The 72089-nt window shown below is 33.5% G+C and overlaps 1 long non-coding RNA gene across 1 annotated transcript; it reads left to right on the top strand.

Moving 5' to 3' along the window:
- Nucleotides 1-20403: 20403 nt before the first annotated feature.
- On the top strand, nucleotides 20404-39794 carry LOC128554732 (uncharacterized). The gene is made up of 3 exons (XR_008369680.1): nucleotides 20404-20472; nucleotides 34884-34994; nucleotides 39665-39794. It is a non-coding gene; the product is annotated as an uncharacterized LOC128554732 (long non-coding RNA).
- The last annotated feature ends 32295 nt before the right edge of the window (nucleotides 39795-72089 follow it).

The following is a 72089-nucleotide window of genomic DNA, read 5'->3' as shown; positions in this document are numbered from 1 at the left end:
TAACATCGTTCAAGAAAAGAAACACCATCAAATTTTTTAGCAGAATTTAACATTTTTATGTGACTGTTTAAAGTTGCTAATTGAAAAGCAAATGAATATTTTAGAGGTTCTTGAGCAGCAAGTTCAAAAAGATTATATGAATTTCCGCTTGGGTCCATAACATTTTGCCATTCATGAATTGGTTCTGGAATTATATAAAAATTAGGATTATATTCTTTAATAATATCTAAAAACGTACTTTTTCCTGATGCAATATTACCTTCAACTGATATAATTTTTCTCATTTATATAAAATACTTATAGAAAAAATCTTTAATTAAAGTTTTTAAAACTTTAGTTTTAATATAACTCTTCTTCTTTTTTACTTTTATATCCGTTAAGTTTAAATTCCTTCATATATGTTTCAAAGAGCATTAAATATTTTTTTTCTTTCTGCATTTCTAACAGTATTGTAAAAATATCTTGAATAACTTTTTTCTCTTCTTCTTTTCCAGGATCATTGGGGTTACGAACAGCTAAAGCTGCAATCCGTGCTTTTGTTATTAGTTGTTTTATTTTGTGATGATGTCTTTTTAAAATAAATTTCTTGTCGTCAAGTTTTAGTCTATTAGTAAATATGGTAATTACTGGTGGAACAACACCAACAACTGCTATAAATAAAGGAATAGCTGGAACAAGTGCTAATGCAGCTGAACAACCAAAGATACTTGTTGTAATATATAACCCAGTACTTACTCTCCCACAAAATTTATAACTTTTTCTGTAAGCAGCAGCTAGTTTAGTTAGGTGAATAATTAATTGATCTACTGTTTCTATTCCATTATTAGAAATTAGATTTTTATTACTCATTTTTATAATATATTTTTTAAATTAAATTTCTTCCAATTCACTTAATGGTACCCAACTATTAAATTTTTCACTATAACCTTTCCATTTTACTAAAGCTTGTTTTTTCTTATAGTCTCGTCTAATAACTTTTTCTATTCTAAAAACTTCTTGTATAGTAGGTAAAAGTTCTTGCTCATAAAATGAACCCTGAATTATTTCATCATTTAAATCTTTTATAGTGTATGTTCTAGGATTTGTATTATTAATTTTATAAATTATAAATATTTCCTCTGTCCAGTTTGGTGTATATCCTTTTTCAAAATGTCTTTTAAGTTTGCTTAAGCGAACACGATCACCAATTTTAAACTTTGGTTTACTCTTTGGTATCTTTAAATTACCATATAAATTAAAGTAAACAGTACCTTTATTTAAGTTTTTACTGGCTTTCGTTGTGTCATTTTTATACTAGAGTGTTTTGTTTTGTTATATTTATCAACCATATCCTGCAAATTATCTAAATGAGTATAAGTATTATTTGCTGTAAAATATTTCCACATTATTCTTTTTAAACTTCTATTACATCTTTCAATAACTACAGCTTTTCCTTCATTAAATGTATGATACATATTAATCTTATTTTTATTTAAAAATGATTCAAACTTTTTATTATAAAATTCTTTTCCTTCATCTGCCCATAAATTTTGTGGAATCTTTGCAGTCTTCGGGGACTTTCGACCCTGAATTCTATCTTCAGGCCGAGCGTGAAGTTCATCAGGAGCTGAAGCTCCAGAAATTATTTTTTCAAATGCTTCAGTAACAGATTCTCCAGTTTTATTCTTTAATGGAATAACCCAAGCATATTTACTGAATATATCAATAACAGTTAACAAGTACTTTACACCTTTATTATATTTTGAAAAAGCTTGCATATCAACTAAATCAGCAGACCAGTATCATCAATGTCATGAACAATCACTCTTCGCTTAGGAAATTTTCTTTTAATTGGTTTGTGTAATTCTTCTGCTAATTCATCACTCCAGCGGTAGCTTAGAGTTACCGGCTCTGCAGTTATTTCGGAGGTCTTTTTGAGTAAGCTCTTAGCTTGCAAGGACTTACGTCCAAGTAAATACTCTACCCCCTTTTCCCGTTTTTTGACTTTTGTCCCAGCCCAAGTTTATATTTCGTTTTAATTGCAGGTTTTACAACTAAATGTTTTGCAATCTTTTCTCCAAATGTTTTTGATTTAGTGTTGGAAAGCATTTGTTTGTCGCATATACCTTTTTTTACACCGCTGTCATAACAAAAGTCGTGGGTCTTACATACTGCGTCCAGTTCGTTGACAGTAGGTCCATTATCTAAAGGATTTCCCGGCCCACAATAATTATATACTGGAAGTGTCAAACCTTTCTTAGGTAGTAAAGGTAACATTGCTTCGTGAATATCTCAATTGCCCCCTGTACTTTTAACAAACTTTGATTTCATTCTTCCACAAGATGAACAGGTAGCCATTATCATTCTTTTCCCGTTTTTTGCTGTAACATAATGAGGATTTATATTATCAGTAAATCTTCTTTCTTTCAAACAATATATTTTATTTTGTAAACTCATCTATATTATATGTATTTAAATTTAAATCATACAATATCAAGACAAAACAAGTACGCTCTGTGGATATTATTGTTTATTTTTCATTAAAATGTTACAAGATGGTATAAACATTTATGATTTATTATATAAAACACTGAGAGTAAACAATGTAAAACGTAATGAACAAACAATCACTTCCTATTTCATGTTTCATTAACTAACATTAATATCCTGCAGAAATTGTAAAACAATCCTACGCATGAAACATTTTATTTGATCAAAGGGACAAAACTCAACACGGCTTAACTTATATAGTAACTAAAATCAGGAACATTAATTCTCACCAGTGAGAATCATTCTTGCGGTGAGAATTGCCACGCTGGCAAAAATGACAGTTAAGTTCTACGTTGGCAAAAATGACGCGGGCGGTTATTGATTTCTCACTAGAGAGAATAATTCTCGCCGGGGAGAATTGCCACGCTGGCAAAAATGACGCGGACGGTTATTGATTTCTCGCTAGAGAGAATTAATGATAGTGTGTAAAGTTAATATCGGTTTAAAGATATTTTTAAAAGTTAAATATATATTTTTCAGTACTTTATTTTAATCTAAAAACTTCTGGGGACGCTTTAGTCCACTTACGTTCAATAAAAGACAAAAGTGGTTTTTTGAATTGTCCGGCATTGGATTTTTTAAAAGAGGGGCAAGGGGTCAAGTGGGGTCAGATTGGCCTAGAAGCCTTACTTTATACACTACTGGTCACAACTTAGGGTCAAAGGTTTGAGCCTTCCATTTTGTGTCCACTCTGTATCTCCTAAACCCCTGGAAGGATTTTCAACAAACTAGGGTCAAATGATCACCTCATCAAGAACTCATGAGTCAGCCATATCGACTCAAGGTCAAGGTCACAACAGAAGTTTAAAGGTTTGAGCTCTGTATCTCCTAAACCCCTTGAAGGATTTTCATGAAACTTTGATCACCTCATCAAGACGTTGTGCAGAATTTATGAGTCAGCCATGTCAGTTCCAGGTCAAGCTAAAGTTCAGACTGCATTGTAACTTTATGTTTTGTCCTGTCGGCCGACAGCTTCTTATTTAAAGAATAATGTAAGGTTCGAGAGCTTTCAAAATCAAGTATCTACAAGAATAAAGAGAAAATTCTTAAAAGCAAGAAGAATCCAGACTTTACAAATACACACCCTGTTTATCAGTATTGTGGCAGGACATTCTGGAATACCATAGGATATAAACAACTTAATAATGATACACCAAAAGTAGGTTAGTAAACAATAAGTTATCAATAGGGCCTAAGGGAAAATGACATTTAAATAACTTCTTCCCAGGAAACTTTAGTTTTTCTTACAGGGATAGAGTCAAGCTTACATAATTGTCAACAGTTTCTGGTTCCCTGAGTTAGTTTTATGCAAGAGACCAACACAGTCCACTGTAATTCTACTGAACGGTTCGTCAAATGGGGATATTGGCTAAAGATGTGCCTTGGGTACTTTCTAATTACGTAAGCCTACCATTTGAGACGTATGACAGGACCTAAAAATGGGACACAACATATTTTAAATTAGGCCAATAAATACGATTGAAGATTTTTGGTATGTTTTATTAACACCACAGTGACCTGACTTGGGACAATAATTTTAATCTAATGTCTATTCATCAGCAGGGACATGTGGTAGCCGCCATTTTCTCATTAAATTCCCGCGTTTAATGAAATAGCAGACTGGGACCTAAGAAGCTTCTTCTTCCCAAATACCTTCTTGAAACAATAATGAAATATCAGGGTCATTGTTTTGTCGCTGAATAAGCAGTGACACTGAGAGTGAATTATAACTTTCAGAGAAGTTGTCTGAGTCTGTCAGTTGCGCCGACAGATTTGAAGAAACAGAATTGCCTGTCTCAGAATTAAATGTTTCATTGATAATGGTATTAGACAAATTAATGTCTGCACAATATCACTCTCAATGGCTTTCTGAATGTTTATCTGCACAAGAAGGTTAAAGGTCAGGAACTTCCTCCTCAACTCGATCAGTTTTTTTTTAAACAATGGATACTTTTAAATGGTAATTCAGGTTTAACACGAACGGTCAAAGGGCCAGTAACCAAATCTCAGGTTGAATAAAGATTATGGGTGTACAGAAACAAAGCACACTTTCCAAGTCTTCCCAGAAAAAGGCACGAATTAGAGAATGAGAAATTCCGTTATCTCTTAAGATTTTAATAGGTGAGGACTGGGCAGAATCACCAATAAGTAAAGCTGAACCATTAGATATAAATTGCTCATAAACCCCTATGGTAGAACCAGAACTAGACGGCTGTATATCTTAATTTCACGGGTTTTGCCAGCAAGAACACATTATGAGAGAAGACACTAATTTACAGTAAACTTTGTATCAGTCTAAATGTTCAACATGCTGTTCATCAGAGAAAGTTTTAACCTCGATGCAAATACATCTTTTAGATTCTTCAGTTGACATTAGCTGCCCGTCTCAGCTTATCATAACTGGTACCTGTCTTCTTTGATGTACACTATTCTGTCAAATTAAATAAGGGCTGGATCAGTATCCTTTCAACAAATTGGAAGCCTTTGCATGTAATCCTAATGAACACGCTCATAACCTTTCGATTTTGTGACAGGCTCATTATTTGAGCTTTGTTCTACAGACGGCTATATATCGATTTCACGGGTTTTGCCAGCAAGAACACATTATAAGAGAAGACACCAATTTACAGTAAACTTTGTATCTCAGCTTTACTTTAAATTAAATTCGTTAAAATTGATATATGTACAAATCGCACATGTCAGGTATGCTGGCTATGATTTCTTCAAATGTTGATAAGGTAAGGGAAATATTTAAATAACAACGTAGTTGTACGAATTCTATTCAACTTAAACTAGTAGAAATTAACCCATTGGGTAACCTCAAACTGGGCACAGGGCCCTTGTGAGGCATTCTGAACCATACACTCTGGTCAGATACACTCACTTCTACGCAAATATAAGGAAAATGACGGACTGATTATAAAGTACATGTATTATAAGACAGACGGATTGATTGATTGACTTATTACATTTATATTTTGGAAAATAAATTAAATGGCTATAAATAGATGATTGACTGATTGACTCACTGACTGAGCTGTTCAACTGAAAAATAAACGAAATGATGAAAAGTTACACGATTTACCTAAATATTCTAAGTATAGATCACAAGATTATCTGATTGAATGTATTACGAATAGATAGATTTGGGGACTAACTAATTGACTAATTAACCGACTGAAAACTATGTCGTTCTTTAAACAAATAACTGTACATCAATTTTTATTTAGGAAACAGACACTTGAAAAGAATGTCTAAATAAATAATAATAAAATAAACGGTTGACAGACAGACAGACAGACAGACGGGCAGACAAACCTTCACATTTACTTGTGTGAAGACTCTAAATTCATTTAAATCATCAGGTTCATTTCCTGTCAGTTCATAAATTTCGGGATTATATGAAATTTTGGTTATTTAAAATTTCGTTTTATAGAAACAGTTTGTTAAAGTTGATCAAATACATTCAAAGTTTACTTGCATGATGTTCCACTGAATTCATATAAATTGCCGAAAATATTGTCCTGAAATTTCATTAAATTTTAGATTGTGCGAAAATTTGGTAAATTAAATTTCTGATTATATACGCATATTGTTAAATTTGATCAGTGCTATTCAAAATTTTCTTGCATGAAGATCCACTAAATTGACATATCGTCAGATTTATTGTAAAAGTAAAATAAATTCAGAATTTCATTATATTTATGAGCAATTTAAATGCAAAAGTAATTTAGGAATTTTATGAAAATATAAACACAAAAAAACTTCAAGGTAAATTTTGAAATCTAATTAGCTTTAACGTCACTTTAATGCAATTGCATTCAAAATATAGATGTACTTTAAATTACATTTACATTGTGTTAAATTCCAAAATTCATGCAGTGATAAATAACTTATTGACATGATGTCTCAAAGCTAGGCCAAGTTTACATTGAAAAATGAGGTATCAGTAAAAAATGATAATAAAATAAAGCATAAGAGGGAATGACATGTTCATAACACATAAAGAGGCGTTTTGTATAAAACCGAAGTTTTTGTGACAGCGGCCAAAATTGAAAAAATAAACATTCGCGGACCATCGCAAATATAAAATCAAAGACCTCAAGTAATTCATCCTTTCTTCTTGTATCTTGCATGTTTGTTTTTTCTTCTTCTTTTTCAATACAAGCAATTAAGATTGATTAAGCTATCTATTTCTTTCCTTCTCGATACTAATGAAAAATCATTATGAATGATAATCCATGCAATCAATATATGTATGTAGTGAAAATTATATTCTCTGGCCATTTCAAAGGCAAAACGTTTTGCATGTTTTTGAACGTGTATATGTATGCAAAATGAATGCTAATATTGAAAGAAATAGATGTATAACACTAACATTTCATGAACTGATAAAAACATTCGCGGACTAAAACAGGTATAAAATCATGAATAAATCCGTCATTTCTTCTTGCGCGTTTCCGAATTATTTTTACATTCAATCTAAATATCCGATTGAGAAAAAAATTTAATTCATCCTTATTTATTTGTAGTGACAAACACATTCATGTATAATCGCCATTGTAAAAATCAAATGCATGCATTAATTACTCCTTCTGCTGCATATTTCCAACGCTCGTGTATACAATGCAAATAATTATAGAAAAAGAAATCAACTAATCCATCCCTGTTTTATACAAATATATAAGACCTTCCGTAGAATATAACACCAAAGACGTGTCTTGATACTTTACTTATGAAATCGATTCTAAAACTTTTACAGACGCAAAAAAAATGATATAATAAATCATCTACCTCATAGCAGTTTGTTTTTTTTTTTTAAGAGAAAAGGACATTTTGAGCGAATTCCTCGATTTTTGAGCGTGATCGCGAAAATATTCTAGTGCAATAACTTCCTACTTGTACTCGCATTTTTTATTCTTACTCGAATTTCTCGAGATCCTGGTCCCACCGACCTTCCATAAGCCAGCTTGATGGCTTCCTCACATGAAGAATTCAACACCCCGAGTGAGGCTTGGACCCACATCGGTGAGGGGCAAGTTGTTTGAAGTCAGCGATCTAAACCACTCGGCCACTGAGGCCCCATCCTGGTAGGTCGGACCTTTAAACCAACGTGTAGATAACATGGCATTTTGATTATTAAGAAAGCATATAATTAACCGTAGTCGTTCAGTTTAGTTCAATTCAGAGAGCTATAAAATGATTTTTATACTTCTTTGTTTAATTCTAGCTGTAACTTATGAATTATTAAGTGAAATATGTGTTCGCATTTTCAAAATAATTCCGCAGATGCTTCTATGTATACTACGGTTGCATAGCGGGGACATAGGAAACATTTTATTTATCACGTGCGCACGTGTTAGCTACCACGTGCGAACGTGTTAGCTAACACAAGCGAACGTGATAGCTAACAAGTGCGAACATGCCCCCTCTACGCTACCGTGGTGTACACAGTTCCAAGTTATTTCTCGTGGTTGTAGTTTCCGTTGGTAGTGACCTGGCACTTATGAATATTTCGTGTATTTCCGTATATTGATTTTCAGTGTCCGATCACAAATAGCGATATAAATATTACATAAATAATTATATAACTCTTAATTGATATTCTGTTGCATGTGCAGGTAGCTGAGTGGACAAGCGGTATTGCTTCCAATATCAGGGTAGTGGATTCGAACCCTACCTGTGACCATACCTATTCCCCCAAATTTTATATGCAAACTTTACCAATACCACTTATTTGATCAAACGTAGCGTGATATCTATGGTCTATTTATTAAAAATTATCATATTTACTCGTTGTAACAAAGTGGAATAATTTGTTTAAAGTATTTTAGATAAAAAGGCATGTTACCCGTCATAAGCGTACCAGAATATGAATACTACAAGAGAAAACAATTAAAATTAAAAAAATATATATATATGAAACATAAATTAATATAAAAATAAAACAGGTATCGTTAACATTACATTACATTACGTTTAAAAAAATGATATCCGTGGTAACTTGTGTGGAAGTCAGACCCACAGTGACACTGGTTAGCTGTATAATATAGATATTTTCAGGATACAAATATTAGGCAAATTAACGAAAACGCCCGAAAATATTTGCAAAGATTAATGAGTGCCAGGTCAAAACTTACGGACAATATACGGTTATTATTATTATTATTATTATTATTATACCAGATTTATATAGCACCCTTTTCATGATAATCACGTTCAAAGGCGCTTTACAGCAACTGCAGCCACACAGGGCGCGAAATCATCCTCTACTAGTACAGACACAGAGCGATCTGACCAGAGGGACAGAGTGAGACAAAGCCCCCACAGAGAGATCAGAAATCAGATACAGACTTGTCCGGCTAACTTAGCGTAGCTCGTTGCGAATAGACAGTCTGGTTCTTTAACGTGCCCAGTGTATAGCACTGATACACGCAAGGATTGCCTGGGTTCCTGACCAGTACACCTCCATTATGAAAATAAACACAATTGTCTAACATAGACTTTTCATTAAATGCTATATAAGTATTTGCACTGATTCATCCATCTCTTGGTAAAAAAACTGTACATATAGGTTCTGCGGTACAGTTTTACTGCAACATTAATTGATAATAATTGTATGCATATTAACTAAATTAATGAGATAATCGGAATGGCCTAATTTAACCCTCTGCCGTTTAATGGATCGACCAATCAGCGCGCGTTCATCTAGCCCGAGGCGATAACATCTGGCTGAAGTGACCGCAGGCACTAATCTGTATATTGCAAAAATGTCTTGACATTAGCGTTATTCTGCAGAGGTAGATGGAGTCTCGGGTAAGTACTTATTTGATTTAATTTTTGATAAACTGAATTAGACAGATTTTTTTCTCAAAATGACTTCTTTTTGTAACACGGCAGATCATGAATTACATTTCAATTAATTGGAAACACGAGTTGCTGCGATTTAAAGGAAAATATTTAATGTAGATCATAAAAATGTCAATTTACTAAATTATATAATTATAATATGAAAAGGGAAATTCAGAATAGCCGTTAAGTAGTTTCATTCATTCGTGAAATTTTTCATTTATTCAAGCACAATTAATTTAACAATTATTTTATTCATTCTTCCATTCATTAGTAGACAAGAATTCCAGTCACAAAAAGTTGATGTTGCAAGTGTTTGAAATAAAAGAAAATATCGTGCAAAAATATTTCATGAATACCATTGTGGTTAAATGAGAAAAAAAGTTGTAAAGACCAAAAAAAATATTTCGCAGAATCAAAGTAGCCAAGGCTAACTTCTTTACGAATGAATTAGGCGGCAGTTACATTCATTTATTCGATCAAAGCTGGAATCTCATGAAAGCATTCATGAAGTTAGTATTTACGATCTTTTATCTTTAGAAAATGGGTAATCTAACTGACAAAATAACGCATTTCTAGACTAAAATGTAAGCGGTTGTGATGCGTATTATTGTGTCATAGTATCATATAAAAAAAAAAGTTTGGTTATAATAAAATTTCAGAAGATTTCTTGTAAATATATGAAACATGATATTAAACATATGAGAAAACCAGCATAGCGACTTTGCGATCTGCATGGATCCAGACCAGCCTGCGCATCCGCGCAGTCTGGTTAGGATCCATGCTGTTCGCTAACGGCTTTTCTAATTGCAATAAGGTTTGAAGGCGAACAGCATAGATCCTGATCAGACTGCTCGGATGCGCAGGCTGGTCTGGATCCAGGCTGATCGCAAACGCATTATGTTGGGGGTTTTTAACATGGCGCGGCTCATATTATTTTATCTATGTACAAAATATAAGTAATTGCTTAGCTCAGTCTTTTATTTCAAATATACGCCACCTACCGATTTTCAACGGACTATTACGAAATTTTCACTAATTAAATTGATAATATTTCCAAAAGACTGGTATATTTTCAGTTTTCTGTTATTATCCATTTTCCAGCCATGACCACAAACGTCTTTTTTTTCAGCAGAGCGCAAAATGACGTACTTTACAGGTTTTCTAAGTAGAGATTTTATATACAACAAAAATACAGCAAAAACTCTTTATTTTCTAGTTTGTGTTAAAATTATCTCTCCAATGATAAAAAAATTGTCACGTTTGTACTGATTCTTCCTACTGTCATAGTATTAATGAAAAGTGTAAAAATCATAAAAACTAAATTCCCGAGAAAAAGAAAAAAAGACGATACAAAGACAGAAGAAGGCGATACATAATTACAACGTACGAACCATAAAAATACCTATCACTTTAAAGTATATTAACATATTTTTATGACCCACCTTGAAACAACACTGGCCGGATATTGCTTATCCCTAGGCAATATTGTAATACACAATGAAATTTTAAGTGTGATTAAATATTTGGCACAGTTAGATTATTTTATGTTAAATGTAACTGTGTGCAATCTTGGGACTAAAATGAAAAAATAAATAAATAAATAAATAAAACAAGATAACGCAATTTTCAAACGAAACATTAAAATAATACCAAAACAGGCATTAAAGGCATTTGCCTCCAGATCGTTCAACAATATTTATTTTTTTTAAATCTCTGGAGATTAATGCTATATTTCTTAAGAATGCTTTGAAATTTAATTACTGACAGACTATATGTTACAGAAACACATGAGAATTAGTTGTTTTAACTACTTTTTATGATAAAAATTGAAAAGCGTTTGTATATTTAACGCGCATTGAACATCAAACCCTCCTCAGCGTTATTGGTAACGACAGCGGAAAACTTCTTTATTGCCGCGACAGTCCGGGTTCGATTCCTGACGCTGTCATCTTTTATTTTTCTTGATATGGTATTTTTAAATAATTGAGAAACAAACATTCCTATTCTGATGTTCGTAATATGACCAAACTTCAGTTTGAAAGATAGCCTTAATGATCTGATAGTATCAAATATTCGGTAACACTTATACGAAATAATGTAAATTATATTGATACTCTGATATCTTTTAATATTTCATAAAGGTTAATCTATAAGATTTGGATACATGTGTCTAACAATTATACTTGTTTTCTGTTTCATGCTTGAATACAGGACTGCTGAATTAAAAGCATTTTAACATGAAGAGATAAGACGTTTTTGGTGAATATTTTACTTGTCTAAAATAAATCTTAGTGAGAATATCATACTTACCGCGAGACTGGAAATTTTGGAAACTCTTCAGATCATTTAATAAAAAAAAAAAAAAACATTTAGTGGCAAATATATCGTACAGAATTTGTTCAGTCACAAAGTTTTAAGAAATGTTTAAAATAAAATATAAAAAATATACTAGCAACGCGACTCATTATGTCGCTTTCATATATTTAATAAAAATTGTACAAAAGAATTATTGTGCATCTAACAATATAAGAAAACCACCGGGAATCGCATAATGGCTGGCAGGTTATAGAACACTAATATAGCATAATAAGGACGAACAGGTTATGGGACTCTATTTTGTCATTACTTTATGTCAGTTTGAAGACAATTCTTCAAAATGAGGTAACTATTGGACTGGTTACGTGTGTCGGCACTATGAACACCATGCATGTTATATAAAATATAATGTTAGGGATAGATTTTAACGTAATATAACCATTAAACGCAAATGAAACACTAAATAACTTGACTGTATATCTAGTTTCTTTTCGCGACGAAATGAGTAGTTCACTTAAATGATGTCATCCCTGCCCACACGTCATTTCATTCGTCATATTTTCACAACATTTATAGCGTTAAAAGATATAATTCTCTATATCTGTTAACTGCAAGAGTCCATTTATATAACCTTTAATGCTTTCAAATTTTATTTCAGGTTGACACAAGAGATTTTTCAATGAACTCCAACTGGACGACGATTTGTTTTCACGACAGAGAATACGCTTACCTTATGTGAGAAGTTTGGTCAACAGATGCTGACAGACAGCCCGGATGTGCTGCTCGTTCTCAGTGACATTCGTACCTCAGCAGTTAAAAGCTAACATTTATTGAGATCATGAAACTGAATATTTCCATGTGGTGCATCGTTTGTAACCTGCTTACATATTGAATTCAAACACAGAATGCAACATGCATCTTTTCAAAGCGCTAAACTTGAATACATTTTCAGACATTAGAAGGGGTGTACTGCTCTTCTTAGCAGACGGCAAATCGAAAAGCCTATAGTGGGAATCAACATTCACTGGAATAACGAAACATTTACAAACAGTAATAAAAGAAGTGGTACTATACTGATTTGTTGCGTTAACGGTGCGGCGCATATTTAAATGTGCGAATTGTTAGTTTTTCGATTAGAAACGAACATTTAGAAATGCATAATGTTATTGATTACTATAAGATTCTTTCACTGGTTGTAGGTGCAGATGGGAATTTCCGGCCTCGAGGGTAACTGTTTAGCAGTAACGAGGCTCCAGCCGAGTTACCGCCTAAACAGTTACCCAAGAGCCGGATATTCCCATCTGCACCTATAACCGGTAACAGAATCTTTTTCTTGCATACCGATTTCAAGAAATAATAATAAAGATAAAATCAATCGAACGGCTTTATTTATAGAACTATTTCTTACAGCAGCGTATTTAAACAAAGCGCGGGAAGCAACGTCCGTAAACAGGAAAGATATCATGACGTTTCGTAGACAAATAACAATGTTTAGTTCCGATTTTTGTTTTATCAGTTGCAGCGCAACGTTATGAATTTTTGATAAATAACGTGCTTTGAATCGAGAAATATACTATCAGGAACAAAGAGAAACTGTCAAGGTATTGGATTTTTATTTCGTTTTAGAAATAAAATATAAATAACTACATGAATCATCTACATATATGTAGTTCGTAATACGTCATTTAAAGCACGAGACTCATCTTACACCCCGGAGTGTGTAAGATGGATTTTTCCAGCACCGGTAAAAATACCGGAAATCCCCGTCTGGTATGCAAGAATTACATTTTCTGCTTATTTCATTTGGACAAGAAATAAAAATAACTCTTAATCGTACGAAAAAAACTGTTTTGTAAAAAGTATTTATGTTATATACAATGTTAATTTAATCTGACTTGTTTCCATTGATGATTATGTTTTTCTCATACCCTGTCTTTGTCTTGGTTTTTCCTAACATACCATATTCTGCTATAGGTTTGTTTAACCTTCATTCTATGTCATCTTTCAGTGTGTGCACCATATACCAGATCAGTTCTGATAAAATTAAAATACGGGGTAGTGCATATACGGAAAAATCTGGACTACGTATATTTTAACAATACTGGTCCGTGTATTTCCCGCATACGATTCAGTCTGTATGTGACACAAATACGGGATCTGTATCCTACGTATATCTTGCATATACGGGAAAAAACCCTGGCCCGTATATCAACAAAATACAGTTCCGTATATTCCCGTATATCAGATGCAAATAAATTCCGTATATGCCACATGTACGGGATCCGTATATTACGTATACCATGCATATACGGGGCAAGTCCGTAGCCCGTATATCAAAAAATACAGTTCCGTATATTCCCCGTATATGTCAAAAATACGGGATCCGTATACTACGTATATCCGGAATATACAGGCTCGTATACTTGTTCCGTATATTCTAAAATACGATAAGTGTACGGAATAAATTTCAAATTTCTTCGAATACATGAAAATAAAATTTATGTTAAAGCAGGACACTAATAAACACCATTTCTAATGGATTTTTTTTAAAACTCGTATATTTCATATATACGGAAAATATACATATATGTATATTCGGCGTATACGGGATCCCGTATATGCAAGACAAATATACGGACTTCCCGTATACTAGATGTTCCGAATACGGGATTGTATACTAGGTCCGTATATTTGTAATATACACCCCGTATACTCCCGTATTTTCGAAATATACGGGACCGTACACTCCCGTATATTGACCCTTTTTTCGCAGTGTGTGTTTAAGGAACGTAGCATTCCCTTTTGAATATTTATCCTTGTTCCACTTCTCCCCTCCACCCCCCATGTCTACGTCTACACCTTCCACCCCCATCCCCTTTTCTGTATTTTGCATAAAATTAAAAAGTACTTGCTGGATTTTTGAAGCAACCCGTCTATAATATTTTTCCGTTGCAGCTTCTTTTTGTTGTGGGCCTGTTTTGCAAATGTGGGGCTCTATAGCTGTGTTTGGGGTGCTCAGTTCTTCCGGGAAATCTACCATTACATTTTATTTTCTATTAGCTAGTCTTAAACATTTTCTTCAGCCTGTCAGTGTTATGAAGTGTTTCGAGCAGAACCTCCTTTCTAACATTAGTCCATTTTGTCGTTTTACTTGTCTCAGCAAATGCAACATATCCCGTACCTCTTCGGATGTAACATCATACAACTCGGCATTAACGTCATCTACTATATTTTCGAAATCGTAAGGAAGTGTCTGATCAAGGTCTTGATTGTTGACTTGGATTGTGTTATTTGGAGTATCGATAATCTAATTTGTATCCATCTGTTCTTCGCCAATGTTAAGTAATACTTCAGACTGAATAGCCATGATATCACTGCACGCATGTATATTTGGTCAATTGTTGTTCCTTCGTGTCCTTTTACTCCACTAGTCGTAGAAACTGGAGCTCCGTCAGTGAATGTCTCCAATAAAACCTTTCTAGTTGCGTCCACCTTCACTTTGTGATCTCTATTTACCAGTTGCATTAATTTCACTATTTCAGGTTTTTTCATCTTAAAGGTTTGGTGCCATACATCATTCCTTAACTACAATGTAGTAAAGTGTTAGCGGTTCTCCATTTCTATTCCTAGCCATCAGTGTTATAAACTCCCCATCTGACGACGTAACGACGACGTCGATACCATTTTCAATGCATGTTTTTCTACAATAGTCAATCAATATTTCTGGTAACGTCTATCAAGACTATAACCTCTGTACACATACATTACTTGCACAGTAGACCTTTGGCGAAAGCTCCGAGTAAAATTTCGTAGGCAGTTTTAATACAAAATGGTATCAAAATGTTCGTTAGGGTAAATAAAATTCAGTCAGGATGGAAACCAGGCTCAAATATCCCAATTCAAGTTTCCGTAAGGCCCCAAAAGGGGGTCACGTGATAAAAAATAATAATGAATGTAAAATATGGTTTAAATTATAGATTAACGTATAACTTATATATATAATATAGTGGGAAAATTCAACAACATAATTTAATCTAAGGCAAATATTTCATTTTTACACAAAATTGTGTGTAAATATTTGATGTACATTGATACACATAAAAAATTGCCCAACTTTTCAAAATTCCAGTGCATTCGAAAACTAGGGAGAGCTATTCTGTTCACTCTGGTGTTGGTGTCGCCTTTGTTAACATCCTCACCTTGGATAAGTTTTGCATGTAAACTCATATCTTAGCACTCAATGTATGTGTTGGATTAAAAATTTATATAAGGCTTTTGTGTCATCTAACCTTTTGAAAAAAAAATCGATAAATCTTGGCTGAATTTAATACAAATTATGGTCCTTTTTCAACCTAGAACATTTGGTAAAAGTTTAGCGTGTACCTAAATAACAAGCTGTATAACTACAGATATTTGATTAAAACTTTACATAATGCTTTCAGACATCAAACCACAGGAAATAACCAAGATGAAAAAAAAAGGTTAATGTTTTGCGTTAAAAATGATTTTACGGCAGGGGGATTTTCCGTTAAAAGACATTAACAACTGATGCCAGTCTAGCTATGTCTCAATATCGACTAAAATCACACAAGATGTCAACTTATATAACCAATTTAAAGAACCCTTGGTTAAATTTATTTAAAAATATTGACTTAATTTGACTTAGAAAATGTGCTTGAAGTTTTGAATGCAAGTTGCTGTCATTACCAGAACAAAATAATAATTTGTATTCAATTGTAATAGACTGAAACACGGTTTTGTAAGTCTTGCCCTTTCACGGTCCAACTTAGAAGTTTTTGATAGTCGAGCGCACTGTCTTTTGGGCAGATATTGTTATTAAACCTTTATCGGCTTTTATCCATGGCCAGAACAGGCGCTTTTCAAAAATATTTTATTGAGGCAGTGGTACGCCACAAGACCAATTGACATTCAGTTTTTATGAAATGGTGGAGTCACCAGATGTATACTGCAATATAGAAAACCTCGTATAAAATTACACGTAATTGTTTGTAATCGCGTCAACATCACGCACACAAATGTTTTGCAAATGTACAAATCTTCAAACTTATCAAACTTAAAATCTCGGTCAATTTGTTAATCATTAAACAGTATCAAGACTATTACGGATATTTGATATTCCTTACTGATGATCGAATTTTTGTATATCGAAATGTAATTAATTCGAGTTTCTAAAGTGGTAGTTAGATGAATTACAACACAGGCGCCCATATGCTCATGCAACAAAGGTCATGCTTAGGCTGTCCTAAAGAATGGATGTTGCATTTGTACTTCTTGAGAGCATGAGGCTAGACATAAAAATTTCAAGGACGAATATTCATTAAGAAAAGCTACGTTCGAAGAAAGAACATCCCCCTCAAACAAAAAAAACCCAAATCAGTGATTGTATGGATGTGTACATGATTAACATTACATTTAATATACATTAATGGTCAGTTGCCAAAACAACACTTAGGAATTAAACCAGTAAAACGTGCATTATTATTATTATTATTATCATTATTATACCACATTAATATAGCGCCCCTTTCATGATAAACACGTTCAAAGGCGCTTTACATATAGCAAACGCAGCCACACATGGCGCGAAATTCATCCTCTACTAGTACAGACTCAGAGCGATCTGAGCAGAGGGACAGAGTGAGATAAAGACCCCAGAACAGAGAAAGAGAACAGTTTTAGATACAGACCTGTCCGGCTAACTTAGCCTAGCTCTTTGCGAATACACAGTCTGGTTCTTTAACGTTCCCGGTGTATAGCACCGATACACGCGAAGCCGTCTTTCCTGGGATGAACCAGTACATGCCTCTTAGTTCGGTGGGAGACACTCAAGAGAATCTCAGAAATTTCTAGTGCCTGGACCGGGATTCGAACCCCGGACCTATGACAGTCAAGTGTGTTACCACTAGACCACCGGCCCACCTATAAGTAGTAAACCTTTCTCCTAATCCGTCCAATTTTTCAGAGTTGCATAACAGTGTGAATAAAAAACGTGATGACAAAGTATGTACAATACAAAATGTTTCTGTAAATTTAGATACAAAGTAAGCCTGACCACTATAAAGACATGTACTCAGTCTTTTATTCTTTTATCCAGAGCAAAATAGGCTTCTAGAGCATAATAAGCCTTGAAGTGACCAAAAGACCGTTATTTTTTTAATGTTTAGCTAAAACTATATGGAGAGTCCTCAAGTTGGGATTTTGCCCTGACCATCACTTAGGAGCCAGAGAAATTGTTTAATGCAGTCATTTTACATAAAAATGCTTATACTCAGGAATCCTTACAAATAACACAATATATATATATTCTATGATCAAAATTGTCCGAATCAAAACTGTCTTCTTTTATTAAAACAAACCGATTTCACAGGTCCTGGATATTCTTGTTCCTATGAACCGTGATATTGTGACAGACAAAATGATACATCTAAGGAACAGAAACTTAAAAAACACAATACAAGGTAGATTTAATCGACAAGCTACATTCATCATAGTTCATATGATATGTCCGGATCATGATTCACATGACCCTCTCTGCCTCTTGTTGACGCAGCGATTGAAACTAAGTTTTTTTATTAATGGTGCATCTGTAGCCTGTTTCATTGACATTGGTTCCATGATTTCTGACTTTTTGAGAATGTGATGAATCATAAAATGTGAATAAGTAACAGCGCATGAAGTTAAATGCTGCTGCTAGCATGAGCAATTGGTAATTTTTATTTTTACATGTTACGGTGTTCGTTGTGTAACAGCATGTACATTTTAATTTGGTTTAATGCTGTTATTGATAGATTATTAAGTTACGTGATATTGCGAGTAGGTGCTTAAAATTGTTTCAAAAAATGTACGTGTGCAGATTCCTGAAAATAAGCGACTTTGCTAGCTCAAAAGATTAACAGTTTGTTTTTGCTACAAATAAATTGTGATGCGGTTATTCTTATTCTAATATCAATCCTGAGGCAAAGTATGTTCATTTATTTTATACATATGCTAGAATAACGCTATCTTGATTGTGCAACCACGATAGTAAAATCAAATTATAAGAATAACCCCAATGGCAATGTTGCATGTATTCAGCACTAAGTGAACACAAATATTTTTTTAAACAAATTCATTACTCAAGATCAAAACTGATTAACTACCTTTAAAAAGCAAAACTGCATATTAAGGAAGGACAAATGCATACTTTGTTCATGCAAATTATTATTGAATATTAACCTTACTTGGTTTTAATAGTCTTCTTGTGTGTGTTTTTTTTTCTTTTTTTTTTCTTTTTTCTTTTGTTGGATTGAGAATTAATTTCCTTTATGTTAAAACATGGCGTAGTTATCAAGATAAAATTAATATAAAACAGACGAATCATCGTTTGATAAAATGTGAATACCCGCTATATAGTGTTAACAGAATTTGGTGCTTATTAGAAACTAGAAATAACAGAGGTGATGTAAAATATCTGAGGAAATGTCAATATAATGATAACCTTCTTTACCGGACATTTGAATAAGAAAATATTGTTACATGTACGTTATTAATTAAGGGTTGAGGATTTTAATATTTAACAAGTTTTTTTGCTATATATATACAACTATTAATTGAGTATACTCAGGTTTTGTTAAATAACTGGTTATCAATATATAAAAGGTAAGGGTAGATTTCTTGGAAGCACAGAGCACCACATATAATTACGTTTTATATTTAACGTTTCATTGCTTTGAGGCGGTCATGTTATATCATGCCTCGGACGGAATAATGAGACCACACTGGAGTGAATATCAGATCGATTAACATTACTTTGTATCAAGTTTTGAAATAGTTGAAAAAGACAAGGCATAATGAAGGTGTTAAAACATCGTTACTGTGGTTGTACGTGCTGCTATTAAACTTTTATTGGGCTCCATGTCGTATCGTAATATATATTTATTTAACATTGTAAACATTTCATTTACATGTTAAAATCTATTGCATAAAACAGGTGATTCTTTATTGTTCATACTTTTACATCTGCATTGTATGTTATTGCACTTTTTATTAGCTGTAATAGTTGAATAAATTCTATAGGCAGATAATGTCATATTTACAATGCAGTAGTAAGACATCCATTTAATGAGGAAATAATTAGCATTAATCAGGAAAATGAATAATGAGCTTGTACTATACGATTGTATAATAAAAGCTCATTACTTATGTTCATGATGCAATTTGTAAGATTACAAATAATCATAGATAAATAAAACAGCAGAAAATGGTTTAAATATTTAGCATTGTTTAATATCATTTTACCTCCATACAAAGATTAACACATCAGATTATTACAGTTTACCGTATGTTTTTACCAAAACGCAAAGTTATTTGTCTCGACATTTTGCAATAAGATTTAAAGACGTATGACATAAATAACTGCACAAAGTTAAAACCCTCATCAATCATAAAACTCGTTTCATATATATCCAATGAAAATAAACTATTTAAACTTATTTCTTCTTATTTTGTATATCAATTATACTCATTGTATGAGTTCTCAACTCTCCTTTATGAATCCATTATGTAATTATTTTCATTCTTAAGCAGACAAAGGTGCTGCCGATATTTGGCTTGTATGAAACTACAATATCTACTTATGTAAAGAGTGCCAAGGTTGTAGATTAAGACAGTATAAAAGTAAATCGAAAACAAGCAGTCAGATGTTGATTTGCTTTTCAGATCAGCTGGAGTAATGTTTCAATGCTGCATTAATGTTATAGAATTATGCAACAAAGGGTAAGTATTGCATACCTTACATATAATTATGTCTTAAAGTTAAATGAAATATCTTGACATTTGAAATATACTATAAATACTGTGACTCTTAAATACAGTCCTTTCGTATTATAGTATATAATTATTCAGTAAGAGAATTTATATGTTGTTTTTCGTCTAAGTTTTTGTTTTTGTTGGGTTTAACGTCGCACCGACACAATTATAGGTCGTATAGCGACTTTCTAGCTTTGTTGGTGGATGAAGACCCCAGGTGTCCCTCCGTGCGTTATTTCATCACGAGCGGGCTCCTGGGTAGAACGTCCGACCTTCCGTGAGCCAGCTGGATGGCTTCCCCGAATGAAGAATTCAACACCCCGGGTGAGGCTCGAACCCACATCGGTGAGGGGCAAGCGATTTGAAGTTAGCGACCTTAACCACTCTGCCACGGAGGGAGACATTGATGGTTATTTGGTCATGCCTAATGATTACATTCCGCCACATACCCTTTAAATAAAGGCGACATATAACGGAGGTTCCATAACTGCCACAAATATTGGATATTTTCGGTTGCTTTTCTTGTTATCTCATGTTATTCTATACCTATTTTATCTATCCAATCGCAAACGTTCATTTGCAACACGTGACCATACATTATATTACAGTATTTGGATGCACGTGCGTACAAAAATCCTGTATTTTCTGTATTTGGACGCACGCGCGTACAAAAATTCCTGTATTTTCTGTATTTGGACGGTTCAACCGTCCCATGTTTAACATACGATAAAGCCCGAAACGCGTGAAAATGTTCCGAATGTAAATCGGTTGAAGTAGGCGCTCTATGTACAGAGTTTGATAATGCGTCTTGAAATCTGGATTTACTTTGAGTTCTTTTTGTTTACAACACACAAAAACGATTCAAGGGATAACAATGCTATTTGATTTAGATATTAAAACGTTCGTTAATAATCAAAAACTTAAAAATACTATAAAAAGGATCATCAGATGTTGGTATATTTAAAAAGTCGATAAAAGAGGTCGTTCCTGACGAAACCTAGAAATTGGTTTCAGCCCTGACTCTGAATAGCTACCTTAGCAGTTTTTATCTAACGGTTAAGAAACAAAATGGAAAAGATTATGAATGGCAGCGGACGGGCGGTCAGCGTCCAAAACATGTCTGCTCTATAATTCAGTTTTCGTCGGATCTTCACCAAACTTGCTGACAATGTTTGTGGGCATTACATCTCGGCCAATTTCGATAACCAGCCAAATTGTACCAGGCACTCTTTGATTATAGTCCTTGAATTACTCGAAAAAATAGGGAATTTAGCCTTCTCCGCTATTTTAAGTCGAACAGCTTTCATCCGATCTTCACCCAACATGCTGACAATGTTTGTGGGCATAATATCTCATCTAAGTATTATTGCCACCCAAATTGCCAAATGGCTGTAGTAGGGAGGTTGCACCATATACTTTTTAATGATGTTACGCAGAAAAAACAACATTCAATGAATTAAGTATATTACTTATGAAGTGAAATAAATATAGAATAAAAAAGGTTATTTAAGGTCTAACATTATTCTGTATAATATATATTTGCACTCATGCCAAGCTGGGAAAAACTAGAAAAGGCAGGAATACAATATTCATTGAAACATTTTAATTTAAACTATTATCATAGTAAGATAAAATAGATATAGAATAAAAAGGTTATTTAACATTGTACTGTACAATACGAGATATATTTGGACTCGTACCCAGCTCCTAATAATATGTGATGTCTGGAGCCAAATATTACACTGACATATAAGTATTATTTGGTAATCGTTTCTATATGTTGCATTTACGGTCATGTACAAAATGTTTCCTGTGTTTATAAATACACGTTTCTGAGTAATAATCTGCATTTTTGTTTGTTTGTTTGTTTATGTGTAATATTTCATTCCATAATACATGTTACACCAAAGCTCTATGGCTTTTCAAAAGATAAAATGTAAGGGTAGATTTCTCGGAAGCACAGAGCAACCCAAACACAGCCATAGAGCCATGCATCGCAAAGTAGGCCCACAAAAAATGAAGCTGTAACGGAAAAATATTGTAGACGGGTTACTTAAAAAATACAACAATAAGTACATTATAAATATACTCAGCGTCATTGAAAAATAACCACTCCATTGACCCTTATATTTTGAAAATTGCACTGAACTGTGTTAAAAGCACAACGCGACGTTGTTTTTTACCCAACTGAGTAGTCACTGGTGTAAAGATTTGACAAATTTAATGGACTCCATTTGAGTCACGGCCTGCACGTGCAAAATGACTTTTCCGGGCAAAGTCGACATGTATGCGACTTTTATCGCAAATCATTCATCTCACTTGAAAGTTAGTGGACAAACTAAGAGAAAAATGTTCAAAACCAGAATATCTTTGCTAAGAATGGCATATTTAAGGGACGCTCAACGTCATCAGGCCATTAGCATGGTTGAAGCCGGACTTAAACTTCGTGAAATTGGACGTCGTATGAGCTGTTATCACCTGAAAACCATGAAACTGGCAAGGAAACATAATCAGACAGGGTTTGTGAGTTATACACAGCGCACAGGCCATAAAACGGTGACGTCAATAATGTATAAAAATTAATGAGGTATATATAAGTGGTAACTTTTTAGTGACGCCCAGTATATATGCAAAATACAGAAAAATGGGGGTGGGGAGGTAAGGGGTAGATAAAAAAGTCGGATGTAGGGGGCAGGTTGAGCAAGGATGAATATTCAACAGGGAAAGCCACGTTCCTTAAACGCAGTATTCCTACAACGTCGCAGACACGCACATACAAAATACACACACCCACACCCACAACTAACATACACAGATAAATTATGGTGGGCACGATAACTGTTGGTAAAGGAGAGAGGCAGCAAATGCAAGGGAGCATAAATGCAAGGTCAATGGATTTGATTGGGCGATGGGTGTTATGGGGGTAGTGAGGAGAAAGAGGAAAGAAACGCTAACAACAAACAAGACAACATACACAACACAAAGTACGAGACAAAGTACTTTAGTACAAAGACTAAATTAACATCGAATAATAATAATTTTGGGGCATTGATAATTAACCTGCCATCAATGTCTGAACAATATCTGCTTATGACCATGAGACCATCAATTTAGATCACCATCATATATATCCGCCCGGCTGAAGCACTCTTCACAGTTTACTATAACTTCAAATTATAATCTCATTCGTATCATTAAATTTGTAAACCTAAATGTCTAAGGGTTAGAGTTCAAACATTCTCATAACTTCAGAGTTGTGAAAAAAAAGTTATAGATATCTGCATTTACATCTAGGATAAAGTATAAAAGCCGTCATATAATAGAATTTTCTGTTAATCATGTAACCTAAGCTTCAAAATCAATATTGTTGACATTTGAAAGTAGCAACAGAAGAAGCAACTTATTTCCTCCATGGAGAAATTCTGTTCTCAGTTCGGTACATGGACAATTCGCTGAAATGTTTCTGCCCTTAATAATGAAGTTAAACTTGATTTATTGTCGTAACTATGAAGGATTCATGTATATCCGTGTACTTCTGTCGCACCAGTTGCAGACGCGTAAATCTTATTAAGTCTTCATCAGAATTCAAGGAGAGGACAGTTTTGTCGCCTGTAACGGACTGCAACTTATTTGGATCAAATGAAAGACAATTGTGAGCCAGATTGAGGGCTAAACGCCTTAATGAAGGACTTCACTATGAAGAAAGCTGTACAAAGTGCTCAAACTAAGGAATATCTTCGGTCCCAAATGTAGTGGATGGCGACGGAAAATGAGTACCTGTACTATGTGAGAAATACAATACCAAAACGATATCAATAGTTAAAATGCAAAAAATGATGGACATTACGCAGTAAATACCAAAAGAGTCCTACAAAATGACTAAAAATGTTACAACTGTGCTGTGATAATTCATCTCAAATTGATATACTAAGTAAACGAAATGAAAATATTTGTAACAAATGTGATAATTATATTAGGGTAACGGTGTTTTTCATACAAATGCTTTTCTTATTTTCCTGACGTTGTTGCGCAGTGTTACATTGATTGTAGGCCTTACACATTAAATGACCGAGCTGAATGTCGCTAGAGTGTCCAAGGCAATTGAATTGCCTTTATCTCAGCTTTAAAAAAAATGAAAACTTATCTTTGCTACTCTCTTACAGTCAGTTTTCATCGTAAACTAGTGATCATATTCAAATTATTGGTAAGGTCACTTTAAAATAAAACTGTCTCAGGGTCGGTAAAAGAATCTCTTACTTCCGGATATGAATTTCTTAACACAAATAGATATAATTACACTATCTAAGAAAGATCTGGGATAACAAACAGAAGAATATCCAAGTCTGCATTCGTAAAATAATTTTAACAAAATGTCCACGTTGTCTCAATGGTGTGAGAACAAAGATGATTATTCAGTGCACTGTATTTAGTACGGAGTTGTGTACCTTGAGTTATCTGTTTTACTTGTAAAAGTATGGTGATATATTGTTATGTACATGTCATTTCCCCTTAGGCTTTATTGATAACTCATTGTTTACTGACCTAGTTTCGAGATATTTTTATGTCAATGTGTGTTAATATTCTATAATGTTTCAGAATGTTCTACCACAATACTGATAAACAGGGTGGTACAATTATTTATAAAGTCTGGATTGTAATTGGTGTTCCCAGAATCTTATTTTAATTCTTGGTGATACATGAAAGTTCTGGAACCTTCCGTGATATTTTAAATAGGCAGCTGTCTGAGGACAGGGGAGAACCCACAGTGAGATCTTTTTGAACAATTTTTGCTGCATTTCTTAATAACAAAATATTACCAGTTTGGACATTCATCATTTGAAGAATTTACATTAAAACTGTGGATTTGAAATACAATTTTGACGAGATAATTTATATTCTTTGGATATACTAAATTCAGTTTAGATTGTTGTGAAATATGTTTGGAATTTATACTGATTGATTTAAGTTTGACCGGGACAGGATTTGGACTACTCTTACATATCAGATTGGACAATCATTATGACTAATTAACGTGTTTAAGTATATAAATTGTTACTTTTCATGATAAACTTTGTTATTGTCACTAGTTGCTGGTTTTTTTTCTGTTACCTTAAGTATTTTAAGTTACAAGCAATTGTTACCATTAAACTTAACGATATGGTCTAAATATGTCACGTAAAAAGGAAAAACAGACAAATTTATAAGATTGTAGCATGTATAATCTGAGCTATGAACTAAAGAGGACATACAGTCCCTGGCTCGCGGATTTTTCAAAGTCCTTGCTTCCACGCGATTGGACCATAGTGTGGACAATTTTATGAGCCGCGGGGATGCGCGTTTTTTCCTGCATCCCAATAACATATTCTACAGCTTCCATCGCAATAAATCGATTACGGTGTATTGCGAAGACATATTGCAGCGCATCGCGGTGAAATACCGGTGGCTCGCGGTGAACTGCGGTGGATTGCTGTATCTACATGTAAGAGAATGACGATATAGATGATACATACAGTGTAGAATTCATATAAACTTACTGGAATTTCAATATATTTTTTTATGATTTAGAGGAAAAATGAAATAAATGGCATTTCATCATCTTTATGATAATGATTTCAAACAGGTTTCAGTTACAGGTATTTCGTAATGTAAAATGTATCAACTTACAAAATTTGATACATGTAACAATTATCTTTATACAAAATAAGGCATTCTTTGTCTTGCCATTTCTGAATTATTTTGTTTGTTTTATAATGTTGCGGTATTATGTAAATATTTACATATACAGTGAAAACTCAATATTTGTGTCAATATCATAATGATGAAAAATAACATATCTGATATTGATATTATAAATAAGTATACTTAAATAAAACGAATTTTCAATTTTACGGTATTTTTGGGCTGAACCAAGTTTTAACTATTAATTTGATATCTAATATATTGAAATATCATCGGTGTTTCATTTCCGTTTCTGTGTAAAATAACAATGGTTGATTTGGCAACGCGTGTTCCTAACTAATTATGCACCTGGAAACGGTATTTTGTACTGTTTGTGCATTCTTCATTTGTTTGCCTAATACAGGTGTCATAGATACTGCATAAATACATGATACATTTTGGCATTCAAATCAATCAATAAGGTGGCATGCGATATCAGTCTACAGCCAATCTCTGAAACGCATGTGCATTGTTTTCATTTTAGCTCACAGGAGCATGAAGGAAGTACTAATGGTGAGCTATTGTGATCACGCTAAGCTCGTCGTCCGTCGTGCGTGCATGCGTCCGTCGTCAACAATTTCTCTAAACGACATCTTATCCAAAAAACGGGATTTTAATGAAACTTGGCAGGGATATTCCTTAGGTAGTTCTCTTTCAAAGTTGTCCAAACGGCTCCGCTTGGTTGCCCGTTTGGACTGCCAGAGCTAAATAAATCCCAGAAAACACTTCAAACGACCCTATTCCTAAACAGCTGGTCCGATTTTTAAATAATTTTACACAAATGGTCCTTATTTAACTTTCGACCAAGATTGCTCATACTATTTGGATTCGTCAAAAACCATGGCCCCTTTTCCCTATATGTTTATAGTGGAAACCTTTAAAATCTCCATGTATGAAATAGCTGGCCAGAATTTAAAGCAATTTTACACTAATGGTCCACCTTCTACCAAGATTGCTCAATTATTCCGATTCATAAAAAATGGCCACCAGAGGACGTGGTCATCTTCCTTGTGTGTATAAAATGTAAACTTAATAATCTTCTTGTGTCAGAAATTGTTGGCCCGATTTTAAAGTAATTTCACACAAATGGGCATTGTGGGACCTTCTACCAAGAGTGTTCAAATTATTTTGATTCGTCTTAAAACATTGCCGCCAGCGGGAGTTGTCACTTTATCCCTATTTGTATATGTTGTGCGGAATATGAGAATACGGATCGTTCTCGAATTACCATGCCCATTTTAAAGTGAGAATCGCATCTGATACAGTGAGATATGATACATGTGTTGACAGCAGCTTGTTTTTTCTGGTTTACGTTTTGGTAGGAGTTTGATCAATGACTTTCTAAACTATAACTTGGATATTTCTTTCTCGAGTTAGAAAAAATCAGATAAAACACATACAAAGTAGGAAAAGGCCAAAACTACTATGTACATTTTAGCTGCATATGTTCAAACTGTACGTTTAAATAAACCTGACGTTTCTAGTAGATGCTTAAAATTATGTTGAGGGATTTTCTGCACGTACGCGTTCGCATAGAATTAATGAAATCGATACCTCTCTATTTTCATAAGGACCTTGTTATTTAGCGGACACTTGTAGTGCCATAAGAAACATGTGTAGATTATTTAACAATTACACAAACACGCATAAAATGTATATTTTAGTTTTGTCCATTCGTATATTCTGTGGTGTCATAATATCAACAATTAAGAAAAACAAATGTCTAAAATCGTTATATTTTAATTCACGGTTATTAAACAGTAACATCCTATGTGAAATCCATTTACCCTTTTCCTTGAAATAATTCTAAACTCGAAAATCACACTTGAGAAAACCATAGATTCTGAAGTACAAATATGCAGACTTGTTATTGTTGATACTTCAAAAACGTTTTCTTTCAAAACTAAAATGCAGATATGTCGTCTGTTAGAATATATTGATCATTGATACTAACAGTTACATGTAATACTTATTTAACAGCAGAAATGTCTTACGCCGTAAATTTTCGTAATTTCAAATAAAATGTTTACAACACATTTTACCAAGCATAAATCATTCTTAAACGGAGTGCATGCTCCATCTGGCTGACTTAAATAAACATCGTTAATAAAGGTTTTCAGGATGTTCATTTTTCATTTATGTGCAGATGTGCTATAAAACGTTTCTAAGAATTTGTTTCCCAATTTTCCCCATTTATCCATCGAATTTATGTTATATGGTATTAATTTTAACTCTTATTATAAAATGAAAAAATGTGGTTCTTAAAGTAATTTTTGTCAGGCTTTCGTTCAGATGGAATTTTTACCAATGTTTGATTCATATGAATTGAAAGATATCCAGTGTGCATCCTTCACTACCATTGTTTGCTTTTAGACATTAACTATAAATGTAAAAAATTCTCATCAGATAAATTCAATTTGACTAAATATATACTTTAACTGTATTTGTAGAGCTACATTCATAACAAAATGTCACGTATAACAGTCATTTGTTTTAAAAAACAACAGTTTTTTAGAAATATGTGATAATCACTCTTCTAAAGTTTTATTTTACTGTTTTCTGAATATAGGAAAGGACATTTGTCTAAGAATGAAAACGAAATGTGCATCTCAGTTTTACGATGTAAAGAATGCAAATATAGTAGTGGATCTAGGCCTTTAAACCCCTTACTGCCATAAGCCAGAAGATAGTACTGGGACAGGATTTTATATAAAATTATGCATGTTTCACATCATAGAACGCTTTTTTCAACATTTTGAATCAATTACTGAATAATATTTTCTTTTGAAAATGCATAAATACTCATTGAAACATACTTTATCATTTGGTGTAATCAGTTTTTAAAACAAAATATCGTGAATCATACTTTCAAACAAATCATATAAACAAACTGCCAACAAATTTGAATTTTCCGGGAGGAGCTGATGAGTTCATGAACCCTGGAAAAATAAAATGGAGAATGTAAACAATTCCCACATTGCCTAACCTGATAAGCAGAAGGCTTTGTGTATCAATGAAATTAACACCTAGGGTGCATTGCAATGCTTTGCTAACAAGTAATTTTAAAGTTTTAAACTGAATATAATATCATTATCATTTTTGCAGTTATATTTTTATGTCATTTAAAAAGGTTTTAAATCAAGATGTAGTGAACTAAATTACAGACATACAAAGATAGATTATATCAAATTACTTATCACATCAACTCTTGCTAATTTGTGCATGTATTGTTCAACATTCCAGGCTTTAATAGTTTATCATTTCTACATTAAATGTTAACTTATCTCAAGTAATGGGTTGGCAGCAATGACAGAAGAGCCAGATGAATGTTTGGTTTTGAAGTTTTACTGATCAATTTATATTACTTAGTTTAAATAAGAGGAATGCTTGTCTCAGCTTTGAATTTTTCCTAAGCTTGATTCAAATATGGATGCACAAAATATGGATAATATTAATTTAAAACTATCAATAAAATGTAAGTTCATATTTCTTCTCCAACTGCCCATTGCATTTGCTTGTGAATCATTGAAAGTGTGCTATTTTTAGCTGACAGACAGCCTAGATAAGCGTTGTTATTTAATGAGCTCCTCCTATATACATATCAGGGTAGTAAAATTGTCGGCTTTAAAATTAGAAACAGTATTACGTTATTTGCATTAATCGTGGATAGGTTCTCCTCTTTCATTGGATGAAATAGTAAAAAGGCGGGGCCTACTATCTAATGAAAAACCTTAAATGTTATGGCAGGCGTAATTAACAGATATTATAATCTATCATTTTACGCATACTTTATGACACACTGAAATAATTACTTCACCAAGACCTTTATACGATAAACTTTACTCTCTTAAAATCAAGATTATGACCTATTTTAGAAAAAAAAACAACATATTTTAGAAATTGAAAGAACTGGAGTCTGCTTGGCAAGATGTATCAAGGATAAACATAATCAGTCAGGTTTTAGTATTTTTGACATTTTTATATGGATATTAGCTATTTCCCTCCATACAAAAAAATCCATCAAAAAAAAAAAAAAAAAAAAAAAAGTTCAATATTTTATTCTTACTATTCTCAGTCTGTGTACGTTATACAAACACAAGTGAAGCCTTTTACACAAGTGAGCGCTTTAGTTTCAATGACACTCTTGTTATACTAACATTGCTTATTAGAGCTTGTGTATATGTTTTCAAATCCAAATCAATTTAGGTCAGTGCTGTAGGGCGTTAGGGGTTTTTCACTTTCCGTTACCTCCCATTTACAAACTCAGCAATTCGAGTCTGCTAATATTTTGCTTGGTTGCCTTCTATGCTTCAAATGGATCTCCTGATATATTCTATTAGACGTCAAGACATCTCATAATCCGAAGCGATACCCGAGAACTTGAAGACAATGCATATATCCGAACTTGTGAAAAGCTTAAACTGAAAACAAATCTTAAAGGTAGATTCATAATAAAATCTGCGATTCCTATATGGTCATTGTCAGTACATCCAGCACCGTTTGGTGTTTCAGTTCTATGTTCGGTACCATAAAAGATATCCATCGTTTGTCATATATTTACAACTTCTCTCATCACACTGAAAGTTTTAAAGTATTTGATGTATGATTTATTTTTTAAGGTAATCGGAACCAGGTATTTGTGGCTTGCCTCGAATACTAGTACAAAAATGTAGTTAATAGGTTTTTATTGTATTTCTGTTGTTGAAATATTAGCATTTACCTTTTCTCGTTGTGAAGTTGTTTCTCCTAGGAAAAAAAAAACAGTGGTCTGCAAATTATTTGAAATATTACAGCAGCATATTTATCAGTTAACGCAGCTGTACATAGAGAAGTTTGTCACTACTAACCACAGGTTGATGCATGATCTGAATTTATCATAAAAGCTTTTGACAAAGATTTTGAAAATTTAGCCTTGATAAACTCCAGCATTTACAAATGCCCAGATTAACTTATTATTAATATATTATTATACCAGATTTATATAGCGCCCTTTTCATGATAAACACGTTCAAAGGCGCTTTACATATAGTAGACGCAGCCACACAGGGCGCGAAATTCATCCTCTACAAGTACAGACACAGAGCGATCTGACCAGAGGGACAGAGTGAGATAAAGCCCCTAGAACATACAGAGAGAACGTTTCAGATACAGACGTGTCCGGCTAACTTAGCCTAGCTCTTTGCGAATAGACAGTCTGGTTCTTTAACGTGCCCGGTGTATAGCACCGATACACGCGAAGCCGTCTTTCCTGGGAAGAACCAGTACAGGCCTCTAGTTAGGTGGGATACACTAAAGAGCATCTCAGACATTTCCAGTGCCTGGACATGGGATTCGAACCCCGGACCTCTCAAACTTGGCACCAGAAAGTAAAACACGTTGACACTACAAGAGATACAGTCTTGAAACTATGTTAAAACAGAACCTGTTATACTGCGTATTTTTGCTTAGAGTAAACCTTTGTGTCAGAATTTGTGGAACAGTTTGCTAATATTTAAAAATACCATTCGTACCTTTAGACAATTGTCGAGTGCTTTATAGAAAGGATCTTATATGAAGACAAGTATTACATACGGTCGAGGTATCAAACCAAAAACCAATTGATTTAATGCAAAAGTAACGTATGTGAAGCTTTTTCTAACGAATTTAATGAACGTTGCTGCTGTAGTGAATGGACAAAACAGCTTATCCATAAATATAGCATATGTGTACGGCCACAAAAAATGATATTTTATCTCAAACGTTTAAACGGACTATGATTGACTGATAGTATGACCTAAATGTCCAGAAAATGTGTTGCAGCTCCGGAATCATACAGAGGAATTATTGGAGGGAAATGGCACAACTGTCAGATGACAAAGAGATGTTTTTCTCATAGACAAGTGAACATCAATGGTCGAAACAACGCTTTGAACTAAGATGAATAAATATGTAACCCTTCAAGGATTAGCCTAACATTTATGCTTGACACAAGTATATTCTAATGAAAAACAGATATTCGGATACCAAGACCTACCGCAAAGACACTGGCAGTTTATTACCTACAATTTGATCATGCCGACCTTAGCACTAAACATTTTGAAGTACTCTGACAGATACAACATTTTTGACGTGACTTCTTACGGACATATGCCGTCAAATGAATTATATTATTCATTGAGGAAATGATTTCTTTTAGAATAATTGTCTTAAAGAAAAGCAATGCAAGCAAGTCGGATCCATATTCACCACTTTTGAATCAACGAACTTCTTATTTCCGCAGTCATATTTTGAATGGGTAGAAGGTGAAAACCAATTCTGTCAACGACCGAAAAACAAGTAGTGTTTTACTAAAATCATGAAATGAAAGATGTTTAAAAAATATAACGAAGACTGGTAAACTGGACCAAAAATAAAATATTGATAATGGATTTAAAGCCCTTCCTAAAATTTTGCAAATTTTAAATGGAAAGCATGTGATTACTGCAAAACGCAGTGAAAGGTCATACAGTATGAAAACTAATGACTAGTTCACATTTGACCCGGGCGCCGTGCGATAAATTAGTCTACGATTTTCCTTGCGGATTTTGGGGCATCGTAGGTCGCTACGAGCTTCGGAGTATGTTGTCCCATTATATACGAGCATCGTGCCATTTTTGTACAGGCTCTCGGGGGAAGGCCGGTAGAAATCCATACGGACGCTGTGCGGAGGTTATACGGAAATCGTGCAATTTCAGTGCATTTGCAATGCAGTCTCCGCAAGTTTCCCACGGAAATGGTACGACGCCCATACGGCTTCCGGGCAGAGGATGCGCGGAGAAGATATAAGGTGACGGTGCAACCGCCGTGACGTTTTTTATCATATTTTGCCCATATCAAGGCCGCCTGCTAATATTCGTGCGATTTCATGGGTCCTGCACGGGCAGCAAGCGGCAACCTTGCGGCATCAGTGCGAGGGACGTTCGAAGGTCCCACGAGTCTACAATTTCCGTACGTGCACGTGCGGGGATTGTGCAATGCCACCTGCGACATGTCTACGGGCTACGGGCTTACATGCAATAAAATAGGTAAAAGTAATTCTGGCACTTTCATCTTTTCTAAGAAACAACACATTGACCTGTCAACATTTTTGTCACCCAAGTCATAAGGAAATATGATTAATTGGATATTGGATATAGGCGATATTGAAACAGCAATACTTCCACCTGTCAAAAGAGGTATTTGCACATTTCCGGGCTATACGTTAGTCTTGTCTTTTTAAAACACTTTTGATGAACTTAGCAAATTATGTAAGAGTTTCAAGCAAATTCATTTCCCATATTAGTTTTTAGGAATGTAAAAATATGGATAAGATAAAACATTATTCAGAACATTACTATTAAGAGTACAGACATTGAGGGATCGACGAGAACTTGCGTTAGATAATTATTACACACCCGGTAAAAAACGTCAATTTTACAACTTTGGGACAGTTCTTATCAACTATAGATAGAACAAATTTTGCTAACCATTTTTTCAAAGCTATCAACAGTGTTTTTATGATTAACATGTAGAAAAAAAAAACATTTCGCTAATTATTTTTTACTAACGAACACAATAGAAAAATTACAGTACATGAAACATACATTTTGTAATATCTACTAGCTACATTTAAAAGAAAATTTTCCGATTGAAAGCGTTGTCAGAGTTCTCTGTGGTAATGATGTTATACCTGGATACTAATATGAGGGAACAAAATCAACCTGACATATGTGTCTTCCGAGGGATATACTTTCCAGATTTTACTTTTTTTACACGTATGTTGACCAAAATAACTCATATTGACAACAATAAATGTCTTTCTATATATTTAGCGAAATTAGTTAGAAATATACATACTTTTATTTCTTTGCTTACACGATAGTTTTGACATTGTGATTATAAACTTAAATTTAAACTACTTCTGGGGCCGTATTCATAAAGCATCTTAAGTATAAGCTTTGACTTAAGTTGAAGATTTTACTTAAGTTTGTGGTGATTTCAGCTTAAGTCTAAGTAAAAAACTTAAGTCCTATTCATAAAACAGCTTAAACTTAAGATACGTAAGAAATGACTTAGGTCAGAAAATAAAATGGCATCGTGAGTACGATTAAAGTGTTGTTTTTCAGATAAAAGCACTTTAAACATAATTGTGCCTGTTGTATCTGTCTGAAATTAATGTTGTCTTTTATAATGTTTTTGTCCACAATAAAAGCCAAGAATTACTTATTAAGTTGTTTTATGAATAACAAATATACTTAAGTAAAATAAATTTCCTACCTAAGTAATACTTAAGTAAATAATCAATTTCTTATACTTATATTTAAGATGCTTTATGAATACGGCCCCTGTTGTACAATCCTTTTTCTGCTATGAAAATATATAAACTTACAACTGATCAGACATAATTAACAAATTTCTTGGTAATTCAGGTTTCTAATTTTTAACTTAGTGTACCATAAAACTAAATGACACAAGATTATATTACAATTTGTTTATGATTATGTGTTCATGATTTGCACGTTAAAACGTTTGTGTGCATTAAAATAAGAGCTAATGTGAATTGAATACTATGTAAGTAGCAAAGGTAGATATCTGAAACACTAATCAGTCATTAGCACGTGAAATCAGTACTTTTAAAGGTAACTGTACCTTTTTTTCAACAGGTCGAAGCAAAGGTTATTCTACATTTATTGTGCTCTAGGTATTGTTTCCGTATTCTGCTTGGTAGATCTACTGGAATCTAAATGTCAACCTTTTCTCCACTCTAACTGTTTGTAAGTATTGCTGTTTGTCACCAGTGCGTCTTTTAATAGAATGCACGAAATTAAAAGCAATAAACATTTGAATAAAATATGTCTACTTTTTGAAAGCATACATCTCCGTTATATTAATATTATATACTTTAGATATTGCAAACGAGTTACATTGCTTCATTTCACGGCCTGATTGCTATTATTGTGAATCTAGAATATTTCGCACTATTTATTTTAGCGACTTTCGCGGTCGGTTTGTTTCCACGAAAATTTAACGTCGCGAAACAACCAGCTATAGTAAAAACGCGAATGTTTGTAGTTTTCATTGGCAGTCAGCTACATATTTTTCTTACTCATATTATATAATCCCCACAAACTAAAAACAGCATTGATAGTGGAAAAATGGAACAATCGGAAAGTCAGTCAGGTTTCTCAAATTGAGCTCTTGTCTCGTCATTGTAATGGGCATATAATTCCCTTGCAATATTTTACACCTGATTTAATAACTATTTTTACTGCTTCATTTGCAAATGAATCGAAGCGTCAGTGTCAGCGTCACTTGTGAACGATAATATATTTTCAATAGAATCATTATTTGCACTACTTGTATATTTAGCGTTTTGTTGTTGTAACAAAATTCCGTATAAACATATTAATTCGTTTGCAGTGCTTTCTGTTAGCTAACAGTATTGTGGAACGTGAATTTTGCTCACGACCATAAAGCATGGTAGTTTGAAACATTTGTTGAGGATAAGTGACCGGTTGTTTGCCCGCTTTTTCAGCAGTCCTACCTGCTTAAGATACGTGTTATTTTACCTGTTTGTTACGTTCTTAAGCTATTAAGTTTTCGCATATTTCGCGTCCGATGTACTCCGCGAAACTTTGTAGCCGGTAAATCGCCTGGCATGAAACTGACGACGTCACGCACCTAATATGAAATTCGAACGTGAACATTGAAACATATCGATGTTTCAGGATCAATGTAGTTAATAAATGCGTATGTAATAATGTACTTCACTGGTCTCCTGCTTTGACAAGGCAAACGACAATGACAAAAACTGTAAACGACTTATGAAATGGCTACTAATTTATCCAGATATACATTTAAATAAAATTTCAATTTTATAAACAGACAAACAGTATATGCAAAATTATACTTACTCTAAACTATCACAAAAATCAATAACCTCCAACAAAAATTAATATATTTTTAAATAACTGCAAACCAACCTTTCCTAAACGTGTTTGCTTTATGATAAACGTTTGCTAATAAATAGCAAACAAGCTATTACAATTATCATCACTGTTATTATGCATACTTGCATATAAAATGAATTTAACATTATTGTAACGATACCTTGCTCATATTTGTTTATGATCGCAATGGCCAAAAAGGCATATGTCTTTGCTCGCTATAATTATAGCCGCACATGAAAATAACTGTAATGATCATTATAATTATAATAAAAAACGTCCTGAAATGTTTGCTAAAAATTAGAAGATACACGTGTGTACCTCCTAACATAGCTGATTGAGCGAACTCTGGCCTCTAATTGCTTCCATTGTATTTGAAGATGTTAGCTTGAAAGTCCTCCCCACTCCGGTTTCGTCAGCCCTAGAAGAATAAATAACAACAAAATTGTCACCATTTGCCATAGTTAAGACTATCTTTAAACTATGGGACAGGTGACGAGCCGACCAACAGCTAGAATATTCCGCCACAGTAAACTGTCATTAAACTATTGTTTTGACATTTAAGGCAGCTTGTTCACCAACATTCTAGACTAGATTAATCTATCACACCCAATACATCTAACGGCCAGCTTATCCTAAAACATAGCGATGGCCTAAAGAAAGTTAATACATGTCATTCCCAACTGGCGATAAATGCGTTTCGTCCGAACGGTAAAAGCCAGGTGTCTGACGATCAATATTTATATAACCATGCAACGGGATTGCTGTAGAACATGTTGCCTCATACTCCTATTAATGGTGCTTTGTCTTTAAATCAAGAACTTTTAAAATCTCAGGTGAATTAGACGAGTCTACCCATTTTAGAAGGGGCAAAATGTATGTCCAGACAAGTAACGCTTCTCGAAAACATCTGAACAATAATCAAAAGTGCTTGTTAAATAGATCATAATTTTACAAGTGTTGGAACTTGACAGATCATTTTCTCCCATGTGAATAATAATAATACTCGGATTCGTGCAATGAATAAGACCGTATGGTATATTTGTTCAATTTTCATCCCGAAATGCCATTCCATTGAATGCTCATGTCTCCCACATTGTTCTTACCTCATTTAGATGCTCGTTTAGATGCGCTTTCACCAGCCCAATAAACAAAAGATTCACTAATGATCCATACTTCGATTTCAGTAAAGTCTAAATAAGCGCTAATTGAGGCTACCACTGTATGACGTATATGAATGCCTAATTGCAATCGAATATAGGTTTTGTACGCCCCCGAAGACGACCTATCTACTTAATATTTCCCCCAGATACACCCTGTATTGCCAATTCGCTACGAACACTGAAACTGTGTGAGCGATACTTTAACTAGAACTCATAAACATAAATGCCTTTGACAGAATCCCCGACAATTGAGCTCGCGTTGCTAGAGATTCGTTAATATGGCAAAATAATAATTCACTGCGGTTATTTCTAACTTGCATAAAACTTTGCTGCTACTAGCTCACTTACTTGGAAGAGACTAAAATATGCAAGAGTATATGAGTTATAGTATATTTTTGCAACATTTAATAGCTAGTTACTTTTGAAAATTTCCCATCACCATTTGTTGTTTTCATCTGTTGGATTTAATTATCAGTCTCAATTGTTACGTGCATGTCATTTCCCCTTATGCTTTACTTTATTATTATATTGTCTTGACAACTTGTTTACTGTAAAGTCTGACCTAGTTTGAGACATCATGTATGTCAATAAGATATTTATAATCTATGGTGTTCCAGAGTGTTCTCTCTCAAATACTGATAAACAGGGTGCTACAATTTTTTATGTGCCCCCCCCACCCCACACCCCACAGGGGAAGACATATTGTTTTTGCCCTCTCCGTCCGTCCGTCGCATTTCATTTCCGATCAATAACTGGAGAACCATTTGACCTTGAACCTTCAGACTTCATAGGATGCTAGGGCTTATAGAGTAGATGACCCATAATGGTTTTGAGGTCACTCGGTCAGCGGTCAAGGACACAGGGGCCTGAACATGGAAGACCGTTTTCGATCCATAACTTGAGAACCACTTGGCTCAGACCATTGAAACTTCATGGTATGATTGAACATGCCGAGTAGATGATGCATTTCAGTGTCCGACTATCAGTGTCTCTAAGAGTTTTGCTCCTGTCTCCTATTTACTTCTTGCCTATAACTTCTGTGCTTTGGGGTAGACATGCGCTTTTCTACAAAGCATCTTCTAATGTAAAGTCTGATTTTTTCTTGTTTTTTTTTAAAGAGTCTTCTTTTTAATTCTTGGTGATACATGAAAGTTCTGGAACCTTCCATGATGTCTTAAATAGGAAGCTTCGTAATTTCGATTTTGGGTGCTATACTAATACCAGAACTACAAATTTATCGTTTGATTTTAATAAATTTGTGGCTGAGACATTCCAGGAGATGTTCCAGTTAGCTAGAGAATCTGATTTACTTCTACTTGCCAAGCATTACAACATTTCGGATGGAAACTCATCCATGCTCAAACAAGAAATTAAGAATATTATTGTTCAATACTTCATGGATGAAGACATTTTATACATCTGCTATATCATTTATTGTCGGAACTCAGTCTGATTGGGAATTAAAAGAAATGCAGTTGTAGTTGGAATATCAAGGGAGATAAGAAAGAATACGGCCATCAGAAGTCCAACTTTAAAGTATTTCTTAAAACAATTTTTGTTTATTTAGGTTGATGACCCTCTTGATTCTGCTGATCTAAGTCCCTGTGACATTTTTCTAGTTCCCTCTCTAAAGAGAAAATGCTCGCAAGTAAACGCTATGCCACTGAAAGTACCCTCTTTTCTGCATTTTTTCAGTAAACCAAGGGGACACCACTTTGCAGCATGTAGGTAATGGATATATAGATTTCAAAAGTATGTGTCTGTGAAGGGATAATACTTTTAAGGGATGAATAAAAATTGTCTTGATCTGATTGATTATTTAGGCATACACAGACCAATGACAGAATATACTGATCATCCCTCGTATTATTAAAATCAAACACATTTAATGTATAAGCGAGAAACATATGAAATTTAAAATACCATGATGAAGCTTCACACGCCCGAAATGCCATATGCAAGGATTTGCTATCAAATGAAATTATTGAAAATAATCAACTATTTTTCGATACACACTTTAGAAAGGTCCGTCTTCGAACAAATTTTTAGCCACCATATAGCCAATATTTCCTTTGACTATGTATGAATGACTGAACATCTATCATAATTTGCAAAACATTTATGTGATAAAGAATGCTAAATATTATTTGAGGCAATGACGGACAAAATCTATCTAAGCACAGTACAATTCTAACTAACATGTCGCTATGCTTAATGATCATTGATTTTACTATCGCTCGATGTATCAAAATGTAATGCAGTGTTTAACACAATGACAGTTTCAAATACATGTTCAACAATATATGCATTATTACTTCAAATTTTGTTTTGCAGAGAAAGAAATATCATTAATGTACAAAGAGAACCAAACAAGCACTTCCGAAAATACAAAACATTTTGGAAGTGTAGTGACAGCTTGTCAGCTTCTGACCCAAAACGTTCAAAAATTGAACTAAAAGAAGGTTAGTGTATTGAAATATAATTGTGTCTTTAATATAAGTATAGCAATTATAACTGTTTTTCAAAAGACTTCTCTCTCATAGCACTATGTCTTGTAAAACACTCGTGTCTTTTACCAAGGGAATGCTATATCCACATTTTAAGCTGACTGCCTTTATAGTTAAAGTTAGGCCAGTCAAAGCCGTGCTTAGCTATATTGAGACCGTAACCTACTGATCTATTTATACATTTTAACATTTTCTAAAATGATTTTTTAATTCGATTCAACGAACAGAAATGATATAATTAATCAGTGTATAGGTCAGATTATTCTTACACACATTTCTAGAAAAATAATTGCTTTAAAGAAGAAATTTCTCATGAAAGACAGATGTTGCCAAATATTAAATATAAATGCAAAATATACTAAAAAATGTTTTCTGATGTTTCTATTTTCTTTCTTAAGCATTGTTTTAACTTTTTGATAACTGTTTTATATGTGATAACAACTGGTGTTAGGTTTTAATTTTATGTGAGGTTTACATTTCATCATCAATACTTTAAGGTTGTTAAATTAAATGTAAAAACGCCATTGAATACGTCATTGTATAAAAATAGCCGTTTAATCAAATTAATCGGTTTCAGTTTTCAGTTTCAGTTTTAGCTGAATCAAAAACTTTTATTAAATTTTACTTTGAAGATAGTTTCTTATTTCAGACAACATCAACCACAAAGGAACATAACAACAAAGAGTTAACTGAAAAATAAACTATGATTTTACAGTATTGCATTTCTGTAATCAGCAATAAAAATCAAAACAATATATACAAAAAGGGGTCTTAATTATGTGCATTTAAGCTGTAAAAATAAAATATTTGGCATAAAGACACAGTTTGGATTGTTTCTTGCCATTTGTCCCATGTAATTTAAATATAAGGGTAGGCTTTTCACACTTGTTATTTCGATATTGTTCTTTATTACATGTTGTTTTATTTTTTGTGGGGGTGGCGGGGGGTGGGGGGGGGGCGGGGAATAATGAAGTCCAAATTTAATGGATAACAGAGTTCCATTTACGCCGGTGCTGAGGGCCATGACAGGAGTAGTATAGAAAATGAGGTGTCCAGCACACTTTTGACCCCTGAACCCTGAACCGTGACCCCGACCCTCTTGGCCCTCGGTCTAAATAAAACAGAAAGCGAATATTAACAAATAGTGACCACACAATGCATGGGGTTATAAGAAAAAAAGACAAAATTCATATTAAATTAATATTTTAAATACATTTAATATGTAATGGGCACTCATAATAAAATGCACTGTGTAAAAGAGAAAAAAATATTGATAATATAAATCCTCAATAATTGACAACAAAAATGGTAAATGTCAAAAGGAACATGACGGCATCTTGCGGCAATATAAAAAAACAAAGTTTGTAAAACGTACTAGAAGGGCAATTGGCATTCTTAAGGTGAAGAAGGTGTAATGAGCGGGATTTTCAAAAACAAGTTACATCCTAAATAACATACGTAGATAACAGCAAAAGTTGATCTTCACCCGATAAACAATTATTGAAAAAATCAAATGCACACTTTTTACGCAGATGACCTCGAAATTTCAACATTAAGCCTAGTCGGAAATGGTTGTGACGTTGCCGTTTTCATGACGACTAATTTAGTATCGGGGCATTCATTTTATTTAAAAAGTTTTTGTTTTTTTCCATTTATTATAATATGCCAGTCGAAACCTACACGGTGGTGTAATTTTCAAATACGTACTCCCGCTATTCGCTGAAGGAATGCTTATTTTATGCAAAAATCATGCCAAAATCTTTATATGAAATTATTGTTTTCGTGCGGAATGACTAAGTAGTGGACAAAAACTGGTCCATAGAATTTTTTAGAAAACTAATATTATCCTATAAATTTATTTTACTGTAAAATGAACAAATAAAAATCAGGGGTCACCGACTTCGTTTTCGCAGTATTGTCATAAATTTTACCCTACCCCCATTTTCACGTGCATTTTTCAAACATAAAAATATCATAAAAAAATCATTTGATAAATCAATGAAATACACTTCTACCAGACAAATGTTATCCCATAGCGACACTGACTGCACGCGAGTTTGTTAAGCGATAAGTTTGAGGCTGACTCTTTCCGATTAATTAAGTTGTAGCCATAAATCTTAGCATGTGTTGTTCCAAAATCTGACCTCTACGGAAAGGACATTTCTTGTATGAATTGGGAGCATGCATTTACTGGTCCATAGAATTATTTTAAAAATTTACATAATCATTTTAAAGGCATTTCTTAGCAAAATAACGGAAAAAAAGTCCTTGACTACCGACTTCATTTTCGAGCTACGAAGTCGCAAAAAACGATAAAGTCTCAAATGGCGCTATGGGCGGCGTTTGACGTTGCGCATTTTCCCGCTTTTTCTGACGTTACGCAAACGTCTTATTACTAAAACTGTGTATGCTGTTTGCAAATAGATATTTAGCCATTCCGTTTACAAAAATCTAATATTTTCTAAAACATACTTTCATTCTTATATTTCCAAATCATTATATTTCATAGTTTTCTTTATCACGTGAATATATGTGGTTATTTTCAAGATACCTACTTAGATTGTACAATTGCGAGACAAAACACAATTAAGCAAGTGCATATACATGTACATATACAAATATTCGGTCGGAAATAATCTGAATTTTCATTGTATTCCGTGGTGAAAAGAAAGCCGTACAGGACATATTTCAAGATGTATTTTAAGTATAATATACGGTGCAACTGGTGGTAAATGATTTCTTTGCATGGAACAATATGAAATATATCTTATTATGTGCCCTATCCAAGTTATGTTTGGTCGGGGCAATTAGTGTTTCCCTCGCCCGTTCGTTCGTCAGTCCGAAATAGTGTCGGACATATCTAAAAAGGTGTTGACCCAGAGTAATCAAACCTCACAGAATTGTTATCAGTATTTCCATTTGAGTATATAATATTTTAATTTGATATCACACAGTCAGACCGGTGTTATGGCCCTTGACGTAGTCGAAAATATACATAAAATTGTGTCGCATATATCTCATTAAGTGCTTCAAGATTTTTGTTACATTTATTTTTAAAAAATGATAGAGACATGAAACCATGTAGGAATAATATACAGCATGTAAAGTTGTAACATATTCGGGACTGAGCGACCGCCAAATACTTGCTTTTGCTATAATTTATCTTTTGGAACTACTGCATCTAAACAAACCTGCTACAGAGATGTTGTCAGTAACAAATGTTCAGCAAGTTGATACCGTTAGGGAGTTCGGAAACAATAACAGTTAAATTGTCGGTAAATCATTACTACCTACAATACAAAACAAAACACAAACCTCAAAAGTTTTTCATAATTTTTCATTTTTATTATGACAATGCGTTTGATAACTGCTATGGTTGTATGCTATACAGCAATGATATAAAATGTCTAATTGATAAATAAAATTTATACACATCAGCAGTCTTCAAAATATATATGAATTTTGACATGCCTTTCATAATTCTCAAGTGTACCCATTATCATATAGGAAAGACTTGCACATTTAAGTATGTTTTCCGACTGCTTGCGAACCCGTCGCGCATCTTCGGGGGATTTTTCCGAAAGAATGCTACGAAACGAGGCTATAATTTATGAATACTAATAAACTTTGATAATGTGGCAGTTGAGTCCAATAAGTCCAGGGGTGTTCAAAGATAGTCCGTCATAAAATTATGTTGGGGCTATATTGCAAAGTAAATTTTAGTTACCTGTACTGGGAAATAAACAGTGTATATTGTATTGAGGTCAACTGCCACATTATCTAAGCTTATTAAAATGCAAACACCAACGATAATGTTTACAAACATATGGAAATCAACATTTTTGTAACTCATGAAAATCATTCTTATAATACAGGTAATAAACAGCTATACTTCAAGTTTTCGGAGGGGGGAGGGGGTGCAATTTAGGCCCTTCCGAAATAAATGTGTTTTCAAAACTTCATACGCAAACGTATTCGGTCAATCTTTTTTCAGTATAGTTTTAAGAATATAGACCTTATATATGACATTGTCAATTTGAAACTAAAAATGTTGTATATCTCGTATTTTTCATGCAAATCAAGTATAATTACCATCAAGGAAATACAAAAAAAATGCTGTTATTTTGTGCAAGTGGTGCGTCTTAAAACGGAATATTCGTTTGAATGAATTTTAAAATCACGTGATCCCCGGTTACGGAAAAGCGATAAACACGAAAGTAGAATAAAATAACCACCTATGTCATCCAAAGAAAATACAAAATAATAAAAAAAATCATCATTCGTTTTTCTGCACATGTTTTGGCTTCAAACAAATTTTGCACGGCTATTGTAATGTTTAGTAGTATATTTCAAAATGTGTAGTCATTTTTAAAGATTTATTCTTTTTATTCGTCTTTATTTGGCACCTATAACCACCGAAATTATCCAGCCGAGAACGAAAAAAACAAAAAAAAAAAAAAAACAAAAAAAAAAGAGAATGAAAAGAAAACGTCCGGTGTATCGCCCTCCCGCATCGCTCGGCGCCATTTTGTTTCTTAATAGAAAGTATTGATGCGACGTTACGAAGCGTAACGTTTGGCTTTCCGCCAGACGTCGCTGAATTACACCTTCTTCACCTTAAAGCTATGTAACCTTTTTATCTCAGAAAGGGTTAACATTTACAGGATACAAGTATTGTGGTCCCGGGAACCCTTTAGATAACAGACCTCCTGTTAATGAACTAGACGCAGCATGCGTAAGTCAATATCTTTGTTATGATAGCTGTGTAAATAAAAGTAAATGTGACAAGAAAATGTTATCTCATTTATAAAGCACTCGATCAAAATCAATTGGAAAAAAAAAGCAAAAAAACTTGTAGAACCAGCAATTTATATGAAATATAAATTTGGGCTCGGACAGGTACAGCCGTCTTCGAGAGCTCCGGGCTCTAGACTTGGACGCGCAAAAAAAACTGAAAAGTTGGAAGCCTTCGAATAAAATAATGTCTTAATCCGCGAAAATAAACTGGACCTGATTGGCATGCAAGCGTTTCCTAAGGACAATAAAGGTATTTAGAACTTATTAACTGTGATAGATATATTTAGCAAATATGCTTTTGTTATTCCATTAAAGAATAAAACTGGAGAATCTGTTACAGAAGCATTTGACAAAGTTGTTTCAAAAGGAAGAATTCCTAAACATTTATGGGTGAATAAAGCTAAGGACTTTTATAATAAAATTTTCTAGCATTTTTAAAGAAAGATAGAAATAATCACACATTTAATGACGGAAAGGAGGTGGTTATAGAAAAAATAACAGACGTTTTAAAAGAATAACGTGGAAATACTATACAGCAATCAATATGAATACTTATTTAAATAATTTAGGAGAAATTGCTAATAAATATAATAGCACATAAAATGACACCAACTGAAGCCAGTAAACATTCAAATAAAGGTACTGTTTACTTTAATGTGTACGGTCACTTAAAAGTATTAAAAAGTAAGCCGAGACCAGGTTCATTTGAGTAAAATCAAGAGGCATTTTGAAAAAGGTTACACACCAAACTGGACAGAGAAAATATTTGTAATTAATGGAATTTGCAACACAAACCCAAAAACATACACTATTAAACATTTAAATAATAAATTAATTGATGGTGCATTGTATGAAGAAGACTTGCATACTAAGCAAGAAGTTTAAAACATAGAAAAAGCTATTAAACGAGATTATCAGAGAAAAAAACAAGCCTTAGTAAAATGGAAATGTTACAGTGAAAAATTTAACCCTTACCCTGCTAAATTTCTATAATGAACTTGTCCCTCTTTCAATTTGGGCAGTACCATTAACACTTAAAAGGGGTGCATACCAAAATGTTTCTGACTGAATGGCGAACAGTGCAGATCGTGATCAGACTGCACGGATGTGCAGGCTGATCATGTTCTGCACTGGTCGCAACGGCAGAATTAATCGTGTCCAGCATGGGTTAATAGCTGGGTTTTGTTTAGCAACCTTGAACAATTATAATTACTTTAAGATATAATATAAACGATTATAAAGGTTATAAACAGCAACGGAATAGAAACGAAAAAATCAATTAATTAAACACATATCTCAACTTGCAGCTGCTTACAGAAGTTATGCGGAAGAGTAAATACTGCATTACAAATCACAGCTGGTATTATGGGTTGCTCAGCTGCTTTAGCACTAGCTCTTGCTATTCCTACGTGTTGCATTTGCCGGAGCTGTTCCATCAGTAATTACCATTTTTCTTAACACACTAAACGTTGCAGATAAGAAAACTATTTTAAAATTACATCACATCACAGTAAGACAATTGATAACTCAAGCTCGTTTTAGTGCAAAAGAAGCAGACAGTAAAGTTACTGAAGAAGCATTTACAGCACTTTTAGAAATGCAGAAAGAAAAGAACTATTCAATGCCTCTTGAAATGCATATATGAAGGAATATAATAAGCTGAACGGATAGAGTAGCGATAAGGATAGGGAAACTTACTGTGCGTGTTTTAATATATTTTCTTTAAGTATAATAGATAGATATGGTAACCAGACGTATTGATTCTTTGATAACAACGAAACTGGCTTGCACTTTAGGTGAAATACCAAATTCAGATAATGAAAAATCATATTTAAGGATACGAAGCAATAGAAACATTATTAAATTTAAAACTCGAAGAAATATCCAGCGTTGAAATTAAAGAACATGTGATTGATAAATTAAAAAATGTTATAGATGACTATCTTTTAAAATAAAGAACTATTTGAATGGAGTTGCAGTTGTTTAAGGTATGACTCATGTAATAATGTATCTCCTTTTGAAGAGTATTCAATTCCTACAATAAACCTACTTTGACATAAATTTTTCAGGGGGCATAGGTTCAATCCCCACTGGGGCCAATATTTTTCCCCTTATATTCGTTTTTTTTTTCTAGTAAGTTTTTACTTTTTTATCAAGACTTATTATTGATTTATTGTAAAAAAGTGAAAATCTTTCATTTGATAAGTGATTTCTTGCTGTTAAAAGTGAATTTACCTCTGAAACAGAAGGGGGCAGAGATAGACATCTTTAAAAATACTGAGTAACATACGGTAAAAGTTCTATATTTTGCCTTTACTCTTTAATTACATATTGTGGAAGAAATGTAGGTAGAATTTACTTCTGCCCCAAGGTTATTTTTGAATCAAGTAAGCAAAATTTAAAACAGTCCCACAGGACTCGAACTTAATTTTTCAATGTTTGAGTTAGAATGTTAGAATATTCTGTCTCATTAAATCCTTTTACTTCAGGCATCCTAGAAAAAATGACATTCAGTTTTATTTTGTGTTTTATAACAGTTTACCAATAGTGCAACGCTTCTTTTATCAAAATATATGGTATAATGAATTCCCTGCAAACGTTTTGTACAGTGGCCATCACTTTGAAATTTGTCTCTACTTGAGCTTGAGGAAATATCATGAATTATACAAAATTAATAAAAAAAAAAACGGCACGGTAAAAGTTGTTTAAATTTTGCATACAGGTCTCTCACTGGATACAATATATTGCTGTCACATTGTTTTAAACATTTGAAATATTCACCATTAGGTGGGTCATACCCTAATAGAAGAACAAGAAAAGTACAAATAGGATATGTGATTGTCACAAACAGATGAAAAATAATAAGTTACTAAACAATTCTAAAGTTACTATTGCAACAGAGTGTTGAACAACAAATGACAAAAAAAAACATATAGAAGCACTTACGCAGCACTCAAATACCTTTGAATAAATTCGGGGTTAATAAATGTGTTTAGTAAAGTAAAAATCAAGTAAAATGTGGAATATCAAATATTGATTTAAAAAGATAAAAAGGACGGGATATGATAAGGACCAAAAATGGCCCCCACTAAATATGCATGTAAAACAACACCATTTCATTGGTTATTAACTATATTTTTCAAAATCCACCAAGATATAATGACCAGACGTCGGTAATGAACCAAAACTAATTGATTATTACATCTATCTAAGAATTGCGCTGAAAAACTAATTGATCATTTAGAATGGGGGTATAGAAAACTATTTTGCAATATATTTTAATTTATATTGCTGAACCCTATAAATTGTGTGTCATAACAATACAGAGTGATCCAACTTCTTGAAACGAGTTTTTATTTTGTATTTTAAGACAGAATTATCATGCAAAAACAAGGGAGATAACTCTTTCATGTAAGGACGACCGAAAACTCTTTTAAGAAATAAGATTTTTTTAGTTTATACATCTACATAGGCTTATTCTTTAACTATTATGTCTGTTTCGTTTGAATTCGTATCAAGAAAATTTCTAAAACTTTCATTTCATATGCGTTACCATAGCAACATAGAAACAGTTTTGCATTTTCTTTTTTTTTTTTTTTTTTTTTTTTTTTTTTTTTTTTTTTTTTTGGATTTATAGTTATTTAGCGAGTTATTTCACATACTTGATGAAATAATAACTTTTAAAAAGCATCTTTGCTTCTATATCTCTTTACATATTTAGTGTTTTTTTTTTGTTTCATATACGGAATGTTCTTCTTGTTGTGTGACATTCGTATAAAACAAAACCTTCGTGGAATAAATCAGGAGGCAGGACTTTTTCTTACAAATTTCCATTTTTCATATTTTCGGTGATTTTATATTTACACATGTAATGAAATACTTTCATCAAGTAAGTTGAAAAAAACGACAATGTTCATTTTACTTGAATAAATAATATACGAGTTGAACATTAAATCCTTACAACATAACTAAATCACATACCCGCAGAAACGTCACCGGAACCGAATTAGATCGGTATAATAACTATGGAAGCATATCTATGTAGTTTATTCAACTTAATTTATTGGATTAAATCAAAAACGTTTCCTTTGACACGAAACTATAATATCGATATGAGAAACACGAAATATACATTAGCATATCTAAGATCATTACGGAAGGAGTGACATGAAAGGCACGTGCAGTTTCCCTCCAAATTGCCCTTACATATGTAACGTAAAATGCTTCCGATTTCCTGCAAAAGATTTTGGGTTATAGAGAAAGATTTTGGGTTATAGATGAAAGAAAATTATTTGATTTTACTCCATTATGTTATATTCCAATTACAATTGTTGCATTTATATTATATATTGCGTTTATATTAAAATCAGTTTACAAGACGACCTGGGATATACCCAAGTAGTAACATTTTTATGCGCGCATGAAGACATTTGATTTTATTCTAATGGTATTAAACACTGAATTCATTAGAGCGGTAGGTATAAATTGATTACAAAATAACAATAGGTCATGGTTGCACAGTGAGAAACAGATGACCCGGCATTCCTCTGGATAACCGCTTTTCCTTTCCTCGAATCGAAAGGCAATTTTAGCTTTCTAGACAGGGCTGCAGCGATAAAGAACGGACAAAAGTGCACAGTACGCACGTGTCAGTCTAAAAAACATTTGCGCACGTGCGCACGTAATAGCTAATAAGTGATCGCGATAGTAAGCTTTCCATCATGCCGAGTGATATGTGCGCAGAGGTATTTTCTATACTAATACGTGCGCAGATGTTTAATACTAATACGTGCGTACGTAACGTAATTCTTATTACGTGTGCAAGTAATAGATACTAAGTGCGCACGAAGTAACTAATATGTCCGCACGTTTTAGTATGACAAAAACATCCATGTCCCCTCTGTGATACCTTAACTACATGTACATACACTCCTCGTCTTTTTAAAAAAAAATCATTACTGATATTCTAGAAAAGAGAGAGAAAAAACACAACACCTGTATATGTGCCTTCATTACATTAGCGTATTCATTAACAGTGCAGAGAGCCTAGCTAGTCCGCGCCCGCTGGGGGGGGGGGGGGGGTGCGATCTCCGGCCCCGTCATACCAAAGATGTGAAAATATTATCAGTAGCTCCCTTGCTTGGATGCTTGTCATTAAAAGGCAAACTGGTTTCTGTGCTCCTACCCTGATGATGGATTCATCAGGCGTGAAATGTCGAAATTTATTTTATATAAGTTGTAGAACTTGCTTCACAAGCTCAATAAGGAGACCGCAGATTTACGGATCGCAGGATCGTAAGTGCGATCACCGGGCGAGGATTTTCTTCTCCGTTACGATTTGATAAGGGGTATTGTGCCTAAAATCATTCGTCCTCCATCACCGAATCATGTGGGGAAGTTGACAATTACTTGCGGAGAACAGATTTTTACTGGTACGGAATCCAGGAACTCTGGCTAAGTTAACTGTCCATTAAAACGCAAAACAAAACAAATCACAATCGACCTATAATAAATTATTACAAACAAATGTCGATAATAAGATGACGCGTCTTTCGATATTTTAGATATTCTTTAAACACAAATATAGCTAAGCTATTGTGTTTTGAAAATGGTTATATAGGGATTTTATCTTTTATTCCTAAAATAAAATATTTCACACCGGAAATGACATGTCAGTGACATTAATTGACTCAATATCAATGATGTATATGATCAAAATAGTACTTTCTGTCGTTATTGACAAAAAAAAAGTTTTACGGGATTTGTTGTGAATCGATCTCGTATACCACTGACACCAGGCATAAAATTTAATTTCAGCCGTTGTGCTTACCGATTGCGTCACAGAGAAATATACAAACTACGTCATATTTTTTTCATAAAAGAACTATCTACATGTGTCTACTAGTTGCGGTGCGCATAAGTTATCTTTCTTGTCTCTATAACATTTACGTAAACAATAACAATTAACTTTTTAAACAACTTTCTTTCTTTAAAAATGCCGCTTAAACAAAATCAACTTGAGTATAATCCCGAAATACAGTTCGTGTAAAACGTGTAACTGATCATCAAAATGTCTAGATCTACTTCCAGTTTCACTTTTGCATTAAACTCGGCTCTAAATTTCAGTTTTTTTATTAGAACAAAACTCCCGCGTATCTGTCTGATGATCGGTTGCTTACAGACGAGCACGTTATCCTGTTTCCTTCAAAGAAACGTGAGGCCAAAAATTGCGAAAAAAGTGGAAATTCAATATGAGTATGTCAAGCTGATTTTTTCTGAAAATGTATATTTTAGTACCCTTATTTTCTCAGCAAAACTTCAGCTTGCCACCAGGTCCGGCTCACAATGAAAATCGAGAATGTAGTATGTAAATCGCGTGTAAAAACGGTAAAAGTCACGGACTCGAGTATTTTAAAGGTATGAGTCGTACAAATAACTTGGTTTTGAAGTTTTTTAAAGTCATAGTTTTAACGACTATGATCTTCTTTTTTGTTTTAGACAGTTAAAATTGCAATTATGGAGTTTTCATATTCTAATTATTTAGGGGGCCATTTCGCATATCTTATCATATCTCGTCCTTTAGTTATTTTCATTCAGAGTGAGTTTTGTTTAGAGAATTTTTTATATAAATATATATTACATATAGATGCCTGTGAGAGAAATTGAGTAATCGTCAAGACGATACTTTGAAAAAAATGAAATTACATATATACATGACCTAAGAAAACAACTACATTTAACTTTATTAGACTCGTTTATATTCTAAAATCTGAACTTAGAAGTTTAAAAGGAATAAAAATAAATGCTGTTTTAAAAGTAACATTTTCAAAGTGTAGCCGGTCGTCTAGCCAGTCAATAACTATATATAAATTTAAATAAGTTATTTTCAGTCAAAGGCTTTACCTTAAACAGGATTATCAAGGTTGTATTAAGTGACATACTTACTGATTGATCAAGATCCGTATGCGCAATCAACCTTGTCATGTTGGATAAATCTCTAACCAGAAATCTGGGATCTGTATGAAACCTTCAAGCTAAATGATGTGGAAGGACTAAGATGTACAATGAATGAAACACAATCGCTCGTGCACTTTGTGCCCAGTACACGCACCTCTTTGGCAAAAAAGCAATTACGCAACTATACTAAGATGGTTCTCACTTTGGTGATTTTATCTCTTTTAGGCGATCCTACTGTTTCCCTTTTCTGGTATATTGGTTTGAACTGTGGCAAATATTCAAAATGTGTCCCTTTTGGGTCCGCGACAATCTCAGGCATTTCACAACAAACAATAATCTTCTTTTTGAATAAAATCTTCGTTTTTCATTTAAATTAGTCTCAGAATTCGTATAAATATCTAAACTGAAGAAAATCAGTATTAACGTAGTAATTCTTTACATGAAACTAGAGCTGCTTTTGGGAAAAGCGCATGTCTCCCACAACTGCCTAATCATCTAAATAGTAAGTCAGTCTTTATATACTGTTTACTCACTACAGATATACCTTTGAAGAGTAAAAAGGCTGATTTTCGGTAATTCAAGGGCCATAATTCCGAAATGCCTCGGGCGATTTGGCTAGTTATCGAACTTGCTCGAGGACTTATGGTCAAACACATTTGGTTCAAGTTTGGTGAAGATCGGATGAGAACTGTTTGACTTAGAGCGCGGAAAAGCGTAAAAAGGCCGATTTTCGGTAATTCAAGGGCCATAATTCCGATATGCCTACGCCGATTTGGCTAGTTATTGAACTTGACCGAGGACTTATGGTCAAACAAATTTTATTCAAGTTTGGTGAAGGTCGGATGAGAAATGTTTAACTTAGAGCGCGGACAAGATTTGTGACAGAGAGACAGACAGATACACAGACACACACACAGACAGGAGTAAATCAATATGTTTCCCACACCACTGTGTGGTGGGAGACATAATAATTGATCCAAAATTATAAGTTATCATATCCCCTGCAACTTGTTATTTCAAAATAATAAACACACACCGTCATACAACTATACAAATTGATACGGCATGTTGATACTATTAGGTACAAATAATTAAAATCGCGAAAACATATACCATACACTACACTATAATAATAATAATAATACGTCTCAGTAATATGTATTACAGTGACCCTTTATCAAATTTACCTATTATATATGATTGGATATGTGGCCCTGTGTTTCTTATGCAATGATAGACAATTTATGTTATCTACGGTAAAAAGCACCACAAAATATAACAACACTTAGTAAAAGTCCGGGGAGCCTTTTTACAGTCGTCACACCACATCTAAAGACTGCTATTGTTATAGTTAATACAAACTGTGAAAAGATCATTTGAAAGAATAGAACGCAACTAAGCAACATAATAGCGGACACAGTTGAACAGACACAGAGACAAAACTCTCCATGTAGCAAATGCAATTAATCGTTCTACAAGTCTGACGAGAAGGAAAGTGTTCATGTTACAGGGAGGCTCATGGTATGTCCAAATAATTCTAAGTCGAGGGATTTTAATTCTGTCTCTGGTATAATCTCTCGAAAAAACCCGACCCATAGCTTTCTCGCAATTTCATGTAAGTTTTAAGATTATTCTTCAAAATCTGGTAAGTATTTGTAGTCTGAAATAGGACCTAGCTATCTGTAGACAATGTTCATTTCATATATTATGTATAGAGAATAGGATTAAATACTTGCATTCGTTTTTCTGCCTGAAACATGTCAGCTCATTTCGACCCAAATGAATCCGATTTCCTGCCCTTACAACTATACTATTACACATCCATTGTCTGGTATGATTAATTTAAAAAAGCAACGTAGTGCTGTTTAGACTTGAACTTAATAATAGGCAAAAAATACAAACTAGTTTCGCCTATCGGCTCATCAGTGTATACAAATGTAACATGACGTTACTATATATATATATAGAGAGAGAGAGAGAGAGAGAGAGAGAGAGAGAGAGAGAGAGAGAGAGAGAGAGAGGGGGAGAGAGAGAGAGAGAGAGAGAGTATGAGAAAAAATATATGTTCAAACAGTGTCAAAAGTTTAATTATAAACCCGAGCGCTTTCGGCTTTTTAAAAAAGCCTTTTTCAAGGGTAGCATAAATCAAAACAACACAGCAACGGCGTAAATACCGCCTGTATAGTTCGATATATAAATGCTCAATGAACATATCGATCAACAGAATGAGTGATAAATAAAAATAGCGGTTTTATAATATTTTTTTTCTCATACTCTATAATTTTATCTTTATGTTCTTGTATCCTTCCGGGATCCAGTGTGTTTGAAAGGCATTTCGTTGATGTTTTTTCTTTAATATCTCACTTATATATATATATATATATATATATTTGCTGAATGAAGGTATGTTTCCTATGACAGACACAGAATAAAAGAAGAAAAATCCGGCTCTCCTACGTTACTGCAGTTTGCAGACTATGATCCTCTAGTCCCTACGTTACCGGTCTGTTTTGTCATGAAACACCTTATATCGGTCTCCCAAGACATTTAATTCATTATTTATGGCAGATACATGTTACAGAAAATTGCCAGGGATATCATGGGAAAAGTAATATTGTATTTTTCGGAGAACGTACTAGTATAATGTTGTGGGTTTTTTCTAAGCCACGACATTGTTTACCGTCTATTTTAGAAAAGTTCTCACAGAAGTAATTTAAAAAAAGTGCTTAACTGTGCTGCAAATTGCATAAAAACGAGTATTCCGCAACGTCGGGAGCACATTTATCATTGCCATTAATTTCTAAATAACAGAAAATATCAATTTTCTTATCCAGAAATTACCAAAAATACCGCCCGATTTGATCATTGATCCAGTTTCTCAAAGTAACGACTGGACACGGTGGGACGATTGACATTAATTCTATGGTACACTATAAACCAAGGTTAACCTTATATATTATACCCTCAATGCGTGCGTTCATACTATGGTGGGCATTAATGTTTGTATTAAGCGCAAATTACCAATCTGAACGATTCAAGAAACTCGCAGTGCATATAATCAATATTTGTTAATTGGTATGTGTGCCTATTTACCAATCGGTTCTGCGCAATTTACCAAAGGGTATACAGTAGTAAATACATGTGCTATATCTTCTATATAAAATCAACAATATTCTAAGAGCCCTTACACATAGCCAGGCCCATTTTGGATACAAATCACTGCGAAAAAAGAGTTAATATACGGGAGTGTACGGGATCCCGTATATTACCCGTATACGGGAAGAAATACGGGAAAACTAAAATACGGGCGTGTACGGGGCTTGTATATTTAAAAGTCCGTATACTAATAAAATAAGGATTTCCGTATACTATGAAATACGGAATTCTTAGTATACGATACCCCGTATATTATTGAAATACGGGAAATTCTAAAAAGGGTTATTCTGATCGTATACAACACCGTATATTCCCGTATGTGTCTGGTGTACGGGAATACATAAATCCGTATATTACGAAAATACGGGACGTATATTTCCCGTATATGTTTCATATACAACCCCGTATATTTCCCGTATATTCTGGATATACGGAATATGTTTAGTGTGTATATTTCGAAAATACAGGGATTAAATTTCCCGTATATCTTCGTATACAACTCCGTATATTTCCCGTATATGCCGGAAATACGGGATTTAAATAGTTTGTATATTTCGAAAATACGGACGTATATGTCCCGTATATGCTTGGTATACAACATCCGTATATTCCCGTATATGCCAGAAATACGGGATTTAAAAAATGTGATATTTTGAAAATACGGACTTTTATTTCCCGTATATTCTTTGTATACAACCCGTATATTTCCCGTATATTCTGGATATAACGGGATATGTATAGTTTGTATATTTCGAAAATACAGGGATTAAATTTCCCTCTATTCTCGTATACAACTCCGTATATTTCCCGTATATGCAGGAAATACGGGATTTAAATAATTTGTATATTTCGAAAATACGGGACGTATATGTCCCGTATATGCTTGGTATACAACTCCGTATATTTCCCGTATATGCCAGAAATACGGGATTTAAATAATTTGTATATTTTGAAAATACGGGACTTATATTTCCCGTATATTCTTTGTATACAACTCCGTATATTTCCCGTATATTCTGGATATACGGGATATGTATAGTTTGTATATTTCGAAAATACAGGGATTAAATTTCCCGTATATTCTTCGTATACAACTCCGTATTATTCCCGTATATGCCAGAAATACGGGATTTAAATAATTTGTATATTTTGAAAATACGGGACTTATATTTTCCGTATATTCTTTGTATACAACTCCGTATATTTCCCGTATATTCTGGATATACGGGATATGTATAGTTTGTATATTTCGAAAATACAGGTATTAAATTTCCCGTATATTCTTCGTATACAACTCCGTATTATTCCCGTATATGCCAGAAATACGGGATTTAAATAATTTGTATATTTTGAAAATACGGGACTTATATTTCCCGTATATTCTTTGTATACAACTCCGTATATTTCCCGTATATTCTGGATATGCGGGATATGTATAGTTTGTATATTTCGAAAATACAGGGATTAGATTTCCCGTATATTCTTCGTATACAACTCTATTTACCGTATACGCAGGAAATACGGGATTTAAATAATTTGTATATTTCGAAAATACGGGACGTATATGTCCGTATATGCTTGGTATACAACTCGGTATATTTCCCGTATATGCCGGAAATACGGAATTTAAATAATTTATATATTTCAAAGATACGGGATGCAATCAATATGTGTAGTGAAAATTATATTCTCCGGCCATTTCAAAGGTCAAACGTTTTGAATGTTTTCGAACTTGTACGTGTATGTAGAATGAATGCCAATATTGAAAGAAAGAAATATTTAATACTAATATGTCATGAACTGAAAAAAGCATTCACGGACCAGAACAGGTATAAAATCAAACATGAATGAATCCATCATTTCATCTAGCGCGTTCCCGATTTATTTTAACATTTAATCTAAATAGCCGATTGAGAAAAGAAAAAGATTAATCAATTCATCCCTATTTATTTGTAGTGATAAATACATCCGTGGATCATCGCCATTGTAAAAATCAAATGCAAGCATAAATTAACTCTTTTTCTGCACATTTCCAACGCTTGTGCATACAATGCAAATATTTATAGAAAAAAAGAGGAACTAATCCATTTATATTTTGTACTGAAAAAGTATATGACATGTATTAATACATTATTTATGAAATCAATTCTAATATTTTACAGACGCAAAATAATCGATATAATGTGTCTGCGTCCAAAGATTCGAACTAACGCCTTTCGTTCGATTTAATACAGTATCGTCTGCTACCGACCGAGTAGGTCGATTTTTTGTGTGTTTTTTTTGTTGGGATTAACGTTCCGCTGACACTCTTATAGGTCCTTTAGCGACTTTCCAGTTTTCTTGGTGGAGGAATACCCCAGGTGCCCTAACGTGCATTATTTCATCACGAGCGAGCACCTGCTTAATGTCTTCCTCACATGGAGAATTCAAGACTCTAAGTGAAGCTTGAACCCGCATCGGTGATGGGCAACTGGTTTGAAGTCATCGATCTAAACCACTCCGCCACCGAGACCCACTCCGGGTAGGTCGGACCTTTAAACCAACATGTAGATAACATAGCATTTTGGTAATAAAGAAAGCACATAATTAACCGAAGTCATTCAGTTTAATATAATTCAAACAGCTACAAAATATGTATTTTATACCTTTTTGTTCAATGTTCACTTTCAGCTGTTACTTAATTATAAATTATTAAGCGAAAAATATTTTCATATCCGTTGACTTTTGTTTCGAAGTAATTCTGCAAATGTTCTATGTATAGTACTGTGGCATAGCGAGGACATAGGAAATATTTTATTTTTTCTGTGCGCACGTGTTAGCTACCACGTGCGTATGTGGTAATTCACACGTGCGCGGGTGATAACTATCACGTGCGCAAGTGACAGCTATCACGTTCACACGTTATACTACCATCTGCGCATGTGATAACTTACACGTGCGCACGTGTTAGCTGATAAATGAAAAAGCGTGAAAGATCTGCAATTTTACTAAATGGATGTCTTTCATAAGTAAGTGTTATTTATAGTTAGCTGTAATTTACATAGTAAGTGTTTCTTGTTTTTGAAAAAAAGGCTGATATCTTGATTAGTTTCGTTGGTAATATTTCACGTTCACACGTGTCACCTAACAACTGCGAACGTGATAGCTATCACATGCGAACGTGTTAGCTAAGATAGTTATTACGTGCGCACGTGTTAATCAGCACGTTCGCACGTAGTATCTAACATGTGCGGATGTGGTGCTAACACGTGCGCACGTGATAAATAAAATGTTTCCTATGTCCCCTCTATTCCACCGTAGTATACACTGTTCCAAGACTATTTTATTTCTCGTGGATGTAGTGTCCTTTAGTATTTGACCTAGCACATGTGAATATTTCATATATTTCCGTAAATTCATTTTCAATGTCCAAACATAAATAGCGATACAAATATTACATATATAGTTCTTAGTCGATATTATACTGTCGCATGTGCAGGTAGCTGAGCGGCAAAGCGTTTAGCTGCCAATATCAGGGTAGTGGGTTCGAGTTTCGGCCATACCTTTTCCCCTTAATTTTATTTGCAAACTTTCCACTTATTTGTCAAACGCACCGTGATATTTATGGTCCATTTATTAAAAGTTATTATATTCACCCGTTGTAAAAAAGTCGATTATCTAAAATATTCTAGACAAAAAGACACATTACCTGTCACAAGCGTACTAGAAAATAAATACTTTAGTTTAAGAGAAAATAATTAAAATTCATAAATATAAAACAGGTAGCGATAACATCACATTACTTTAGTTTAAAGAAATGGTAACCGTGGTAACGTGGATGGCGTGACACTGATTAACAGTAAAAAATACATATATTGCTTAAAATTAACGAAAACGCTCTTTCATTAAATCAAATGATTTAAGCATTTACACTGATTTACCCATCTCCACGAAAGTAAACTGTACATATAAGCTAGATGAAAACTAACTTGTGGGTCGTTTCATCTGGTGCTAGCCTATGTCTGTTTGGCCATGAAAATGCTGGCCCTGCTTAATCCAGATTGTTGTGCCCCAATTATTAGTTTTCTCGCAAACAATATTAAATGGTTATTTTTAGTTTTAATAAGTCATTTTATCTTGTTTTATGGTATTAAATTGTAGAAAAACGATATTGATGTAAAAGCTATGTGATCTGAGGAGACTGATTGTCAGATAATGCACCCTTTTCTGGTTTAAAGGAAATGCAAATAAGATGTTAAATAGTATTCAGTAGTTTATATGTGCTTAACATTTAATTAGTACACATATCATTAAGCAGGTTTCTTTTAGTATGTTTTTCATTTTGTAGAGAAAAATTAGACCAATTCTTTATTCCATGAATAAAAGATACAGACACTTAAAAGTTTTATGATAATCCTTTCGTCTGTGCTTACCAGACAATCAGTCCCTTTTAACTTACATATAGAAAACTTATTACTTTTTTATATGGGAAGATTGCTGTTCGGTCAATGGATAGTTTCGATGCTGTTGAGTTTGATTTGCCCGTCGATGCTTTGGTTACGTCACTGCTTTTGTGGTGGTGGCATGGGCGCCTTGGGGTAAATGATGGTAAACAATATGGAAACTACACATCTTGATGTACAAATTCATGTTTTATACTGTTTTAGTGTCTCATAAGTCAGTAATGGCTGGATGTAAAACTGTTTTTAACGTGACTGTTTTATACATTATGTAAAATTCTATGAATGTGTTACATGTGACACTTTAATAAAATATAAAGTTGTAAAAGTTGTTATAATTTCTGCCGAACAGTTTTACTGCAATTAATTGATAATAATTGTATGCATATTAACTAAATCAGATAGATAGCCCATGTACCCTAAGCCTGGTAATCCAGTCTGACAATTTCTAACATTTTTCTACCTGCAAATTGACAATATCACAAACTCGATGAATGCCAATTAACACAAATTAGCGCAAATAAAGTGGGATCTTTAATGCATAGATATTAGGTATGATTTCTTCCGTCCAATCAGTGGAGAACACGCTTCGCGCGTTCATGTCCTGAGGCAATAACATCTGGCTCAAGTGACCGCACGCGATAATCTGTATATTGCATATTTCAGCGGGAAAGAAAGTCACGAGTAAGTACGTATTTGATTTAATATGTTTTTCTAATTTTTAATAAACTGATTTTTCTTGGTGACAAACCAGACCATGAATTATATTTCAATTAATCGGAAACACGGGTTGCTTTTTATTGCTTTAACAAATTCAGAAGGGTCAAAAAGGTCAGTTTAATTTTGTAATTTTAATATAAAAAAGAAATTCAGAATAGCCGTTAAATAGTTCGTTCGTTCGTTCGTCTATTCATTCATTCATTCATTCATTCATTCATTCATTCTTTCTTTCTTTCTTTCTTTCTTTCTTTCTTTCTTTCATTCATTCATTCATTCATTCATTCATTCATTCATTCATTCATTCATTCATTTTTTTCACAACTCATCATTTAACTATTATTTCATTCATTCTTTCATCCAATAGTCTACAAGGATGTCAGTCACCAAAAGTTCATGTTGCAAGTGTTTGAAATAAAAAAATATCGTGCAAAAATCATTTGATGAATACCATTGGGGTTAAACGAGATTAAAGTTGCAAGGACAAAAACAACTCCTGATAAAAGTTTTATTTCGTAGAAGCTAGGTAGCCGAGGCTAGCTTCTTTAAGAATGAATAAGGCGGCACGCACATTCATTCATTCGATCAAAACACGAATCTCGGAAAAGCATTAATGAAGTTAATAATTACAATCTTTTATATTTAGAAAACGGGTACCGGTAATTTGACAAAATAACGCTTTTTTCTAGATGGCACTTTTGAAAAAAATTACAACATCTCTTGCCTCTGTCTAGAGAGAAAATGTGTTTCTGCGAAAATATCAGTGTCAGTATGAAGAAATTAATACTATTACAGATTATTTGATCTCTACAGACTTTGTAAGTCTATGTAAGCGGTTGTGACGCGTATTATTTTTTCTAAGTATTATATCAAAACAAGGTTGGTAATAATAAAAATTCATATTATGTAGAATTTTATTATTAATCTGAAAGTTTTAAGAATTTTATAGTGACCTAAAAATACATACATACTACAGATCTTTTGCATTACCAACTTTTAGTAACACCTTTAAAACCGATAAAGCGGGAGAGTTTTACCTAAGAACAAATAATCCAATTTGTCGATTTCCGTACTAAGTGTTGTTGTTGTTGTAGTAACACGGGTTGGGGGTGGGGTGAATCGATAACTAATAGCTTTGGTCATTATAATTTTTTATCTTATGCATTAACAGGCGAACGGTTTACTAAACTATGTACTTGAATGAAGTTTAAATTAATATTAAAGTGAAATGCAGAACAAGTCGAATATGTATATAATACTTTATTTATTGTCAAATAAAAGTAATATTTAGTAATATGAATATGGTATCTAACATATTTAAAAAGCATTACATATTATACATCTAAAACAAACATTTACTTTCAGGACCATACATGTACAAACAATAAGCAATTGCTCAGCTTAGTCTGTTATTCTAAATCGACTTTCAACGGACCATTATGACATTTTCACAAACTAAAGTTGACGATATTTCCGATTGACTGGTATTTTTTCAGTTCTCTGTTTTACTCCATTTTGCACTGTAAAATCTTCAAATATGACCACAAACGTCTTTTTTTTCAGCAGGGCGCAAAATGATGTACTTAACAGGTTTTCTAAGTAGCGTTTCTATATACAACAAAAATACGGCAAAAATTGGTTGTGTTAAAATTATCTCTCCGATGATATATAATTTGTCAAGTTTAATTAGACGTCATATTGGAGGCAAACGATTTTGAACGCAAAACATTAACGTCGAGTTTCACCCAAAATTTTGCGTAAAGATGCCTGTATTTATTGAAACTGCCCGATTGTATTTTAACAATTTTGAAAAAGTGTACATGATTTCATTCAATATCGATTCCAAAAATAAAAAAAGGAGAAAATGAAGGAGAGGGGGGGGGGGGGGGGGTCACCATTTAAGAATTCGATCTATTTACCATTGCGCTTCCCCTACCCCAGTAAAAATAATGATACCTTAAGTGTTTTCGTGAAATTTGGGCCAGGATCTTTATTGTTCGATATTCACTCAGTATATGCAACTCTACTAGCATGTCCAAGGCTGGGTAATAGTTTGTACTGATTCCTCCGTCTTTCATAAGATTTATGACATGAGTGCAAAAATCATGAAAGCTAAATCCCCGAGAGAAAGAAAAAAGACGATATAAAGACCGAACAAAGAAGTATAAAATATATTTTTATAGCTCTTTGGACAGAAGAAGGAAAGTGATATGTATATTACAATGCAAAAAGCATAAAACCATAAAAAGTACCTATCACTTGTAGTAAGTGGGTGCACATATTTTTTATGACCCAGCTTGAAACAACACTGACCGGATATTTCTTATCCCCAGGCAATATTGTAATACACAATGAAATTTAAAGGGTGATTAAACATTTGACACAATTAAATTATTTTATTTTTAATGTAACTATATGCAATCTTGGGGCTAAAATAAATTTAAGAAATAACGCAGTTTTTAAACGAATACTTAAAAAAGGCACTGGCCTCAAGATCGTCCGACAAGAACAAAAAATATATAATTGAGCCGTGCCATGAGAAAACCAATATAGTGTTGGTTTTCGACCAGCATGGATCGAGACCAACCTGCGCACCCGCGCAGTCTGCTCAGGATCCATGCTGTCCGCTAATGGTTTCTCTAATTCCAATAGGCTTTGAAAGCGAACAGCATGGATCCTGACCAGACTGCACGGATGCGCAGGCTGGTCTCGATCCATGCTGGTCGCAAACCCACTATGTTGGTTTTCTCATGACACGGCATTATATTTTTTTTAGATATATGGAAATTAATGGTGTATATACTACGTATACTGACAGATTATAATGTTGCGGAAACACATGAGAATTAGATGTTTTAACTAATTTTTACGATAAAATTTGTATATTTAACGCGCATTAAACACTAAACCCTCAATTGCGTTATTGGTAACGACAGCGGAAAACTATTTATTGCCACTGCGGTCAGGGTTCGATTCCCGGCGCGACCATCTTTTTTCTATATATGACATTTCTAAATAGTTTATAGAAACGAAAATTCCTATTTTAAGTTTGATAATGTGACAACAACAGCTTAAAAGGTATCCTTGATGAACTGATAATTCTGCTTTTTAATCGAACCTCCTTTGAATATTTTACTCCGTAGATGTCATTTGTAGAATTTTATCGTCAAGTATATCCTGTGCATTTAGGAATATTGATTAAGGAATATTACAGCCGGTTTGCCTAGTTCTATATATTTCGAAAACAAAAAACAAACAGAAAAAAGAACTGTGAGAACAATAAACATCTCGCGGGAAGGTCTATCCTTGCAATGTCTACCGTTTTTCTGTTACTCTAGCCAGGCCTGTGCACGTGCACGAATAGACATGCGCTCGTGCAAAACCAATCATTCTGAAAACAAAGTGGTCATTTGTTAGGAATGAAATCGAGAATGTCTGTAAATTCGATCTTCAAACATTCAATCAAACTAGTACCATTTCTTTCATTTTACCACAGATTAGACAAGTATACACTGTTACATTATTATTATCGAATATTCGGCAACTCTAATATGAAATAATGTAAATTATATTGATACTCTGATATTATTTATTATATTTTCGTTAGGTTAATCTATGAGATTTGGATAAATTTAAATCCAGATTTACAGTGTTTTCTATTTTCATACTTTAATACAGGATTGCTGAATTAAAAACCGAGATGCATTATATTTATTTGAACATAAAGAGATGAGACGTTTATAATGTATATTTTACTTGTCTAAGAATATTATACTGACCGCGAGATTGGAAATTCTGGAAACTCTTCAGATTGTTTAACCAAATATTAAAACGTTTAGAGGCAAATATATCGTTCAGAACTTGTTCAGTCACAAAGTTTAAACAGATGTTTGAAAAATTAAATTTAAAAAGGCTTAACAACGCGACTTTTATGTCACTCTGATATATTTTATCAAAACTGTACAAAAGATTTATCGTGCATTTTGAATAAGTTCTAACACGGAGGATTGCGTAATGGCGGACAGGTTAAGGAACACTAATTAAGCATAGCTTACGTTAACGCTAGCGTTGGTTTAAATACCGTGGCTGTAGTTTTGACATTTTGGTAGGAATAAAATGGGGAAGTGTTATTTAGATCCCATTACCGCACTTTACGTGCTTTTGAAGTTTTGTGACAGGTAAAATCTCTCTTGAAAAAAGTCTCTCCCGTACTTATGTTATTACTGTATGTCAGTTTGAAGACAATCCATCAAAATGAGGTGAGGATTGGCCGGACAACGTGTGACGGCACTATGAACACCATGCATTGTATATTAAATATAATTTGGGATATAGATTTTAACGTAATATAACCATAAAATGCAAATAAAACACTGTAGATAACTTGTATTAAATATCAACAGGCACATTTAATGATATCTAATTTCTTTTCACGACGAAATGAGTATGGTGCGTTCTGACACTTAAATGATGTCGTCATCCCTGCCCACATGTCATTTTATGCATCATAATTTTCACATCATTTAATAGATATAATTATCAGTATCTATGAATTGCAAGAGTCCATTTGTATAACTTTTAATGCGTGCATTTTTTTATTCCAGGTTGACACGAGAGTTGTTTACAGGAATCAGAAAACGGGACGACTATTTATTTTCACGTTAGAGAACATGCTTATGTGTGAATTTTCTACTAGTTTGATCAACAGATGCAGACAGACAGCCCGGATGAGCCATTCGTTCTCAGTGACATTCGTAACAACAGATAAAAGCTTATATTTATTGAGATCAGGAAACTGAACATTTCCATGGGGTTCATCATTTGTAACCTGCTTACATATCGTGTTCCAGCACAGAACCAACATGCGTCTTTTTAAAGCGCTCGTTTTGAATACATCTTAGGACATTAGAAGGGGTGTACTGCTCTTCTTAGCAGACGGCAAATCGAAAAGCCTATAGCGGTAACCAACATTCATGGGAATAACGAAAACATGTACAGACAGTAGTAAAAGAAGTGATACTCAACTAATTTGTTGAGTCAACGGCGCAGAATTAAATGTGCGAATTGCTAGTTTTTCAATTAGAAATGAACATATGAGCCGTGCCATGAGATAACCAACATAGTTGATTTGCGACCAGCATGGATCCAGACCAGCCTGCGCATTCGTGCAGTCTGGTCAGGATCCATGCTGTTCGCTTTCAAAGTCTATTGCAATTACAGAAACTTTTAGCGAACAGCATGGATCCTGATCAGACTGCGCGAATGCGCAGGCTGGTCTGGATCAATGCTGGTCGCAAACCCACTATGTTGGTTTTCTCATGGCGCGGCTCAATTATTAAGAAATGCTTGATGTTATTGATTACTCACATTTTAATTCTGCGTATTTCATTTGGACAAGAAATGAAAATGATTCATAATCGTTTGAAAAACTGATTTAAAAAGTATTTAAGTTGAATAAAGTGTTAATTTAATCTGACATGTCTCCATTTAATAACAATATGAATTTTTTCTCATACCCTGTCTTTGTCTTGCTTTTTCAAACATACCGTATTCTGCTGTAGGTATGACTGACATTCATTTTGTCATCTTTCAGTGTATGCCCATATACGAAATCAGTTCACATAAAAATAAAATACGGGATTTGTATACTACACATAGTGCATAAACGGGAAAAGTCTGGTAAATGTATCTTTTAGAAATACTGGTCCGTGAATTCCCCGAATACGAAAACCAAATTCAGTCTAAATGTGACACAAATATGGAATTTGTATACTCTGCATATCTTGCATAAACGGGGAAAAACCTGGCCCGTATATAAAAAAACTACAGGTTCGTATATCCCCGTATATCAGATGTATACATTCCGTATATGACACAAGTACGGGATCCGTATATTGCGTATACCATGCATATACGGGACAGTCCGTAGCCCGTATAGTAAAAAAATACAGTTTCGTATATTCCCGTATATGACACAAGTACGGGGTCCGTATATTGCGTATACCATGCATATACGGGACTAGTCCGTAGCCCGTATATCAAAAAGTACAGTTTCGTATATGCCCCGTATATGACAAAAGTACGGGATCCGTATACTTAGTATATCATGCGTATACGGGAAAATCCGAAGCCCGTATATTAGAAAATACAAGTCCGTATATGCCCCGTATATTAGATGCCATCACAGTCCGTATATGACATAAATACGGGATCCGTATACTACGTATATTCGGAATATTCAGGCTCGTATACGTATTCCGTATATTCTTAAATACGGAAAGTATACGGAAAAAAGTCTCAAGACCCTTCGAATACATGAAAATGAAACTTATGTTAAAGCAGGACACGAATAAACACCATTTCTAGGGATTTTTTTTAAAAGTTCGTATATTGCATATATACGGGAAATATACATTTATGTATATTCGGCGTATACGGGATCCCGTATATGCATGACAAATATACGGACTTCCCGTATACTAGATGTTCCGAATACGGGATATTTGTAATATACATCCCGTATACTCCCGTATTATCGAAATATACGGGACCGTACACTCCCGTATATTGACCCTTTTTTCGCAGTGAATACTATTCTTATGTTCTTAAATGACCTATAAACCACAAAAAGACACCAAGAAAAGTAGGGGTCATGTATCCTCTAAGAGAGACTTTTTTATCTGACAGGAAAACTATGGAATATTTTTCAAGCTGACAGCTAAGATGTTGGTATGAACACATGTGTAATAAGGTTTATTTACATTTCTGTACATGCAAAACAAATCTTGAAAAAAAAAAAGCCAACACATACAAAGGCCACTTAAACTAGGGAAAATGTGGGTTTTTTTCCGCCATTATCTGACGAGCCAGGAAGTGCTTCTTGATTATCTAATTAGTACTATTGTCAAACGTGCAGCACATACAACAAATGCAAATATTAATAATCAGATCTGTAATTTGCGCTTTTGTTGTATCGTGCAGGTAGTAAATCGATTAATTAATACATTTCAAATGCTCAATGTCTTGATATGTATTGTCATTCTTGTTATTGGAAGGTCTAAGTTTAAGTCATTGAACATTCATATCCAGGATTTCAGGATTACAAATATACCTTTCATTGTTTGCAGGCGACATTGCTTTATTTTTATATTCCAGGGAAGGTTTTTCAATCGTTACTTAACCAATTGCAAACTTATTGTAGCAAATGGGGCATACCTGTAAATGTTGATAAAACAGTCGTTATGGTGATTACGTCTGGGAACAATTAGAGAATGTGGAATTGAATTATAACAATGAACAATTGAAAAATGTTAAGACATTTACGTATTTAGGAGTTTTCAAGTTGTCTAAATTCAAGCATTAAAATTGTTGTATTCTTTGAAAACATTGTTTGATAAAGTTGTTTTGAATGCTGAAGAAAATGTTAAACTTTTTGATTGCATGATTGTACCAATTCTGTCGTACGGATCAGAAATTTGGGGATTTCATAAAGCATCTGATATTGTAAAAAGTACATTTAAAAGTTTGGAAACATATTCTTGGTGTGCGACAGCAGGCAGCAACTTCAGCAGGTTATTTTTGTGAATTTGGCAGATTTCCTTTATCGGTCATGTAAAGTTAGAATTATTAAGTATTAGCACAGGATCACAAAATCCGCATGCTCTTTATTACATGTATTAATGTTTTAACCGATGCAAATAGAATATTAGTGAATAGTTGGTCAAAACATGTGAAACGTTTGTTGTTTGATCTAGGATTTTCATACTTTTGGAATTATGGTAATATTTGTATTGTTCAAATGCAGTAATACAAAGAATAATTGATCAATAAAGTTGGCAATGAAGAAGGTAGATTCAGAAATATTGAAAAGAGTCAGCGATTATGTACAAACTGTAACATGCATTATATTGGAAATGAATACCAATTTTTATTGGTTTGTCCTTTTTATTATGATCTAAGGAAATAATATTTGCCAAAATATTATTGTATGTGGCCACGTATTAATAACTTCAAATTTTTTATGAGTTCAGCTCAAAGAACTAAGCGTGTCAGTTTAGGCAAATATATTTACTTCGCAACGCTTAAAAGAAATGCAGCTATTAGATGACTGCTTTTCTGATAATGTAATAAGTGAAATATTATATGTTTTTGCCGAAAAAACTTTTACTTGACTTGACAAAAGTAATTTTACAGCAATCAGTCACCAAGTTTCAATATCTCGAATGTGACACAACATTCAATAAAACATAAACATGCGTGAAGGTGTGATTTTCTCTGACTAGCACACATCGTCCTTATAGTTATTTAATCTAGTATCTTTCAGGCTACATTTTTTCTGTTTATTATCTTGTACTATTTCTGCTTTACTTGGGCACACCAAGTTAGCAACTCCACTAAATCGTTTGTATAACATGTACATTGAAATGTAACATTTGATTTTACCAAAGTAAGCGTATCCTTTGACGTGCTAACATGCTAAGATAAAAAAAGTCAGAAAAGAACAGAAAGCAACAAGACTTTCAACACAAATCAAGCAGTACTTGACATGCAAGAATATAGGGGAAAAAATGAAATCACATGTTTAACAGTTTTCATGAAAACTTGTTATTTTTGACTTTGTCTTTTTTTCTAAAGTTACTATTTTAAACTATAACAACATATATATAAAATGTCAGCTAAGATAATCTATACGACAGATGTAAATTATGTTTCCAGCCTAGGGGCGTGAAACACATAGTTTAAAAGGGAAACCAATGTGGCTATTTAGATTACCAATTGGCATAATTTAACATTGAACTATAATACCTTACAAAAGTAAAATTAAGGACGTAAATAACGTGCTTGGGAAAATTAACTAGATTTTATGAAAAATACTTAAAATACATGTACGGATTTGCTAATTTATTCGTGTGTTTGTGAAAGCTACTATTACAGTTTTAAAATGTTAAAATATATCAGCATTAAAAAAGTTAAGAATAATAAATATTTACAAAATACACCTGGGATGATGACAAGTAACTCTAAAACGACTATTAAAAAATTACGGAGGACGTTAATATCTTCTTCAAACCGCTGCATAAATATTTGCATCATTTTTTATATTATTTAATGTATTGTACACGTAAAACATAACGGCTTGAACAATACACACCTTCCAACAAGTCCGTTTTTGTCATTTTTATCATTAAACAATTTTATATGAAAGGCCTCTTATGAAATTTTGTCGGAAGATAAAATCGGTTTGTCTTTCGCATTGGATATTTGCGCTGTGTGATTTACAAAATGCTCAGATTGGTTATTTTTCGTACAGCTACTGTTAATATTGTTAGGCAAACGATATTTATTACAACACACATAACAAAATGTTTGGATATGCTTACATTTAAAACTATATTGGTAAGTATTCATTGCTTCAATATTCTGTTCTTGGAAACAGTGTTAAGCAGCTAAAAAGCGGATATCACTTTACCATAAATGATAGAAGTTCATATTTCGATTGGCTTAATGGTTATTTGTAGATATACAACGACCTGATAAAAGTAACTCACAGACTCATAATCCTCATTTATTGGATACATTTAAGGTAAATGCTAAAAAATACAATTATACATTGGCCTCTTGCCGTCTGGAAGTTGGTACGGTGCTTTTTATCCTAAGACAGAATATACAAGCATATCAAGAATTTATGATGATGTAATTAATAATTACTATAAACAAAATGACAAAAATACTGGAAGCCTTCTAAATGTGGGAATCTTTAAAAGCTTGTTTGGGTCTGTTTATTTATTTTAGAATTTTTCAAGAAGAAATTGCAGTAGATCCGAAGCATATCACAGTAACAGTTAAATTAAATGTTGCACCAGCAGCTAATATTCAAGTTTATACAATTGTTATGTATGAAGAAAAAGTTCAATTAAATCCTGTTGGAAACGAACTTGTAATTGTTTAAATAAAAAATAACAATATAATATAGGAAATTTATTATATACATACTGATGAAATACTGGAAAATATTGATGAAATATAATTTATATTTTCATTATATTTATTTTTCACTGCAGTGAAACATATTTTTCTATATTTTCACTGCAGTAAAAAATATTTTCTATATTTTCACTGGTTTTCCGGAACTATTTTTGGTATTTTCTTGGGCAGTTACTTTGGTAGATCTACCATCTGAAGGAAAAAAAACTGTATATCGATAGGGAAGCAAACAATTTCAAGTCAAAATGATCACAGCACGCCTATGGTAGGCTACATGTTAACCGGTATTTGTACGAGTACACGGCATTTAACCTTACACGAAGGGACATTACTCTCGTCGGGAGAACGTTTGAGAAACGTCAGAAAAGAAAACCACAACAATATGTCGAAAATATCGGGAACTGCGTGTTGTACGTAACTTGTACAACTTCACTCTCATATTCAATGTCTTTGCGGATGATGTAAAGGTAACGTTTTATGTTTATTTCTAAAATAAGACCAAATCTCGGCTGTATGGAAATTCAAAATGCATCGTTGTAACATAATAGCCGCCGGTTTCTTTTTGCCACGCCGGTATTTGGCAAATTCAGCCCATATTTATACGCGCTTTGCAAAAATGAAAATTGCCTTAAATTGTTACATTAACCCACCTATTCTAAAGTTAGTATGTTTTGATATGATATCATTACTAGTTTTTTGTTAATCAGTACGAGAAAATTACATTTGCCATGGCAAAAGCGGTTTTGCCATGGCAAATCGGTCTTTTGCCATGGCAAAATAATTTTGCCATGGCAAGAAAATTCATGATTTTGCCATGGCAAAATTGCCATGGCAATTTTTCTTCATTTTTTTTAAAAAGTGATTTTAACTATTTCCAAACGAATGTATTGGTAGAAATATGTTGTTTCATATCGATAACTCAGTTTTTTTTTATTTTGCCATGGCAAAAACTGGCCATGGCAATTTTGCCATGGCAAGATTCTGCCATGGCAATTTTGCCATGGCAAGTTTCTGCCATGGCTATTTTGCCATGGCAAGTTTCTGCCATGGCAATTTTGCCATGGCAAGTTTCTGCCATGGCAACTTTGCCATGGCAAAATTTTACCATGGTAAGTTTGCCATGGCAATTAATTTATTTTTTTCAAATATTTTAAAGGAAGTTTGATAATTTTAGTGATTATGAAATACAATACTGGCAGGAACAGAGAATATTTTAGATTTCTTGGCTCATTTAAATCAGCAAGCGCAGAATCCTGCTACATAGATTGTTTCACCATTACTGGGATAAATGCTGATTGATTTTCAGCGGCAAGAAGTAGTTTTTTACTTCCTTGTTTTAATGAATGAAAATGTATGAAATGTATTTTTAATATTACATAACGGTGACCGTGTGCCATATATTTTTCTATTTAGAACAATACAAATATTACTTAAATTACAGAACATATCTATTCATCAAATAAGTAAGTTTCTTTCGTTTATGAAATACGATATTAGTTATTATTACATACTCGTTTCTATTCCCCGTTAAGTTACGCTAGTACCGAAAACGTCAATATTTTTTCCATACACTGACGCTTGACTTTCATATCGGGTGCGTGACGTAATTCAGTGTATGTTGTTTTTTTTTCTATTTAGTTCAGTATTGTCAGTCATATTCAGGCTATTGAACAAATTTATGATATCTATATTATTTTCACACGTGAAGATGAGTATGTAATAAAAAGGTTATTATCTTTGCATTGGGAAATATGCACTCGTTCTTCAGCGGAAGAATGTTATGCTCCTAAAGCCGCGCAATATTTCCACCGAAGAACTCGTGCATATTTCCCGATACAAAGCTAATAACCTATAATTATCATAGTATCTTGGTCTTTGATGTTATATATGACTCGAGAATTTTAGCAGGCTTGGATAATCTAAGCCGCGCAAAAATAGAAAAAAAAATATCCCAACAAAAATGTTTAGCGCTTTAAAGTTTTTTATATTCTTGATCTGCATTGAGGTACTTAAGCATTCAAGACATGATTGTGAATACAGCAATTTTTAATGACGAATTGGAAAAATGTGTATCAGATTTTCCCTTGCACATAGGTTTGTGCAACATATGCTATGTTACAAAAATGAGCATTTTGCAAAACCCGTAGAAAGTCACACACCAGCGGAACCGGTTATAGGTTCGATGCCCAGTCGCCTCATACC

This window comes from Mercenaria mercenaria, unplaced genomic scaffold, assembly GCF_021730395.1.
Source record: "Mercenaria mercenaria strain notata unplaced genomic scaffold, MADL_Memer_1 contig_694, whole genome shotgun sequence".
Taxonomy (NCBI): domain Eukaryota; kingdom Metazoa; phylum Mollusca; class Bivalvia; order Venerida; family Veneridae; genus Mercenaria; species Mercenaria mercenaria.
The sequence above is the reverse complement of the archived record's forward strand: the minus strand, read 5'-3'. Positions and strand labels throughout refer to the sequence as shown.